The sequence below is a fragment of the Megalops cyprinoides genome, chromosome 2, assembly GCF_013368585.1.
Source record: "Megalops cyprinoides isolate fMegCyp1 chromosome 2, fMegCyp1.pri, whole genome shotgun sequence".
Taxonomy (NCBI): domain Eukaryota; kingdom Metazoa; phylum Chordata; class Actinopteri; order Elopiformes; family Megalopidae; genus Megalops; species Megalops cyprinoides.
The window spans coordinates 17,584,728-17,645,675 of record NC_050584.1 but is presented as its reverse complement, the minus strand read 5'-3'; the positions used below and the strand labels follow the sequence as shown (position 1 = coordinate 17,645,675).

At 41.2% G+C, this 60,948-nt stretch overlaps 5 protein-coding genes and 1 long non-coding RNA gene across 8 annotated transcripts in view; 2 read left to right on the top strand and 4 right to left on the bottom strand.

The window, feature by feature from the left end:
* Window positions 1-4,307: 4,307 nt before the first annotated feature.
* Window positions 4,308-12,541, bottom strand: vcpip1 (valosin containing protein (p97)/p47 complex interacting protein 1). Its single transcript, XM_036521395.1, has 3 exons — window positions 9,769-12,541; window positions 5,561-5,647; window positions 4,308-5,213 (listed from the first exon to the last, which is right to left on the bottom strand). The coding sequence occupies exons 1-3, from the start codon at window positions 12,392-12,394 to the stop codon at window positions 4,390-4,392; spliced, it is 3,537 nt and encodes a 1,178-aa protein (XP_036377288.1). The 5' UTR covers window positions 12,395-12,541; the 3' UTR covers window positions 4,308-4,389.
* Window positions 12,542-13,750: 1,209 nt separating this feature from the next.
* sgk3 (serum/glucocorticoid regulated kinase family member 3) lies at window positions 13,751-34,746 on the top strand. Of its 2 annotated transcripts, none has more exons than XM_036520962.1 (17): window positions 13,751-13,958; window positions 20,163-20,366; window positions 20,961-21,044; window positions 23,808-23,880; window positions 25,397-25,472; window positions 26,219-26,294; window positions 26,980-27,029; window positions 28,559-28,616; window positions 29,080-29,163; window positions 29,420-29,551; window positions 30,571-30,683; window positions 31,436-31,472; window positions 32,084-32,170; window positions 32,511-32,606; window positions 32,896-33,051; window positions 33,458-33,547; window positions 34,232-34,746. In XM_036520962.1, the coding sequence occupies exons 2-17, from the start codon at window positions 20,289-20,291 to the stop codon at window positions 34,400-34,402; spliced, it is 1,461 nt and encodes a 486-aa protein (XP_036376855.1). In that variant the 5' UTR covers window positions 13,751-13,958; window positions 20,163-20,288; the 3' UTR covers window positions 34,403-34,746. The 2 variants fall into 2 exon arrangements, with proteins under 2 accessions (XP_036376855.1, XP_036376856.1); XM_036520963.1 differs by lacking the exon at window positions 13,751-13,958 and adding an exon at window positions 18,493-18,570.
* Window positions 34,747-35,663: 917 nt separating this feature from the next.
* mcmdc2 (minichromosome maintenance domain containing 2) lies at window positions 35,664-44,430 on the top strand. The gene is made up of 14 exons (XM_036522824.1): window positions 35,664-35,760; window positions 37,384-37,514; window positions 37,598-37,657; window positions 37,863-38,058; window positions 39,204-39,326; window positions 40,254-40,355; window positions 41,052-41,180; window positions 41,274-41,511; window positions 41,597-41,802; window positions 41,877-42,043; window positions 42,679-42,858; window positions 42,998-43,140; window positions 43,648-43,757; window positions 44,264-44,430. Exons 1-14 carry the CDS (start codon window positions 35,664-35,666, stop codon window positions 44,428-44,430), a joined length of 2,049 nt encoding a protein of 682 aa, XP_036378717.1.
* An 877-nt stretch (window positions 44,431-45,307) lies between these two features.
* Window positions 45,308-50,050, bottom strand: LOC118773684. Of its 2 annotated transcripts, XR_005004742.1 has the most exons (7): window positions 49,923-50,050; window positions 47,653-47,705; window positions 46,879-46,950; window positions 46,554-46,627; window positions 46,144-46,190; window positions 45,822-45,893; window positions 45,308-45,539 (listed from the first exon to the last, which is right to left on the bottom strand). It is a non-coding gene; the product is annotated as an uncharacterized LOC118773684 (long non-coding RNA). The 2 variants fall into 2 exon arrangements; XR_005004741.1 differs by having other exon boundaries at window positions 45,308-45,893.
* Window positions 50,051-51,949: 1,899 nt separating this feature from the next.
* LOC118796479 (transcription factor 24-like) lies at window positions 51,950-53,236 on the bottom strand. The gene is made up of 2 exons (XM_036555370.1): window positions 52,793-53,236; window positions 51,950-52,063 (listed from the first exon to the last, which is right to left on the bottom strand). The coding sequence occupies exons 1-2, from the start codon at window positions 53,234-53,236 to the stop codon at window positions 51,950-51,952; spliced, it is 558 nt and encodes a 185-aa protein (XP_036411263.1).
* Window positions 53,237-56,462: 3,226 nt separating this feature from the next.
* LOC118773292 (COP9 signalosome complex subunit 5-like) overlaps window positions 56,463-60,948 on the bottom strand; it is a 23,296-nt gene continuing 18,810 nt past the window's right edge. Inside the window, exon 15 of the mRNA XM_036522161.1 lies at window positions 56,463-56,602. Within this exon, the coding sequence (XP_036378054.1) occupies window positions 56,577-56,602 (26 nt within the window). The 3' untranslated portion in view covers window positions 56,463-56,576. The remainder of the gene's footprint in view (window positions 56,603-60,948) is intronic.

Below are 60,948 nucleotides of genomic sequence, written 5' to 3'. Positions count from 1 at the left end.
TAAAATATTTCAATTTGTACGTATCTCAGTGGAAATCATGTTTTCCATGTTTTTCCCAGTATGGTCACATTTAGTGTATCAAATCATGATGAAATATCTGAAAGGCCCGTTTTGTATTACCCTTGGACACATTAATCTCTAACAACAACATGCAGCAGTCACAGACAGCTCTGGCCTTTCACTCATCAAAAACCTATGAAGTTACTCTCTGTTATAGGAAATGCCTCATTAATGAATCAATGCTCACTGGTGTGGAAGGCTCACAAACCTCACTGGAAGAGATCCACTACTCTTAAAGCACTGCAGTGACCCCCACTGTACATCTGAGGGCTATTGCCGGGGAACACCTTCCCAGCTGCTATAAGCAGCATCCATTCATAACCGCAGTAGGGCTGTGGTCTCACCTTCCCCCCAAATTACATATACACATCTGTACATGATAACTCTGCACTTTCCATACTCATGTGTTTATCAGACTTATAAATTTTAGTTTTTGTTTTTGTATATGCCACTGATACATTCACATTACATTTGTCATACAGATTTTGATTCACTGTTGCATTCAAAATTGCATTGTGCATTTTATTTAGTGCGTTGTATACATCTTCTAAGTGAAATTACATTGCAGAAGAAAAAGAATGCCACTTGGGTCGCATCTTATTTTCTTAAGCATGACAATATGGTGTATGTCTGTGAAGAGAATATAGTATCTGGACATGCAGACCATGATACAACTTTTAGTGTGAAGCAATTTCTTTATTGCAGAGAGATTGAAAAGTCATCAAGCATGCGGACAGCAATATTGAAGCCGTAGCAACTTCAGTTGTTTGATTAGCAAACAAGAAATGTTAACTAAAAAATGAAACAAAACAACTTCAATTTCTGTACAGATCAAAGTATAGTACAATATATACTTTTATAATACACTGGCTTACAATACGTAGAATTAATACAGCAGTCACAAGGAACCAAACCTTGGGTTTGTTGAAGATAACCAGTGTTGTCCAGAATAGGCAAGTACACCATCTCTTTTTGTTTCTTTCCATGGACTGACAATAATATATACTATTTTGAGAACAGAACTATATATATTCTAACACAAACCATTTACACTGATTCTAACATTCCCTCTTGCTTTGAAAGTGCTCAATTTTCATTTTGTAATTTGATTTTAGCTTACTTGAAAAAAAAAAAAACGTCACAGCTTTAAAACTTTCGCTGCCTCATCATTTCCGATCGACTGTCACAAACAGGAGTCGCAGCCGCCGCACGCAGCCCTGAAAAAGGAAGCTTGTTTTATTTCACATGGCATGGAACCCAATGGGCCAGCTGAAGGAGAACGTTTACACTTCTGTCCATCAGGCAGACTAAATAAGACTCAATGGAATAAGGCCAAAGGCCGACGTGGCAGGACTTGACCATATCACAATGTTGGACTCACATGGTGAACTCGAGTGCTCCCGAATCCATAAACTGGCAGCACGGTGTTACCTTTCTGTGGCCGTTCTGTTTTACAGCCAGCTAAAATATTTCTGAAGGAAAAGAAATTGCAGATTAAGATCAAACATCAAATTACGCCCCGAACCCAAGGGTTTGGATTTGGTCAGAATTTCAGCCGACGCTGTAAGAGCTCCTATGTTTAACGATGAGTACAGAAAATGGCACCAAAACAAAGAGTTCAGTGCATCAGACATAAGGTACTTCAAAGACTGTCCACAGACTGTTACAATCACCTGCACCAGATGTACCACCACCGTGGCTAGGATGTACCACCACTCATAAATGCTGTATATTGTTAATTCAGTACTGAATGTAGGAACAAAGTATCTTGCAGCACCGTTTAACAAATATACAAATAGTCCAGGGACTATATGTGTAGCCCTGTATTTTCTTTTAAATGCTTGCTGTTCAAGACACACAGATATGGAAGAGCTGAGCAACACACAAAATGTTTCTAAACATCCAAATGTTTTCCTCAAAAATCATATTTTTTATCACCTAAATTCCCTCAGGAACTACATCCTTCATCATTCACTATTCATGTTTTCACCTTAAAACATTCTCTACATCTATGTTACCGTTCTTCAAGCAGCTCAAAGCATCACCTGGCGCAAAGGGTACAGTTACCATTTCTTTTTTTGCTAAACATAAACTATTTTAAGGCAATCCAAAATGAAATTTAAAAAGCAAATAAAGAAAACCTGTGATCTTTAACCCAATGAACACGAGAGGCATTTGATTGGGGGTCAAGGGTCAGTTCTGTTGGGGTGTTCTTTGCGCATGCTTTGTGTGATCTCCACAAATGTGAGAGCAGAACTGACCCAGACCAATCTTCCAGGAGACTCTATCTGAGGATTTTCCTTTTAGAGTTCTGCAACTGTACAATAAAAAATAAAACGGCACGAAAGACACATTCTTAATTAAGTTTGATGGTACTTGGAAGATCTTGCACATATGCCAAATGGTAAATAAGTACACTGCATTGCCATTGATTTATTCATTTATCACTGTGAAACTGCAGTACTCATGCCATCAAGTGAGACAGCAATGTGGGGATTCATCCCAAAGAGGTAAACATCAGGCCGAAAAGAATAACGTTGGTCTCAGAGTACCTGTAGACCATTCACAAATGTAATGGCTTAGATTTATGCATCTTGCCATCCCTTTGTGAGTTTTATGTCCTACTATTCAGAGATGTATGTACACACCTTCACTACTGTAAACCTGAGACACTGGCTGCAAAGTAACAGAATCAAACAAAAATACTGTATATATATATTCATTATGCTCATTAAGTGTTTCACAAAATAGGTATCATTACACTGTAAAACTGCCAGCTTGCATTTCATCTTCAGTGTACACTAAAAATCCTACCATGTATGGGTAGCAATTATACGCAGTGCTAATTCCTTTCAGATTAATGGTATTTACATTCCCATACATAGATTTCAGAAAAGTCGTTTTCCTCCTTTTAACTGTACTAGTGCCACACTGAAAATTCATAGTTGGGTTTCCATTCCAAAGCAAACGTAGGTGGTTTGGTTTATAATTAGGCCTTTTGCTATTGCTATAATAAAAGATGAACTGCAAAAAAAAAAAAATACTGCATACATCGCTCAACTATTTACATTTTTGATCAAAGCATTTCTTGCAAAAGTCTCTAGCTATTATTTGTGAATACAATGGAAATGCACTTCATTGCCACCTTTGTACAGAGCTTTTGGTGCACCTATGGTATTTCTCTGAAAAAATTCATTAGTCCACCTTACTTTTATTTTTTTACATTACATAAGAGTAAGAGACTACTTTTAAAGTTCCACTGAACAATTTAGTACATATTATAAAATGGAAGCCAAGTATGTACAGTGTACATACCAAGCATGCACCAAGTAGATGGCCTTTATAAGGCTTATTTGTAAATGTCCAACCTGAAAGTTTTCCTGTTTTTTTTTTTTCCAGAAAATAACCTTAAGTGCACTTTTGCCAGGTGCTTAATTCTCACTGCAAATAGTGCTCTGTACAATGTCTGACAACACAGATTACTTTGGTTCATGAAATGAGTAAAGTAGTGGATTGTTACTGCATCTATATGGTCTGTGTAAGGGAGTGTGAGGGAGAGATGAACCCAGGCTCAGGGCTTTCGCACAAGGTCTTGACAACTGTGATGCAAAAATGTTAACTGCTATGAAAAGGTTCACCTCTCTTTGTGCAGTATAAGCAAAAAAAACTGTATGGTGGTAGGTCTCAGACTAAGGGCATTCACTGTATTATACGCATCATTCCTCTGCCTCAGAGGTAACTGGGAATGGCAACCGACGTGCAGAAAATATGGAAATTTAAGAAATAAATTTACAGATTTGCAATACTGGATTGCTGATGACAGCATTTACTGTGGGGGGAAAAAAATCTTGTTTCTTATCAGATGTATCACTGTTTTTGCAGTTCTTATAATGCCAGAGCAAGATACACTGTAAAATGAGGTGACTCTTTTCATGGTCCACTGTGCCAACACAATCTCTTCTCCCTCTTTTTTATGGTTTAAGACTTGAAATGTTATTTAACAGAACAGGTTCCACGTGAAGGATCTACACACAAAATAGCTAAACTGTTTTAGCTGTTGTTGTTCCTTGCTTCACAAAACATGTGTCCCGGGTAGCCATATCAAATGATTACCCAGGTAGCAGTAAGGCAGAAACATTCAGATGAACTATCAATCTTTAAATTCAATGTCATGCATTAAAGACAAAAAGATAGCAGAAACCTTAAGCTTTGATGCAACCCAAAGAGTTCACTACAGCGATCCCCGTCGTAATGCCGCCCGTGGAGGAAGATTATGAGTAGTGTGCCTTTTCTATGTGAAACACTGAGGCTGATGATGCACTTCTCCCATCAGGAATGATCCATCGGTTCAGTGGTGCTGGTAGGCTCCGCATCCTGACTCTCCATTTCCTCCATGTCCTCCGAGGCCGCGCTCTTTTCGGACGGCTTGCCCGCCGCCGGCTCCCCGCCACTGGCGCTCACGTCCATGCTGGAGGGTTCGTGGTCGCCGAGCCCCAGGGCGGGATCCGGGGCGCCTGTCTTGCTTCCCTCTGTCCGCTCCGCGGGGCTCGCAGGGGCAGCCGGGGCGGCCGCGCCTTGGCTCTGCTCCCTCAGGTGCCTGTCCATGGAGGCCTGGATGGAGGAGACCATCTCCTGCAGCCGCTTCCTCTGGGCCTCGATCACGCTGGGGTCCAGGTGCCGGCCGTCCTTCAGGGTGACGAAGCCCGGCGCCATGCGGACCAGCTCCTTGGCCGTGTCCTCGGGGATGTCCGAGAGGTCGGCCTGCCTGGAGACGCTGGCGCTCAGGTCCACACCGCTGCTGTGCTTGCGGGAGATGGGCTTCAGCTCCGGAGGGGAGCCGCCGCCGGGCGCCCCGCCCAGGGAGTGGCCCTTGCCCTGGAAGGCGGTGACGTTGTGCATCTGCTCCTTCTTACGCACCACGCCGCCACTCCCCAGCCGCAGCAGGCCGTGGGAGGGGCTGCCCTCGCGGCTCCTGGTGGCCGCCTCCGAGCGCAGCTGCGCCAGGGCCTCCTTCACCAGGTCCTCCACGTCGGGGCCCACAGGGAAGTGCCCTGCCGCGTCCACACACAGCTCCAGCCGCTCCTCCGCCGCGTTGTACACAAACGTCTTCCCCGTCAGGTGAGGCAGGGTGCAGTGCTTGCCATCCATCAGTCCTACAGACAGGGGGCAGACACGAGCTGTGAGCACGCATACGCACCTCCATGCAACCGCAGCTCTCATGTAACCACTATCATACATCTGCATATTCAAACACCCCAGATGACAGAAGCTCTGGTGATTAATCATCCCTGTTTCTCATTCTGAGGATGTGAAAACGACATCTTGACAAATCCAAGGACAATTTAAGAGACAGCACATCACACAGAAAGGTGACGGGATGACATAAAACTTAAAAAAAAAAAAACACTGCAAATATCAAATGCCAGAGCAGCTTTCTGCAATGTGAGGCTATGCTGCAAGATGTAAAACGAACAAAAGTAGATCATCAAAAGCTGTATACCCATGTCTTTCTTCATGATGTTGTAGAAGACTCCACCTTGCTGGAATAAGTGAGGCAGTTTCTTTGCATATGACCAGACATCTTCTCCTGTGAGGACATAAAGATAATGTGAATTTCAATTACCTTAAGAGCAGGACATAAAACTATCAGCAGGCCATTACTTACAGATCTGTGACAAAAGGTGCACAGCTCCTTGTTTAAAGCTAAAAGGGATTGGACTTTAGGTGAACCATTTTGGTAAATGAACAAAAATAAACTTGTTTCACACAAACTGGAATATCTATGTTGATGACTGGTATTCGCATAAACATCCTGACATGACTGCACATCCTCATCTACATGAGAGCTACTGCAATTAAGAACAGGGACTGAATAGCATGGACCAAATATGTAGGCGGAAAGTCCTTCCAAGCACAGCCTTTGGCATCAGATGCAATCCAGCACAGTAGAGCAAAGGGGAAACAGAAGGAAAGAGCAGAGATTAAGACTGTGTGTCAGCCTGCTTTGTGTCAGCGTGTTGTATGTCAGCTTGTTGTGTGTGCGGAGGTGGAAGCAAAGTTCACCAATGCTGTTACGCCCGGAGAATGATTAAGTCTGGCAAGAAAACAGCAAAGAAGTGGACACACCTCACTCAGCAATACAGAAACAGAAGCCCACATCTCCCTGAGAACCGTGTGTCAAGAGGTCCAAGCTTTAACTCGCCGAACTACAATGGCAGCCTGCACAGCTGGATTACCCTTGGGCTAGCTGGGCCAGTATCTTGTCAGAGAAAAGAACAGCAACACAGTATCTTGAATGAGACGTTGCCTTAGTGTCTTGAATCCACCACTGACTAGCACACAATTAGGAACACTGGTATATCAAAGCAATCCAGGGACAAGACAGAGAGTAGGAAGGCAAAAATGGCTGATAGACTCTCCACTGTTGCTCTCCAGGGCCAGGGTGCTATTCGGTTATTCAAGGCTGAGCCCTCTTCTGTCTGAACAAAGTAAGGCTAACCAGTTTCTTTGGGTTTCATACAACATGAGCGCTACAGATGTACAAACAAACGAGTGCCTTCGAGCTGAAGAACAAACTTAATAAAGGAGAACTGTCAGGACTGTTGAAACAGCCCCCCCCCCCCCAGGATACCAGGCCAGCTCACGGATCTCACAAATGGAAAAACACTGCCATTCCCTCTGCCAAGGCACAGCCCTCACAATTCACAGTCAAATATGGAGAGCACAAGCTAAACTGATTACAGTCTCTCTCTCTCCCTCTCTCGCTCTCCCCCTCTCCCCTGCATCACAGGAATGTGTGCCCCGTGTCGGCCCTGACACATTCTGACCACCCTGCAGAGCGAGGAGCAGAGCGCCGTGTTTCAGCGCGGCTGTGAAAAGTGCAGGACTGTGCTCTTTAAAGTCAGAGATGAGGAGGGTCAGGCTGCCCGGATCGTGGGGTCGCATCTGTAGCGCGTGATCTACATGACCAAACTACTTCCCAGTTCAAAGGAATGGGGAGCTGGCTTCCTACTTTGTTCCAAGGAACAGACCTCTGGCATTTACCCTGACACACACACACACACACACACACACAGAATATGCCATGGGTCCACCGTCTGACACCAATGTCTGATATGTGAAAATGTGAAAATGTCCGCTGAAACCATGACAAGTGTTGCAAAGCTGAGAGCAGAGCCAGATGGAAAATGGACGTCAGTAATCCTCTGCAGAAATGTGCAAGTCATCTCCTTCAATGATGGAAGATATTTCAAAACCTTTCATGTCTGGCAAACATTTTTTTGTTTTTTTTTTTCCTCTCATTTTCAACTGGACAATGACTCAACATAATTATGAAAAATTCAAGCCTGTGAATTTATTTTGAGAATATATGAATTTAAAAAATATGGAATTAAAACACCCCTGTACTTTAAGCAAGGTTCACGCTGTGTGATATTTATCATCATACCATCATGGACCACCTTATACTCTTAAAATTGCATGCAACAGCATGTAAGGCAGGCAAAATTAACTGTAAATGTTAAACACATCCCTGTTTATAGCAACAGGGAGGCGACCACTCATACATTCAAATTATTGGGCTCCACCCCTACCCATAGTAGGCCTATTTTCAGCTAACAGTATTTACTAACATAATTAACACGCCTCTTATAAAACCACAACTTTTCGTAGGCATACAATCCATGGGCCTATTTGATGGTTGATCCATAAAGTGAAATGACCTTTATTCACAAAGAAAAGGTGGCCGCTTATCTGCATAATATCTGATTTCACCAGCATGCAGTGCTACCTTGTAATTGCAAGTGACACTGGGTCGAAAAACATGATGATCCTGCACGGGTCCCAATGCATGACCCCCCCACCACCACCACCACCACCACCACCACCACCAGCACCAGCACCAGCACCACCAACCCCTCTCATTGGATAAAAACAGCAGTGCAGTTCCCCTGTGTTTTTTATCTTATCTCTAAAACTGACACAATACTAGTGCATCAGGGTGGTGCCAGAATGTCAGAGAACATTTGTTACCAATGTGGACGTGAACAAAATGATTTTGTCACTTCCATAGCAACTGCCACTATGGCTGTGAATATGCTTCACATGCTTCACAAACAAGTCACATACACAGCAGTTCTGTTTTGTTTTGAGCTCACAAAACGCTCATAAAAAAGACTACATGATGCAGTCACTATATTATGACATACAGACATGTTTTGTACAATGATTTAGTAAACCATCAAGTTGATAATCTGACAACAGCACATTTAGTCACAAATAGACTGCAATATTAGCCTAAAAATGTACAGCCTAAATCAAGTTATGGATTGGTACAATCTGCTCACTCTCACCTGCTGAAGTTTGTTGTCTTTTTTGTTTACATTTAACAAAAACTAAATAGAAACTCTTCCAAAACAGTCATTTCATGGAATGCAGCTCCTTGTGGCTGGAAAAAAATTAAATATAATGGCAGGGTCTCTGGTCTGCTGAAAAATTATCAATCGGTAAGGAAATAATTGGTCAAATATTTACTAGGCTAAGTGTGAATTCTGATATCTACTATCTAACCTGAAATCAGATGCGCATGTTCAAGCACATTCATCCCTTAAAACTGCTCGCATCAAGTTCAACTGATGTATGAAGTTCTGAGAAAATGGAAAACAATGCTATAGATCAGGGAACACCCTATATTGTGCTATTTTCTTCAGGGCAGCTCTTATCTAATATAATTAACAGCTTATCATCAACAATTTATAAAATATTCAAAAGTAAGCAGTTTGATGGCACTCTGGTAATGGTGCTATATTCAGTCACTTCAAATTTTATGAGCTTTTCAAAGTGACTCGTTACTTTACAGGTGGTTGTGTTTAAAAGAATTAAGTATGAAACATTATTGGCCTGGTAATTTTGTTGCATTTTGTTGCATTTACAGGGCCATTATGGAAATCACATCTAGGAGTTTTCAACTCCTGAATGCCAACCACAACAAATATGTCTCTTTCAACATCTTGGCCTTGTACTTTAACCCTATTTTCTGTTCAAACACAAATTCACATACAAATGAAACAGAAAAAAACTCCCTCTTTCCCAAATGGATTGATCCAACTGAATTGGCTTTTCAGCCAAATGAAACGGCTTTTTAGAACAGGGCAAACCTGTACAAAGATGACTCATTAAAATACCACATTCTGAACACCTTTTAAATTGTGCAGTTATCATTACCCTTTAAATGCTGAGAACTCATTGCTTAAAATGGCAGACACTTGTTACCTATTCTCCAGAGAAGATTTTTTCCCTTTAGTTAATTATGTTAGTATATTTACACTGTCCAAACCTTCCACTCATGTAAGACAGAGCAACGATTGTGTAAAGGAAGGAAATGAAGCCAAATGATCTATCGGAAAGAGATGAATTTTTAGAAAAGGAAAATCATTCCTATCAATTTTCTCCAGTAAGCATCATCTGCAACAGGAAGAGATAAAAGGCAGCTATTGCCTTTGAGCTGAATATCAAACAACTGTATCTCTCATTCCCACATTTCTGAACACACACTGCATATCTGTCTTCATCATTTCTTAATTATTCCCAGGTAACTGACAACTCCCTCTGAGGGACTTGTGTTCCCAAACCCTGTACACCTGCTACCTCAATTTCCAATGACAGCCTCACAAATCAATAATCGGAATGGCTCAGCCAGAGGACTCTCACCCATTAAGGTGGCTAGAAGGCACAGGGAGGACATCTCAAGGTCGATGTTGTCCTGCAGCTCTCTGGAGGTCATTCTGCTGGAGGATGCAGACTCCTCACTCCTCACAGAGTGGAGGGCGGCAGTAGCCGGGGCAGGGACCTCCTTCTCCTTGGGGTCCCTGACCACCTCCACGGTCACCCTGTCCCCATGCTGCAGAGGCAGGGGTTCGTTCTCCTGGCCCTCTTTGGGTGGCAAGAGCTCCTTGGGAGGAAAGCCATAGCGGATACACTGCTGGGCTGGAGGCACGGCAAATTCTTTGGCGATGCTCCTCTGGAGCTCCGAGAAGGTGGTCTCGGCCTGGAGCGTCAGCATGGCCTGCCGCCCGTCGTTGGTGGTCACACGGATCTTCTTCTCCTTGCTAGACTTGGGGGAGTAGGGGGCTTTGGTGGGAGTGGCTGGGGCAGAAGAAGGTCCTTCCTGGGTCCCCACGGAGGCAGGTCTCCCCTGGCTCTTCTGCTCCTGCTTCAGCCTGTCAGTCCTCTTCTTCTGGGCCACTGAGGCCTGCTCGCTGATGCTCTGCTGGAGGGTCCGCTCAGCTTTGCTCATGGTCAACTCCTCTTTGTGCAGGGTCTTTGCCTTCTGCCCTGTCAGTATGATCTTGGTCGGTGGCTGCACGTCCACCGCCGCCTGCCCCTCTTCGATATCACTCAGCCTCTGAGCGTGGGCCCCATCGATGGCCACCGGGTTGTACTCATCCGGGTTCTTCTTGGCAGTGTGATGCAAAATGGTGTTCACCACTTTCTGCACCAGAATCTCACTCCCAAACTCCCCGGGGAAATGCTTAGTGACCAGTTTCATGGCAACGTCATACACGTTGCTGTTCAGACTGGGGTCGCTCTCAAACTGGAACCAGTACACCGTCTCCCTAACTACCCTCCCTCCCCACTCCAGAGTGATGGGGAAGGCCTCTGGCAGATTTTCGTACTCCTTCCCCTCCCAGAAATGCTTGAACCCGCAGCCACATTTCCCCCCCTGGGAGCGGGTGTTGGTTCTGTCCCCATCCAGGTACATGACGGAGCCGTCGCCGCGGATGTGCCGCACGGAGGTGCCGTGGCACCAATTGCAGGTGTTCAGACTGCTCAGCTTGTAATCAGGAACCAGGACGTCCCGCTCAGGGTCGTAGGAGCACACCACATTGTTCAGGGGGAAGCTGTAGTTCTTGTCAGGTCTGAGTTGCCCATGAGTCGACTTGGCTAAATTGTAAAATTTGCCACCGGGGGCTAACCACTCAGGAGCCACATGGAGCTCTGACAGCGCGTTGCAGATCAAACAGCGGTGAAGGCGGTTTTCCAGCACTGACTTTTTGGCAGCCTCCGTAACTTCTTCAGGCTGAACTCCAATCACACCTGTCCTTCTGTATACATACTGATGCACATCAGCCACCAAAGAGGGATGAATTCCATGCTTCTCCATGAATATCTCTTCCATGGCACCGACTAGCCTCATCAAGTACTTATCCTGCAGGCTTCTCTCGCCGCCAATGACACAGCTCCCGTCTTGCTCCAGCTGAATGTACTTCTTGATGAGCTCCTGCGGCACTCCCCAGGCCTTGGGAAGAAGCCTTGCGGGCAGTTTGGGCAGCGGCATATTTTTTATTCCAACGAGGGGGATGTAGTGGTTGCGTCCCGAGCTGCTCCAGGCGATGCATATGGGCTTGTTGAACTGACCATCCTTGCCCTTGCACCTCTCCTCTGGCACCAGCCCCGGGAGGAAAGTTGCAGAATAATCCCCAGAGCTCCTCATGCCACTCAGCGAGTCTAGCAAGATTATGGGCCGGTGCAACACATTCGCCAACCCAAATATATGGATGTTGCGCAGTCCTAAGGGCACGCCCTCCGGGGGGATGAACAAGGGGTCACACTCGTTTATGATGTCCTCCCATTCGGCCGCATCAATGAAGTCTTGAAAAAGGGCCTTATAGCGGTCAAGGTTTTGCTTGAAATTCTGTTTTAGGTTTTCTCTCAAAGCATGCCAGAATAGCTCCCTGCCCACAAGTGCCCTGGACACAGCATGGACCAAGCAGTGTCCATCCCCGTCCACATGCACAGGAATGAGACATTCTTTATTCCGGTTTGCTTTCTTCATCTCCTCCAATGTATCATGCAGGTAAATAAGGCTGCCAGATCGATCTTTGCCATAGCCGACAGTACATACATGTTCCTGCTCGATCAGAAAGGCCCTGTCCCCCAACAGAGAGCAGTCAAACATCTCACCTTGATTCATCTCTCTTAAGAGTTTGGCTTTACCTGTTTGTTTATCCATTCCGTATCGTGTGAGAATGGGAGACAGCAGCTTACAATGGTAGTTCGAGAGCCCCATCACTTTTACCAACTCTGTTCCCTTTTTCGGGGCTCCGGTTACACCGAGAAGAGCATTTCTTAATAAATTGTGAAGCACAACGTCCGGATCGGTGACTTCTTCCACTTTTAAAAGATTCCTCTGTTCGTGACGCTGGCCGCATTCGGTGCACTCAATACTAACCGAGCCGTAAGCAGGGAAGAACAGCCTCGCCTGGCATTTCGGATCCGGGCAGGTACCAGACAAAATGCGCTTGTCCTTTTTCTTAGATCCTTGTTGCAACGACATTTTTGCGAATACAGTGTTACTATGGTTCTCTTTACAAAACCATTATAGACCACTCGCGGGCGTTTCGTCAATCTTATTTTACCTTACGCAGCTGTTATTCATCACAAATGCAGAACCAAAAAACAACACGGAAGCGGTTCTTTTTCCATCGACTTTCTCGCTGCCTGTCTTGCGGAACACGTCAAACCCGCAAAGGAATATGGTACTTGTAGTTTATTTAAAAGGGGGCGTGCGTCGGTTTACTAATGTTTGAGCTATTTATTCAACAACATATCCCAGAGTCAACTGCTCAGATGTGCGCCGTTCACGTTCTCGTAGGATAACGGGAAAAGTAGTTTGTTTTGACATATAGCGGCAGTGTTTTTGTTTTAAAAGACTACAAGTACCATATTTCTAAAAGTGTCACCATTGGTTTTGTTTACCTATTTTGTTGCATCAGTCATCCGGAAGATTAAAAAATGATACCATGACCTGGCTCATTCGTTTTGAATGGTAGCACAGTCTGGTTAAATTAAACTAACCTATAGCTTTTTAATTTTTGTGAACTCACAAAACAGTCATAGTGAAATGGTCATATTTGGAAATAAATGTTCCAGATAAATAGTGTTTATGATAAATACACAAAATTCAGTGTAAGTGAGCTGGCTAGCTATAGTTAATCAAACACACTTTATGGCCATTTCGGTCAGAGGTTAACTAGACTTTTGGAGAGTTCCACCAATGATAATCGTACATTTTTACTGGTATTTAGCTATTCATCTCTGTGAGAAAACTGCAAACTCTTCGCGTGTAACTTAAATTGCACATTTCATACAGACGTAATTTAACTTCGGACTAGGAGGTTGCATTTTATAGAATATACATGCTAATAAAACGTCTTGAATACCTTGCAATATATCAAGCATGTATTCCATTTATGTGCATTCCGTTCAGACATTATTTAGCGCACGTACAGCTTGTACATGGACTCAGCGTAGTCAGAAATGGAAAAGTACGTGATATAACGCAATGTATGGGACTAAAAACTACAATATAAACGTGCGTAAAATATAGACATTTTAAGATTTCTCTTAAATATGAAAATATGGTTATTATTCTTATCATTATCATTATTATTTATTTTTTTTGAAGTATTAATGCGAGGGAAATGTCTGAAAATAACTGAGAATGTCCAAAATAAAACCAAAACTTTGAGGCTAAACTGTGAGTAGACGTAAATCACGGAAGATAGTAAGAGTATTGTCCCACAGCTGCCACTAGAGGTTACTATTTTGCCTTTTTTACACTTCTCCCCTCTCTGTGTTCCCCTCTCCCTTGAAGTGTTGTCGCGTGACTAATTTAAATGGAACTTTCAGAATAGACGTTTTAATGTTTCCTGCTTTGCCGGGCGCTTGATAGTGTGTGGCAGTGAATGGATGAAAGACGGTTCTGCCTGTCCCATCGCTTCTATGCGCGCTTCAATTAACAATATCCAGGTATTTTTTGGGTTATAAATATAATTTCCATTGCTCCCGACGCGGCAGTGGAAGTCAACTGGGTGATAACCACGAGAAAATAAGAAAAGGTAAGTTTAGCTACAATTTGCGAATATTGAACTTAATTAGTTATTCTGGTTTAGTTAGCTCATTGAATGGTCTTGATCGCGGCCAGTTAGCGAATTATCGATTAATGTTTATCCAGGTAGCTAGCTGCATTTCCAAATTCAAAATTTTGAAATTACATAATGTGGCTTGAGAAGACACAGGCTATCATTGGCTCTGTAGCGAGCTGTTAGCTAGCTAGCTATCATCTGACATTTCCCCATATAGGATTGAGCTAGTTTACATTAGCTAGTCTATTCCTATGAAATCTAACGTTAGCTAGTTAGCTATTTAGCTTCTCTACGCAGTCATTGTAATTAACTTATTTTTATATAATTCTGTCGACTAGATATAAAGGAGTTCAGGAAAGTATGCACTCTGTAGCTATCCCCTTCGACAGGTATGGAAATTATGCAACTGTTGCTTTGTTGGTATAGGCTGTCTATATCCCCAGTGTTCATAGTATTAGGTGAAAATGGTCCTGTTTGATGAACAGAGGTAATTTATTCATTATTTGCCTCCGCATTTGAGATCGGTGTAATTAGAACATTTTAATTCTTGATGACTCTTTCACTGTCAGAGTGAAAGTAAAATTGAAATCAAGACGTTGATGGGAAACGTTTTATTGTTGTATTTCCAATAAAAATCGAGCAGTGCCGGGAATTGAAAAGGTTACTCGAGCTGTCATTCGCGACGTAATGACATCTGAATTTTGTACATGGCATACATGTAAAAATCAAACTGCATATGTTGCCATGAAAATATACCGGATAAACTTCAGTACGATGTAAGAATACCAACTTTATCTTATCGACGTAAAGCCGATTATTGCTTTAATAATAATGATCGTAACATGTTTACAAAATACTCCTTTAAATAGTCAATAAGTCTTTGAGTGCCAATACAATGATCATTGCTAGAGTGTACCTTTATATACCTTTATTACTTTATTACTTTCATATTTTCCTTTGTTCAGGCGCAGATCCCTCCTATTTGTGGCAGTAGGCACATTTAAAGCTCATCAGAAAAGTAAAATAATTTGCATACGCGTCATAAATTAGCATTGCTGTTGAACTGCAGTTGTATGAAAATGTTGTCATTTGGTTTGTAAATTCTTCAAAGAGCCAGTACTCCGATGTAATGCAAGGCCAGGGTTTATTTTAGGTGATGGAATAATTAGAGTTATTGCCCACTTTTCCATGCACTCAGCTGTGTTACGTTGTAAAAGAAATGTAACACAGTAGCAGTGATGTGTGAAGAGAGCCCTGTGGTCTCGGTTATGCGACTTAGCCTCATTCTACCTCAGGACATTTTGATGATCCTTCTATTTTATGACACCATCTCCCCAGGCTTGATGTATGAATTAATATAGACTTAAAAAGGCAAACTGAATGGCAATACCATTGGCAGAATGTTATTCCAAAACAGATTAGTTTTGTAGCATATGTACCAAACAGATTAGACCCTTTAAGTGTAACAGAACGTGTTGTGGCCAGCAAACCATTGCGAGTGTTTATGATTCATTTATGCAAAGCATATTCTTGAATTCCTGAACAACTGGGAGGGCATGCGCAGTGACTCAGTAGAAGTTATACGCCCTTGAGTGACACTGCAGTAACGGTAACCTCTCAGAGAAATGCACCAACATTGCTTGTTGAAACATTTACCTTGTTAAAGTGTGTGGGTTTTTATTTTTTTTTTGAGTGGCTCATTTTTCAATAAGAGAAACTAAGCACACAGCCTGTAAAGGTGTGAAAGAGTTAATTTAACAGATGCGGCAGGCTCTCCAAAGTTTCTTTGTGGTGTTTGAATGTGGGGAAATTTCCAACACTGGTTGTAAACCGGCTGGAATCAAGGAAGATTAATGCATATCATGTAGGTGGCAGCATTTTTACTGCAGGTTTTCCCACTGCACTGTGCTTTAACTAAGGCCAAATTTGCTGTGCATGGTATGTAAAAAAGCTCATTTAGCTTGTGATCCTGCGCTTTTAATGCAACACCCGCCGACCCTCACCAACAAACACCTCTGCTCTCTGCCCCTTTCTATGACCTGGAGAAGCTTCAGCTTTCATGCTCAGGGGATGAGAGATGGGGTTAATGAAAAAAATGCCACACGAAAATCAGACTGGCATCATTTGAGGACGTGCTTTTTATTACGCTGCCGCTGCCGTTACCCTTCATGGGCATTCACTGGCCTTGCCGGACTGTATCTTTCCGTATGGTCCCTGCCGCTGAAAAACATGCGGTGAGCCTTCGCCCCAGCAGGCTCCGTTTTCCAGGACTAGGGGCTGTGGTGCCATAGGGGCAACTGCCTGAACGTGGGGGCCGTGAGAGTCCGGGTGGGGCCTCCGCCTGTCTGTGGCGCGGCACAGCGCCACCGTTGTCTGCAGATGTGAAGCCTCAGGTCTCTGGTGGTCAGGCGCTGTTCCAGACAGCTGCTGGCAGCAGGTGGAGAAAGGCAACCAGGGTGGGGGGGGGGGGGGGGGGGGGGGAGGTGTGACCTCATTGACTCACACACTGTCCCTCACACTTTCACCTGTGCAGATGTGTGTATACTCCTTTTCATTCATTATATAGTTTTTTGGGATGAGTAAACTTTGTGTCATGCTTTGTGGTTTCCTACAAAAAGCACGTCCTCTTTTCCCATACCTTTTAAGCTACATGCAATAAACATTGGGAGTTATGGTGCCGTTCATATCTGTTGCCTTATATGAGTTTTGTTCATAAACTTTAGTTACTATTTAATGTCATCAATACCTACTGGACTTGCTTTCTGATGCCCTGAAAACCAAGCAAGGTTTGGGGAGTTAATTTGATATAGTAAACAACCACATTTACTTCAGAAGTACTTATTTCGGAATGTAACTTATCATTCTATCTGGGCGTATGAGACTTGCAGATAGAATGATAGGATACCCTCTGAAATGTAAGATAGTTTCCAGTCTTTAAATAGCAGTGATAATGCTGTGATGAAATTCTCTTTTCCTTCTGCTGACATACAACACCAAGAATACAGAAACCGTATGTTCAGGACATGTAGTAAGACCTTGCCCCATCACAAAGTCAGAATGTGGGATCTTAGTGAGTCCATATCCGTGATTGCCAGATGTAGCCTGCTTTGTTTTAGGTTAAAGTGAATGGCATTGTGTCGATGCTGGAGTGTGTTGTACTTAGTCTGAGTCTTCTTAGTCTTAGTCTTTGTCTTCTGAATGCTGTTGCTTGCTTAAATAGTATCAGACATTTTGGCAGAATAGCAGCTTGGTGCAGTGAGACACATATGGTGCATAACTGAAAGGTTGCCATAACAGGTTCTGAGTTCCTGTTGGATCACTTCCTATACGTTAGAGGAACATCCAGTTTTGAAAAGTCTTGCTTCTGTTTTGCAGTCACCTCTTTCCCTCCATGAGAAAAGGAACCAAATCAGGCAAATGTTTCAGACGTTTCAAGGAGTTCTCATTCTTGCTGTTTTGGTCCACAGAAATTGTCTGTGGACAGTCTGTGAAAAAAAGTTATCCTACTCATTCGTTAGAGCATTACTGTGCAAGGCCTCTAACTGCCTTTAGAAGTAGCAGGAAAAGGTGAAACAAAAACTAAGCATACTAAAGATTCGGATCAAAAGCCTGTTGTATTAACAAGACAAGGAGTGAGTGTCTATGAATTGAGGAAATAAAAAGCTGATTGCTTCCTTTTATTGGAATTTTACTAGTACTTTACTTTCAGGTCCACTGTCATACCACTGACAAACCCATGTCACATTCTTTTATTTTGCATTTTTAGGCCAGCATGTCGTAGGTTCAAAAGCATTTCATGTAGGCTTGTGTCAGATTTTACAACAGAATATAGGTCTGTGCAAACGTACCTATGAACACATGTGTAACGTTGTGATGTAAGAGGAATGTAATGTCAGGGTTTGAGTGTAGTTGCTGCTGTGACATTGGCAATCAGGTTGTGGGCCCACGGTGTGGTGTGAGCGGGTGCAGTGCGTGACTCCAGGGCATTGGCACGTACGCCTCCTCCCTGGCTATATTGAGCGCGGAGCCGGTGCTTTTCAGTCCTACCACTGTGCACCAGCATGGTTGTGAGTTGGACAGAGCTGTGCAACAGGTCTCGCTCATTTACATGAGCCACCCAATGCAAATGTCCCACAGCTGGTGACGTGCAGAAGTCTTCAAGCCTCCTTATGGAAAACTGCTTGTCTGAGTGCCGGCTCAAAAGACAGGTGTTTCATGTCCACCTAAGGTAATGATGATCCAAAACGAACGAATTATATGCTTGTGAACGTATTAAGAAAAACACAGTCTGTCTTTTTCAAAGAACGCCATTCATTGGTACATGTTTTTGGCCAAAAAAAACCAAACAATACAAATTTTCTGTAATGAGAAATTAGTTTTTTTTTTTTTTTTTTTTTAACTGCTCGGCTCTGTGAGATTTCTCTGCATGCTTGGGCATGAATAGCCCAGCAGGAGTGTTCTTTCCTGATACTGCCAAGTATTTGTGCAAGTCAGAGCTCGTTCGTTTGGGCACCTGAAGGTACAGCGCTGGCTCGTTTGGCCATGTGAAAACACTTGTTGGTGACAGAGAAGTTGATCACGTAAGGTAGGACAGCCTGCATTTTTTTGACAGATCAATCTGCTGCTGTTCTCTGTTATCTGTTCTCTTTTTAAAGTGAACTTTTGTTCTGTGCACCTGATGTCGCCGTCTCTAGCACTACTGTTAAACCTCATTTCAAATCTGTGACAGCATTGGAACGTTTTGGAGTATTTGGAGTCTATACCAAAGACTTGAAATAAGCCAAATTCAAAGGTTTGAATATTTGTTTGATTTGCAAAAGTGTAATTTTTCACGTTGCAGATAAAGTCGATAAGGTCTCTGTCAGCTTTTTTTTTTTTTCACAAGACTGGATACTCCACTGTATCTCAGGAATGTGATGAAGCCTGTCATGTTGCATACTGATGACATAGGAAGTCAAGTTCTTTTTTTGGCTGACATGGATCTGCATAGGTCAGAAAAACATACACAACACTTTTTTTTTTCCTCACAGCCAGTGGCTGATTTGTCTGTAAATTTCCTTTCTTGGCCACCACTTAAATTTCAGATTGGATGTGATTCAGAAGTGGCGTTCTTTGCTAGCTAATGAATTCAAATTTTATTGATGCAATTCAAGAGGTCCTCTGCACTTTATGCTAAGTGTGCATTGTTTTTGTACCCAAGAGCACAATTTAGGCGCACAGGTTTAATATGCAGGCGGGCTGCCTGCAGCCTCTCTGACTGTATTTGCTGTTTGCCCAGTGAACTGGGAAGTGCAGCCTGATGAAAGCACATAACACTGTGAAGAATGCCTACTGTCCGAGCAGCATAGTGGATGTTATTGTTGAACTAGGGGGGGAAAAAAAAACCCCCGGGACAGCCAGGGATGCTGACATCATGCCACGCTTTGAAACAAAGGGCTGCAAAGTTTTGTTTTGAAATGAATCGTTATGTAATTAGTGCACAGGTCAATGGCTTTTCTGTCTGTCCCATTGCTTTTCCTCAGCTTTTAAATGACGGTTTCTCGTTTGCTTTTTCTGCGTGTTTTGTGAGCCTCTGTCACGATGTTTGCATATGTGTTCACGATGCCTGGTAATTTGCCTCAGTGAGATTTGGCGAGATTATGTTTCGTTTAGCTGGTTAGGTTCTGTTCTGTCTCAGACCTGAAACTGTGTGCGTGTGGCTACAGCAGGCTCTGTCAGTGGCTGTTGCAGGGTGGGGGGTTGGGGGGGGGGGGGGGGGGCGCACCTACAGCTTCACTGCCTGCACTCTGGACACTTCAAATGCTAGCAGAAGGTTATCTAAAAATACCTGCTGTCTGACAGAGCACGGAGAGAGGCTGTCACTCTCTCTGTGTGAGAGCGGGTCTGGCTGGGAGGGGGGCAGGGGGGAGGAGGAGTGGGAGTGGGAGTGAGAAGAGGGTGAGTTACGTTTCCACTTGCAGGGGAGGGAAAGGGCTCTGGCCCCACAGGATGAATCAGCGCGCTACACATACATCAGAGGGCGATTACCGACCCCCCTCCTGTTAAGCCTCACACCGAGCCCGGCCTTCCAGGAAACCCTCTGCAACCTGAGGGGCTCCAGTTCCGTCCCCTGCAGGGCGCTGTACACAAAGAAAGTATTTGGTATTTTAAGCTTTTTTGGCCCTTCTCCCTCCTCAGAGTGCCAGAATGGAGATTTCCAGCTGTACCTGCGAGCTATAGCGGTGCCACTGACTTCTGAAGAGCAGACTTGTGAACTTTGACTCCACGCTGCAGAGACCTATCTGACCGAATCCCACCCACGAAATGGAGGAGCAAACCAGCTGTCCCAACGTCAGCATCCCCTGCTACAACGAGCAGAGGGACAAGAAGAAACGCTTCACTGTGAGTACGACAGCACAGCTATTCAACGCAGGTGACATGAGCTTGAATAAGCCAACAGTTTGAAACTGTGAATGTCTCTTGCTGAGCTGCATAATTACAATACTGTTTTATCTATGTCTGTTTATCACATCTGTGATAGCCTGTTTGAATTGTTTTTGGAGTTCTGCAAAGGCCATATTAAAAACTGTAGAATTATTCAATGAACAATTTTTGTCCAGTACAGTGTCCCTATGTGACAACATATGTAAGTAAGTCCAAAAAGTGAGGCTGCCAGGCAAAGCCAGAAAGGAGGGAAGCATAATGCCTTTGTGCAGTAAGGCTAGTCTGTTCTGGCTCTGATTTCATGAGAACTCCTTGAGCGAAAGCAAATTCCTTAGACTGGGCCTTCAGAATAAACAATGAGTGTACAGTCACTTTTCTCACTTCCTCATTGTCATATATGAACTTGTGTTAACATGGTCTTCTGAACACACGTCTCTCCCCCATGTTTGCACGCTGACCATAAAACAAACTGAAACCTTTTTTCTATTTGTCCATTTGCATCGGTCACATCATCCTGCCTTTGACAAACCCTGTTTTATGGTCATTTTTCAGGTTTACAAAGTGATGGTGAACGTTGGAGGGAACGAATGGTTTGTCTTCAGGAGATACGCAGAGTTCGACAAACTCTACAATACGGTAAGGGAAGTGGAAATATTTGAATATTTAATAATATTAATTAATATGTATTATCTGGAGAGCGAAGAGGCTAGTGTGTCATATACTGCGTCTTGTCCCGATTGAGCACAAAGACACCATCTTGTGCGGTTTAGACTAGGGATGAGATTCAATCAAAATAGTACATTATAGCACATTTTAGCTATTTGCTTGGATTTAACAATATAGATACACTGGCAGGTCAATATATCTGTATTTTGGGGAAACTTTAAAAATGGCATTAAACACAGATTTTAGAGGGTGGTTGAAAATGGCCTTTGAAGACTCCTGACATCATAATTGTGGAGAGGTGTTCTTCTCATGGTGAGTAAAAAATACCTCTTGGGGTGAGTGCACATTTCTATTGTGTACAAACTGGCCAACATCTGCACTCACTGCAAGACATTAGGCTTTCTCCCAAACAGAGATGCGTCACCAACAGGTGCTTTACCAGACAGAGCACCTCTCAAGGATGTCAAGAAGAGCCAATCACTCCCCTCAGTAACTAAAATATGTCTGCAGAGTCGACAAGAGCATTTTTCATGGTTTTCCATGAGTCAATCACTTGCCTTCAGTGGGTAAAATTTATCTATAGAGTAGATTAGTACTGCAAATTTCCCCGCCGTGGGACTAATAAAGGATTATCTTATCTTATCTTATCTGCCGTCACAGCCGTAATATTTTGCTAAGATTAACTCACAAAAGAAGTGCTATTGAGCAATAAAACTCTACCCCCACAGAAAACCAGTCTGACACTCTGTGTTGTCCCTACATGTATTTGCTGTAGAAGTTTTACCCAAAGATTTCTGATTATCTACTGTATAGCTAACAATGTTGAAAGCACAAAAAGCTACTTTTATCTGAGTTTGTTCAGAACTTTGGTGTGAAGGTTCAGTGAGTTTTACTGAATGTTGTAGGTTCATTTTCTTTTACCCGGGGAAATGTTGATGTAAGCACTACTCACAAGTTGCTGTAGTTTTTATCACGTGGGTTCAAGCCAATACGGTCAATACTGACATTTGCTTGTATCTTCATTCTGTGAGGGAGAATGCAGAAGTGTGTGACTCAGTTCAGCATTATAACTTTGTTGCAGAACTAGAGTCTCTCTGTCACTTCCTTAGTAACATGATTTGAGGGACCAGAAGTTGGCCGTTTACCCTCCTTAACTAATATTTAAATGTTTGAACAACACCATGGTGTTTGACATCATAGTCTTGAGGGCTAATATGTTAAATGAGAAGCATTTTACTTGTTGATTCACAGATTTATCAGAAACGGAACCAGACTGAGGTCTAATATTATGACCAAAACTGTAGGTTAAATAAAAACAGTGGAGTCTAACAGCTGTGCTTCTGTAAGTCAACTATTCACAGCAGACATGTGGCGGTGCGACAAAGCACTTGCTGTCATTCATGTAATTGTTGCCAGCTTTTAATGAGCCCTAAGCATACACATTCTGTTGTTCTACAGCATTTGGATCAATGGAGTGGAATGTAAAAACACTTGAACATGTTGCATAATACACATGAAAGCTATGTCAGGCTACAGAGCACCTCTTGTGATAAAAACAGAATACAAAAACAAGACAATAGGCCTATGATTCAGAGAAATAAAGTAGATCCCTCAACTATGCAGAGAGGTGACAAATAAGTATTGCCAGGTGTAGGTGAGCAGGTATGGAGGGGACAGGCATTCTGCTAGCATGGTTTTCACTGAGAATGCAAGCATCAGCATTGTAAGCATCAGTCAGGCATCAGCAGAATTGTCTGGGCGCAATGTTAAGTGTGACCATTTCATGGAAATATATTTTGAATTTCATCTTGTCCTGTGCGAAACCAGCAATCTGGGTTGAAGTTACGTGACCTCTCTGTAAGCCGTGGACAGCACTGGAAAGATGTTTTTGGATTTTGGTTTCAGTGGATGATCTGATTAAATGTGGCATTATTTAAAACAACATTCCGTTGGAGCTGTTGCAGGAGAGACCGGTTTCAAGATTCAGGGGCGCCATGTCGGTATTGTTCTGTGTTATTCTGAGCTACGCCATGGCAACTCGATTCTTAGACCCAGCCAACAGCACCTATACCATATAGTTATATATGGTATAGGTGCTGGTATATATACTGTTCTAATGTTGAGGACCTCTGTCTCCTGACTGTCCAAGCTTGAGTTGTAAATGAACATGGCAACCCACTCATTGAAGATTCAGGTGTCTGTGGGTTGATCTGAATGAATCTCATCTCATATGTGTACGACAGAAAGGAGAAATAAAACAGAAAACAGAGAGAAAAATATGTGTAAATATAATTTATAATGTGCCTTGTAAAAAAAAAAAACATTAAGCTGCTAATATCACTGTTTTCTTTAAACATTAAGCTGCTATTACTGCTGTCTTTCTGGCACTGCTTTTATTTATTTATTTTATCTGTTTTATTTATTTGTTTTATTTTAACTACATCGGGAGAAATACACTGTACCTGAGTATAATGACAATGAAGATCATTCTATTCTATTTGAAAAGAGTTGAAACTTTTGCCTCTGGTGGGAAGGAAGAGCGGTGTGTTGTGTTCTATCTACTTCAGTTAACAGAAGTGTAAATCCTCCAGTTAAAGATATGTATGTATCTAAGATGTTTCCTCACTTCCATATTCAGGAGAACGCTGTCATTATGACTGCACAAAAATGTACTGCATTTTCTGTCTCTACCCTGTCAGCCTGTTCCTGAAAATCTCTTTTTTTTCTTTGCAGTTAAGAAAACAGTTTCCTTCTATGAATCTGAAGATCCCAGCTAAGAGAATATTTGGGGACAATTTTGAGCCAGGTACTTACATATATGTTGTGTTTAACATAAGAGTGTACCAGTGAGTATTTTGCTTACAGACCTAACAGTGAACTAGACACATGGGCAATATGAAATCTTACTTCTGCTAATCTGTCCGCTCTGAGAAGCAGAGACCCGTTGGCTGAAGTGGATCAAAATAAAATACAGAGAACGCATTTTCTCCACGCGGCTTAAAGCACATTTATTTTATTTGGAGAACATTATATCATGTGAATTTGATAAAGTGGATTATTGGTAATATGAAACTGTAGAAAAGCAAGTATTTTGAAATATATTCTCACATTTGCCTCAATACATAAGTATTGCTTCTAGAACAGCAAATGCATTTTTTCCAGCTATTGTCACAACCAAATAAGTTTTTATAGTAGGAGAACTTACAGAGGTGTTTTTCTGTGCTTGTCTGTGGTATGTACCGTGGGTGGCAGGGGCAGTGAGGAGAGACCACACTCATTCAGGGAAGGCGCCGCTGATACTGTGGGGGTTCTGTAAGGACATCAGAGCTTGAAATGAACACTCCCTTTCAACTAACACTTACCTGAATTTGCGTCATGTTTTGGCTGTGGTTTCCAGATCCAAATGCAAATTGAGAAATTTTTTGTTTTACTGTGTAAATAGATGGAAGCATTCCCGCCTCAGATATCGGCAACCACTTTCTAATGCACCCCCTATCAGCAGTATACAAGAAATCCACATCACATTTGCAAGAGTTGTCATTTTTAAGACATCTGCAAGTGTCAGGATAGATCTCTTTGATAGATTGTAAATGTCACATGACTGAAAATCTTCAGCACCTATCACAGCGATGTTTTGTAGTTTTTACTTTTTAAGCTACAGCATGTATTTACAGTAGGAAGCTATGAAAAGTGTGTCCATAGTTCAAAATGCAATTGAAACATGCAGCCAAACTCAATATGACCATGCAGGCCATATTCTGTAATACAAACCCCGATTAAATTACTAGGTTTCCTATCAGCACATCAAATGTACTGTATTTCTTACTGATGGTAAAATGGACGAAAGTTAGCAGACATTTACAGCAGCTGTCAGAATGGAGTGTGTTTACACGGATAGAAATGGTTTATGCTGCTTGACAGCTCTTGTGCTGCGTTTCTGAATTGTGATGCTGCAGCTGTTGTAGGACCCAGATGTTTGGAAAGTGTGACGAGGCCCTTATTAACATTGAAGCGACAAGGTCACTGGTCATGTACAGTCATGGTTGAAAGCTGTGAAAGAGGGAGGCAGTATTGCTAATCAGCGTTCCATTCACTGCTGCCTAAATGAATAGCAGTTTGTGATTCTTGACTGAAGACTGATCTTTGCCGTCATGAATCTGTGTTGAATGGCCCCAGTGAATTTGAGTACAGTACATTCAAGCCATGAATGCAGTGAACAGTCTCACCGTATATTAGTTCTCAATGAATTGTTTGGCATGTGAAAATGGAGTCTATATGAACTGAAAGAGAGAAAAGGTATTAATTGAAATATTCCCCATCAGAGTTCATAAAGCAAAGGAGAACTGGGCTACATGAATTCATCCAGAGACTAGTCTCCCATCCCCAGCTTAGTAACCAGTAAGTACATTTGAATTTGTTTTTATCTTTCATTGGAATCGCACTGCAGGCATTATGCTTCAAAAAGTACGCCATCTTATTAATCAGGAAGCAACTTGCTGATAATATTCTTGTTTTTGGATTTACTCTTTGTAGTTTATTTTTTAACAATGATTGAAAGTCAGTGATGCTAACATGGAGATCACAGGGCTTTGTCAGATTAACTGTTAAATCATAGTGTTGTGTTTTGGGAATTGTGCTTTTTTCTCTTTAAGATCTCTCTGTCACTTCTGTCTGAAAACAGTGGCCAGAATATTGGTTTCACTGTGACAGTGAAGTATACACATTATGAAAGAGGATGCAATTTATGTTAAATGTAGGATACTGAATTTTGATATTGCAGAAATAGGTATTTTACAGCATTAGTCAAGCAAGTCAAGTCAATTAGAAGCCTGGTGTTGGTACAGAGTTTACCACGCTGTAAAAAATTCACTCATTAACCAAAGTTGCTTTAAGGTAGATATTTGTACAAAGAAAGTGTCCTGCCATGCTGTGTCTTTGATTCTGTAATCTTTAAGAGAAAATATGGTGATTTTTTTTTTTTTTTTTTTTTTACTGGATTTGCAGCCTGTAAACCAGACATCTTTTCTGCATCTCCAGCCTTCAGCACTATGAGGGAAAATATTAAGCTATGGTATCTCTAACTATGGTAGAGTGAACTTGAATGAATTGTGATATGTGACTGCTATGCCTCTTGTAACTTGCAGTCCCGATGTCAGAGACTTCCTTCAAATGGACAATTTGAAAAACCTCTCTGACGCCTCTGAGGACGAGGATGAGAAAGTGGGTGGTTAATTTTCTAATGTTTTGCTGTACATTTTACTTTATTTTCGTGTTCTTTGTTTGCTTTTTCAAAGTTATTGTGAGATAAAGCAGTAAATTGAATGGTAGTGACTTATTCCTCTGGAGTGCTGGGTACTGCATCTAACAACACAAAATGGGAGGATATTTACATTAATGTCCACTGCACCAACCCAGACACAGACAGAAAAAGATATTGTATCAGTGGACCTGACTAGACAACACACTGTAGCAAAAGGGGTATTAACTCTGCCTAAAGGGCTGTAATTCAGCCAGGTTTACAGTCCTCTTCAAACTTAACACTCTCACAACTGGAAGGGAAGTGTAAATGTTTCAATTAAGACAGTGATTAGTTTAATCAAGGGATGCCTGGCTAGAACAAAACCCTATAGACACGGTGGTCATGGGTCTGTAGCCCTGCTGGTAGCAAATGCCATGCTGTGACACCTTTAAGCATACACTCTCAGCCTTTCAAATGATTTCACACCCTTCAGGTAGATCATATTTGGCATAGTTCCCACATCATTTCTTAGGGAAGACGTGGCTCAAGACACGTAAGATTGCTGCTGGTAACATGCTGTTGGCTTTGTTTACCTGAACAATCTAACCCACTCATTGTAATGTACACTGTTTTACACTGATGTTCCCTATGATTTGTATTTTTTAGAAAAGTTCTACCTCCAGAAATATTAACCTGGGACCATCTGGAAATCCTCAGTAAGTCTCACATTCCTCCTCTCTGATTTTACAAACTCAAAAGAGAGCTTCACATGTGTATGTTTCAATTTCACTCAGAAAAAAAAAGTGTTTAATGAAACATTTCACCCGATGAAATTGTTTAATTTTTTTTTGCGCAGTTCAGGCAAAGTGTACTTTGTCTGCCTGCAGCATGTGCATTTTGCCCATGTGTAAATGTCTGTGGTTTCGTACTATAAACTAGGGATGTACCAAATTTCAGGCCGATAGCTCTGCCACATGTTCCCCCAAACACATGAGATGATTCCAGTACCGATATTTCAGAAAATCTGTGAGTACAGGTAAACAAAATCAATACAAGAAAAATATAATTAATGTCAAGAATAAAGTCGTTAAGCTTCAAATGAAATCATTTCTGTAATCTGTACTTTCAGCTCCTTAGTTAGCTCATAATCTTTTCGGTAAAGAGGATCAGCTGGCGGATATGGTAAATAAGCAAAATATCCTAACCAAATGTGTCATAAGAAAATTATGTTAACCAAATCATCTCATTGAAAGGCTCCATTTCGTAGAATCCCATCTGTACATTTTGTAAAATCCTTTCAGAAATGTGGTGTTTGAGTACCTTTATCAAAAAGCTTATTGTGTTGATGTCAGCTTTATTTTAACACCTGGATTTTTCATGTTTCAAAGATGTGACTTTAGTGTATCATAGGACTTTAATGTATATCAGCTGTATTGTACAGCTTTGATCTGTAGCTTATCTTTGCACTGAAAAATATCATGGCGAAAGCAGACATGATCCTACATGGTGTAAAGGTCAAAAAAATTTAAAGGTCAAAAAAATTACAGCGTATACAAAGCCATCGTAGCATAACAGCACTGCCTTTATGCTGTGATTACAAAGTCGTATTGTAGGCTAATTATTTACACATCATCGGTTGTATACTTGTGAGCTGCACGTGCCAGTAGCGTCCACTGAATTAATCAGTAAATTAGCAGAGATGAAGCTTGTGTTAAGGCAGTTGTTGGAGAGGAACACTGAGCTAAGCTAAGGCGGAATGATCAGTTTAAGCTAAGGCAAATTGATAATTTTAAGCAAGCACTGTAAAAAGGATTTGGGAGGAACTCCTGTGGCCTTAACACAGCCTGTGGAGTTTGGGTTCATGAGAGAGGGAAGTGGTGGCAGACCAACAGAAGACAATGTTCACTTTCAGAAGGAAATGTGCCCCAGGTGTGATTTATTATTCATACCTCAGACCTTAGCTTATCTCACACAGAGATCTCTTACAGTTCCATAATTCTAATGTTATTATGATATGCATCTTCATATGTCGTATTTCAGTGCTGTTCCCAAACATTTCAAGTATTGCCCATGGAATAAGATATTATATAACTGATGTCGTAAAAATGTTTTAAGTCATCTTGAACTTTCACTTATTTCCAGCATGTGCTGCAGATATGGATCTTTCATTTGAGTTTAGTTAAAAAAAAAAAGAAAGTTTTAAACATTGATGTTGGACTTTATTTGTGTGTTTTCTTTATTACAGAGCAAAGCCAACAGACTTTGACTTTCTTAAAGTCATTGGGAAGGGAAGTTTTGGCAAGGTATGTTTTCATCTGATTATTGTAAATGGAAAGTAAATTACTGCATTGCTATGGGCTTGTCATTTACTGCAGCCATTGTCAAAACTGATGTATTCCTGATCTTTAGATTGCCAGTGAATGCTGAAGAGCAAGTTTCTATGCTGTGCGTGTTCTCTGTTGAAGAAAGCACATTGTTGAGAATCCGAAAGTGTATTGTTCATTGTCCAAAAGAGTGATATTACTATGAAAGTAAAATGTACGGTACACTGAAAAAAATGTGCTTATTTGTAATCCTAATAGCGTGATAACTGTATTTTTGGTTCTGCATATAACAATTGGTGTTTTTGCCATTGAAGAAGTGAGAATTTACTCAATTCTGGTATTTCACAGCCTTGTTGTTCAGTATAGCCCTGCCCTGCTCTGTGGAAGTTGGGTTTTGAGGTTGATTGTGTAAATCCGCCTCTGCTTTCTCTTTGTCATGAAGGTTTTTCTTGCTAAACGTAAGCTGGATGGGAAGTTTTATGCAATCAAGGTCTTGCAGAAAAGAGTTATTCTGAAAAGGAGAGAGGTAATGTTTTAATGCATTTCTAACCAATAAACAAAAGTTATGCATGTCTACATTCTTTATATTCACCAAGGAACAGGTAACATTATAATGTGTTTCTGACCAATTAAACAGAAATCATAAAAGTCTACATTCTTTATATTTACCAGGGGAGATGTACCATTCTAATGTGTTTCTGACAAGGAACATAATCCATACAGATCCTTGTTCTCATGTTGTACTTTTTCACTTTTCATACACCTGTGTTCTTTTCTCCCAGCAAAAACACATCATGGCCGAACGCAACGTGCTTCTGAAAAATGTCAAGCACCCCTTCTTGGTCGGACTGCATTATTCGTTCCAGACTACAGAAAAGTTGTACTTTGTCTTGGACTTCATCAATGGTGGAGAAGTGAGTAGTTTCAAATGCCTGGATGTGATGCAATGACTCATATGTTGTAGGAAACCTAGAATAACCCAAGGCAGGAAGTGCACTGTGTCCTGCTCTCAGATGTGATTGACAGCAGGAATGCCATCTGGACAGAAAGGCGAGCATTCAGTGAATGCCTACGGAGTTCCTCTAGAAGGTTCATTTGACTTGATGGAAAGCAGCGCTGACGTGTAACTGGGACTCAGAGGAAACACAGTATTGGACGTATTCTTTTTAAAATGCTGAAGATAACTGTGACTTGTTAATGACCAAAGAATGAATGAAAATTTGCATCAAAGAAGGCCTTAGCCAACTATTTCTTTACCAAACTGACTCCATACTATATTTTTCTCTGCTGTGTCGTCTTTACAGTGTAAGATTTATTTACTTTGTATGGGCTGTTCAGATGAAAAATAACATAACTTGGATAATTTAGGTCAATTTTGCAGCTCATCACAACAAACAATGACAGTGTGCATTTGGGGCCATGGCATTTTGGGCTTAGTGTCCAAAGCCAGGCTTGACTCAGACAAGATACTGGAAATTTTTTTATCAGCCCTGTGTAACAGCTTTTCTGTAATAATAACATGTGGTGAAGCCTTTGTGTTTCAATGCCATTCTGTTCACACCCAAATGGTGGTGTGGAATCCCAGATGTGCGTTGTTGTAATCTGAGAGGAAGCCCTATCTTCTGCTGGTGTTGTTGTGTGTGTGTGTATTTGAGATGTGTATTCCCATTGTAAATCAAAGATCAGGTCTTATTTATCATGGGATGTGCAGGTACAGTAGAATATACCTGTCACACCATCATTCTTGTGATAGAGATGTGTAAGTGTACCTGATATTTCAAATGCAGTGCACTGAATAAAAAGTAAAGCCTAATACACCGTCATTACCTCTGTATTATCCTGCCATTTGCAGATTCAGGTAATGTGGTAAAGGTTTTATTTGTTTCTTTGCCAGTGGGCTTTCCTGACCAGCTGTAATTTCATGTGATTCTAGCTGTTTTTCCACCTCCAAAGAGAACGGACCTTTCCAGAACCCAGAGCAAAGTTCTACGGCGCAGAAATAGCAAGTGCACTGGGCTACCTGCATTCCCTAAACATAGTTTACAGGTAAATGAGAAACTTGCGAGAAGTACTGCCGTCGGCTTTACCCTAGAAAGAGTTAACTGCGGTAGTGATGGGGCGCACTCTGTGGACAAATTAGTCATCCATGTCAACAGACTGTGTAGGTTTCCTGTAGGCCTCTTCAGCTCTGTTTTTTCCACTGGGCGAGTGTCTGGTACCATGAATGTTTAACCCACGCTTGAAGGTTTTCCACCATGGAGCAGACTGGTTTTCACTGTTGACTGTGCTTAAACTTCTACATGTGGTCACCCACCCCGCCTCCCTTTGCTTGTGATTTCGTACACATGTATAGAGGAAGAACGTTGCGTGACTGGGCATTCCTGACACTTGCCAAGTCTGTAATGCTTCCTCCACTTCAGTTTTATTTGCTGTTTGTTTTCATTTCGTCATAGAGAACATTTCGAAAAGATCTTTTCTGTAAGCACAAGGATGCATATGAATGTGAAGGCACTTTTTGTCATTTCTTAAAGTAATTAAGTGTAATTTCACATGCCTCTCAATGATTTCCTGTATAAGGTTGATTGTTTTTTTTTCTAATCTCATTATGGTTTAAAATCAGAGCATGCAGTGATAGACAGAAAAGAGCTTTTGCAAATATATACTTTAACTTTCTTTTACTTACTATATTTCATTGCCCAATAAGAAAGTCCAAGATGATGCACTGAATGAAATGTGCTCTAATACTGATGAGGCTACAGAAGTAATATGCTATTAATGAGATATCTTACTTCTACCAGGGATTTGAAACCAGAAAATATTCTGCTTGACTACCAAGTAAGTATAATTGTGTTTTCATCTATTTTGTCATGCATGAGAATATTAGATTGAATAGACATTTTAAATAAGTGATTTTGGTTTTGTTTTGAAATGATAAATAATGCTGTTTCAGCAGGTGAGGGGCGAGGTACATGGTCTAGTGTTCAATGAATTGCACTTGTGAATGTTTCATGTTTGGGAGTTTGCTGTTGTACCCTCATATGGCTTAAGTGAATCCCTAACTGTATAAATGAATAACATGTAAATGTGTGAGCTATCTTAGTCATCTTTGCTAAGGGTGTCTACTAAGATAATTAGTAATAATAATGCTGAAGGATCTAACTGTGAGTGAAAATACAGAATATATTGTATAATAATACTCCAGTAAAACAAAAAACACAGGAGGATCGTTTCCGTTTTATTTCTGTAAGGGAACGCCTGTGATTAGATTAAGTTCTACTCAAGCGTTTCCTGACGAATCTTGTGGAGAATGTGAGGAAATCGTGAGTAGGCTACACACTGGCCGGCATTCCACTGCAACAAAAGATTCTTTAAAGTTGAGGATAATGGGCCGCTTGTGTGGAAAACACCACTGTCTAAAAACGTCTCTGTCTGTGTTTTTTTTAAAGGGACATGTAGTTTTGACTGACTTTGGATTGTGTAAAGAGGGTATTTCCCAAGCTGAGACTACAACGACATTTTGTGGGACACCAGAGGTAACATTTTCTCTACAAGTGTAAAAATAACTTTATCTCCAAAGAATGAGTTCCCTGTAACTGTGGATGTTTATTCCATAACCCCTTTTATGAAAATCCCAGTTATACACTAGAGTGGTTTCATCTTAATGAAAATGTTTGATTTTTTACGTATAACTGAATAAAATAGGGAGAAAGTCTTACACTCTTACACTTTAGGATGTAAAATGAACAAAATGTAAATATATTGTGTCCATAAACAGAATTTCACAAAATCATACAAACACTTGTCCCAAGGACTTACTTCTGTCTGTGCAGCATCTGGCCTTAGCGACATTGTGCATCCATGTCTCTTTTACAGTATCTAGCCCCGGAGGTCCTGAGAAAGCAGCCCTACGACAACACAGTGGACTGGTGGTGCCTTGGCTCTGTCCTCTACGAGATGCTGTATGGCCTGGTATGATTCTGCCCCTGTTAATACCCTCATGGTTCACATGTGTGGGGGAAATGCTGCAGGAGGCACAAAAGAAGCTGACTCCGCAAGTCTGCTTCTGTGCTAAAGTCCCTATGCTAATCTTTTTGAGACATGTATATTCAAAGAGTAATACGATGCTTCTCACGAAAAAGTATTTTTGACATGTCTGCATTTGGAAGTAGCTGGAGGGAAATCATCTTAATGCAGCCCTCTTCCATTTGAACTGCCCTGAATGTGCTCTCTGATGCAGTGCACCTGTTTCTCCATGCAGCCTCCATTCTACAGCAGGGACACCCATGAAATGTATGACAACATCCTTCATAAGACGCTGCTGATGAGGCCTGGAGCGTCTACCACTGCCTGGTCCATCCTGGCAGCACTTTTGGAGAAGGACCGGACCAAGAGGCTGGGCTCAAGGGAGGACTTTGTGAGTTCAGTTTATTTCACTGACCAGTCTCCCTCTAGTGGTGGAAGACTGCACAGTGTCACTATGGTATTCTACCACAGGGGTACACTTCCCTGGTAATCCAGGGCCACCATGTCTGCTTGGCTTGTGTTCCACATAGATTAGGCAACCTCCTGACTCAGATGTGAGCTGTCTTTATTGAATCCATGTACCTTCCCTTTCCACTTATGGTATGAATTATTTAATGATGACCTGGAGTGAGTGGCCCTGCTCTATTGTCACTGTGACACTCTCATATGCCCCCAAGTGCTTCCACATACTGGGCTACAGTGGAGGCTTTTAACAAGTCCATGAGTGATTAAGCTGTAACTTTATTATCATAGCTACAACCCCTTTGTTGTGTATTTATTATTATTATTTTTTCCAGAATGAGATCAAAAGACACAACTTCTTTTCCTCCATTAACTGGGATGACCTAGAACACAAAAAGATTTCACCCCCGTTCAATCCCAACGTGGTATGTATCTTAATCTGAGACAAAATTCTGTTCTATTTCAGCATTTTATATATATATATATATATATATATATATATATATATATATATATATATATATGATGTGTGTGACTGATAGTAGTGTTTAAGAATATGCGTTTTTTTATTTTTTACAAAAAAGACCGGAATTTTTTATTTAAAGTTTTTTATTTAAAGAGAACACCAGATCCAGAGTTTTCTGTTTCAGCTTCAGCCAAATATTTCACTTACTGGAAGGTTTTGGGTTTAGTGAGCCTAACTCAAATCTTATGTCTCTGTCCATACATACAAAAAATTAGTGGTACAGCCACTAAAGTATCAGCTGGGTGACAACACTGGTGTCAGTACATATTCATAATGTATTGGTCAATGATCAAAGTTACTTAATTGTAGTTTTCTAAGGTAAGGTTTTAAAAAACAAGCACATTGTGAGATACACTGCAGAATTATTTCTATATATAATGCTTTTTAAATAATATTCATTATTTGGGCAGCTATTTAGTCCAATTTGTTGTGTTGGGATTCAATATTCAACCAAAATCTTAAAATATGGCCTCTCTGCATCTGTTTACATTCATTCTCAGAGAACATATCATTGGTATGAATTGATCTGATTTGCCTTTCAGCTGTGAGGTGTGTGTTGTCATTTTTACTACTTCTCTTACAGAATTCCCAGTATGACATATCAAACTTCGATCCAGAATTCACAGAAGAAACGGTTCCAAACTCTGTGTGCTATTCCACTGACCTTTCCATCGTGAATGCCAGTGTCCTGGAGGCTGATGATGCCTTCTTGGGTTTTTCGTATGCCCCGCCCTCAGATGATGCTTTCCTGTAAAAGGGCCCAATACACACAGCTGCTTCCTGCTTTTTTTTTTTTTTTTGTTAAACAACATAGGCATAGCTTGAAGGGGCCTTTTGACTTTGCCTTACCTAATGGAAATTATTTTGGATAAAAAGGGAATAATTCCTTGCATTAATACCTCTCAACAGAGAGCCAAAGCCTTCATGATCATATAACACATCTAAATGATATGGGCAGCTGCTTGTGCCAGCAAATATCTCATATATATGAGAGAGAGAGAGAATTCATTTGACCAAGTTATTAACATGTTGAACCAAAGTTGTCTTGTAGATTTAAAAATCTACATATGCCTTGTAATCAGTGTTTCTATTTTAAAACTGCAGTAAAGAAAAGGATAAGTGACCTTATAAAATGAACTTGTGAAATTTAAATATATATTTGACAAACTTCAAAGTCTAAATGTATAACATTTGCATCTGTTACATCTGTATTTGTTTCTCTTTTTTCCACCAAAGATGTCACTTGTAACCATCATGTGCCTAACGAAAATTAATGTTTAATGCTATATTTAATAAGAACTTAAACAAAGTAAGTTCTGTGTAAAGCTGTATATTTGTATATACTGTCAGTGGGGACAGGTAATTGTTGCTGAATAAATATGAACAAGCCTACATGTGATTGTTAAAAATTTTAACAAGATGGGAACATAAGTCTGTCATTAAATTTAAAATCATTATTTTCTCTTTTGAACAGAAGTGTAGATTGGTCAATTTTGGCGTATGTTATTTGCAATTTCTTTAACATGTTAACTATTTACCAAGTATCTATTTATAGCCGTGTGTGTTTCTTAGTATTTCCTGTTTATTGCCAATGTTGTAACTAACCCGCACCTTGTCTAAAAAAATTTTCAAGCACAAACTACCTGAAAAATGATTTGGAAATGTAGTACCAATGCCAGCAAGCAAGCTCTTACCAGGCAATGTTATGGTAGAGGTTAACCCTAAGTATGTTTTCAAGGTGTACAATGTGTTGGAATTGTACTGTACAATTAAAACGAAACGTGGCCTTAATTCCCTCGTAACTGTTTTGTAATCATTTATTTTACGCAGTCATTTGCTATAGAACACAGAATTCGCCACAGCTAACAATTCTAGTACAAGTTAAGTAGTTGTTAACAAGTGACATCTGACGATGATTAAATAAGAACGGACTTTCCTCAAACTACACTGCAAGACTTCGCCAGCAAATATGTCAACCAGCGGGACAGCTGCGCGCGATGCGCTTCACTTAAACCATGGCGGAGCTCCTCGAAATGAAGGCCGCGATCGTTTCCTATTTGGACCGAAGTGGAGGACTTCAGCAGTTTGTGGAAGAATGTAGGCATTTTAACGGTGAGTGTACCTGGCGAACTACGAGCGTCCTTCCCATCCCCCGCTTAACTTGCTTAAATTTCAGTATCGGCTGGCTAATATTCAAGACAGTTTCGTCTTCGATGACCTCGTTTCGTAGAACGTTTTGGTATCATTGCTAGCTAGCTAGTGGCTACCTCATCACCGTCTTCATATTTTAATATATGTTTTTGTCAGTGTTAAGTTTTTTTCCCCAAAAAATCCCTAGAAGGACGTCACTTTATGAATGGGGTAACGTTATTCCTCGCCAATCCCTGTTCTGAAGATTTTCAGACGCGTTTACGATAATCATAACGTTAGCAAGCCACTACAATTTGCAGCTCAAAATACGTCTTAGTTTTGTAACGTTACAGTGAGTTTGGTTAGCAAAGCAAACTCAGAAACTGATCAGCCACGGTGCTGTTCGTTCAACGGCGAGTTTGACACGTAGCGAAACCTTGCTAACAGTGTCAATAAGACTGTAAAAGGGATTAACGTTAATATAGTTGGCTGTTCCTGGATGCCACTTCTCATTCACCACCTTTCGACAGTGTTGTGGTCTTTCGGATGAACTCGTCAGATGAAACGGATTCTCGAGGGTTTAAGCCGGTTGGCTGTCCAAGGCACTATAGAACTTTTTACATTCAAAAGTTGCATTTCTTTGCACATTACATTACTGGCATTTAGCAGACGCTCTTACCCAGAGCGACTTACATTGGTTACAGTTTTTTTTTTTTTTTTCAACGTTATCCATTCATACAGCTCGATATTTACTGAGGCAATTCTGGGTTAAGTACCTTGCCCAAAGGTACAGCAGCAGTGGCCTTGCGGGGAATCGAAATCGAACCGGTAACTTTTCGGTTACGAGTCCTGCTCCTTGACCACTATACTACACTGCCGCCCTGATCAAGATTAGGAATTACTTTTGCCAGTAATTGGAACTCTTTCCATGAAGGTGGAAGATCTATGAATTATCATAACAGACCTGTTCTGAACAGCCAGTTCAAGAACACCAATGATCTTGTTTTCAAAGAGGTGGAATCACTTCGACTAAACTAATAACTTAAAATAAACTGTATTGCAATAATGTGGCACAAAACTTGCAAGCTATGCTGCAAGATTCTTTGAACGGTGGAGTTGAAAATACTGTAGCAGGATTTGAGTACTTAAGCCGGTGGCCCTAACCTGAACTAGAAATGTATGTGTTGCTACACTATTTATTTAACAAATTTAGACAACTTATCCTTGCATTCTTAAACATGATGGATGTAGGATGTTCCCAGTCTGACAATCTCACTGTCAGTCATGACTGAAAGCATATAAGCGCCAGCCTGGAGATCAAAGAGCATTTCCTCTGTTTTCCAGTAATTGGAAGACAGCACTGTCATGGAATAGGTTAGCATTGTCAATGTCTTGTAAAGGCTAATGAGGTGGAATTGTCCAAGAATGTAATTATATAGTGGTCTGTCAAAGAGTTGAGACGAAGTTTGTATGAAATGCAGAAAGCAGGATTGAAATAAACCACTGGAAGACACTGGCAGCATTTTCCACTATGCTCTTGTGTATTTTTGTGATTATGTGATTTTTTTTATGTTTGTGAATCTAACATGTACTTATTTTTGCCAGATTTCCAGCAAAGTGAGGCAGTGTATCGTTTTTGTATCCATGTGAATCCCTCCGATCTGATTGAAATGGATGCTAGACTGGGGGACTACATATTACATGATCCATTCAAAGCTACAGCCCTGTTTCAGTCTGTAAGTGAACAGAATTACAGATATCTCTTATGAACTTTGCCATTGAATCAGACATCTAAGAACTGGCTGCTCTTTTCTTTCAGGTGTGCTTTCTGTCAATCAAGACATTATCACTCATTGAAAAAATTCACACAGAAAATCAGGTAGCTCAGAATTTTGCACTGAATCTGATACCTAAGGCAATTTTGAATGTGTAATGTGTATATTTGACTGGGTGGAATTTCACAGCATATCTTTAAACATTTGCTTTGACTGTCATTGTCGGAATGCATTAGTTTGTGATGCACGGCCTATCAGAACATGTTCTGAAAAATGAATATGGTGGGTTTTGCCTCTATCTCACTCGAGGTGAACGTTGTACTGAAGCTGACCCACTTGCCTCCATTTCCCGACTATTCTCTGGATCTCAGCAAGTTCCCGCGTGGTTACGGCCCCATGCGGCCCTTCACCTCGGAGGGGCTCGTCATCGCTGTCACGCCCATCACCAAGTACACTCAGGGTGCTCGGTTCCTCTGCACAGATGACAGCTGCCCCTTCTCCAGAGGTACCTGGGCAACGGCCTTCCCTCATGTCTGCTCAAGTTAGAATGAAGTACGATTTCCTGAAGGGACGGGCACGGTGTCAGCGCCACTGACATTACCTGCAGTTATCTGCAGGCGCCCTAGTGTCCCTCCCTCTCCCCAGAGTCTCTAGCAGTGCTCTGGAGCACTCTGCCTCATCCCACAGTGTGGAGATACACTGGGGTCCAAAATTATTGGGACATTCACTTTTTTTTCTGAAAACCCACAATATTTTTGCTGCATATTCCATCAGACATTGGGAAAGTCATATTTATGTCAATGTCAATTTCAGCTTCATCTTCTGTGACCATGTTCCAACCTTGTTAGGCTTATATAGGCTTCAGTATGAGTGTTCAATTAGGGGGCAGAGCAACGTTCAGGCCTAATTGAAGTGATGGTCATTTTCGTTCACTTGTCTGCACTCAATAAGTATGTAAGTACCTTTTAAAATTAAGTTAATATCATGGAATTTTTGTTTGGCAGAATTCATATATATATATATATATATATATATATATATATATATATATTATATATAATTCATACATATTATTAAAATGTTGGAAATAAGGGTAGTCATCAGGTAATCGTGTGCCAACCACATAAAGAGATGTTTTGAAAATGTTAATAGTTGCCAAAACATGTAACTGTTTTCGCCACACCATAAATTAGGTTCGCGTGATAAAACTAATAGCTACGTGGACACATCCACACTTAACCACAAAATGCCCAGGTGTCCCAATAATTTTGGACCCTAGTGTAAATGCTTTTCACTATACAGCATTGCCACTCTTTGTTTTGGCCAAGAGCCAAGACACCACATTGACATCTAGGTTTTGAGCCTCAACAGTTGCATTTGCTCAACAGTTTCCACTGTCTCATTCCTCGTGCCCCAGTTAGCGTGTCGTCTTAGAATCACAGGCGTGCAGCTCTATGTAAGTAGACGATCAAGCCTCAGATCTGTACGATGAAAATATTCCAAGTACTTGAGCAAATACTCCCGATATTAAAGGCATTGCTGCGCTTGGATGCCCCCCCACAGAGCTCCGTGTTCAGTTTAGAGAAGTGAATTTGCGGGTTTCGTTTCCCACGGTGGAACACCCTGCATCAGCGGTCGCGTCTCCTGCAGGGTTTCACCACATCAGAGTGCATGCGCCAGGAGCCACAGAGTCCGCCACCGTGAGGAGGGCCTTCGCCTGCACTCTCTGCTCCTCCCCCCTGAAGGAGGACGTCAAGTTCCGAGTGCTGGGGGGTGAGAAAACCATGCTTCCACGCGAAATCTGACGAGGGTCATGTAAACTGGAGTGTCTCACTTAACCACAGATTACACAGCACCTTTTCATTTATGAGAAGCTCCATTTATCATATATAATTTGCTCAGACCACAGTACTATTGACAGTGACACCACAGCTACTTAATCACCTTCAGGTTCACTGCTAATATTCCAACCCATCCAAAGCATTGCTACTTGTTAACAGAAATGGGGATGTCTGCTAAAATAACATTGCAATTGTTTGGACCAGTGTCTGTTGTGGAGTGAGTAAGAAGTAAATTTAAATTTCAGAAGCCAGTTTAAACCATTACATTACATTCATTTAGCAGACTTAGCCAGAGCGACTTTGAGCACAAGAGAACAAAAGTGTGTCCATTTGAGTTAAATGGGCAACAGTGTCAGACCAGGCTAACAACACTCACAAACCAGTGTGAGCACAACACCATTCAAGCACGACCAGAATTTGTGATAATCTGAAATTAGCCTGGAAACTAAGGGAAGCCAGTAGTGCACACACTACTAAAGTCATTGAGATATCATTAAGATGAACCCGATAATAAGGTCTGTATGAAACGGCAAAGGTGATCCCTTTGGTATTAACAGCTATGTTGGGCTCCAGGCCAAACTAAATGGAAGTGTGAGGTGTTCAATCTGCAGCCTGGTGAATCACAAAAGCTCACCTCACTGTGACCATGAGGGCTGACTGATGGGTGGCTCTCTGTGAGAAATGTAATCATCCGAGGTTTCGTGGAAAAAAATCAACCACTCAGGTGCATGGCTGCACAGACTATATGCATGTGCGTTTCCCGGGAGATGGTTACCACTGTAGAATAGTACACAGTTTTGTGGAGTTTGCGTTGTTGGGCTGGGTCTTTGGTCACACCCACATTGTGGTTTTGAAACAGACAAGCAGCTGGTTGAGCTGGTCCATGCCCACACACTGGATATACTGAGTGTTCACCCTCCCTGCTCCTTCAGGTACCAGTCTGTCACCCTGTTTCTGAGAGGTAGGTCTGTAAGAGAGCGTAGAAAGCTGAGTCATAGCATACTCCCTCCATCCTAGCATTATTTTACCAAAATATGCAGGTTTACTAGTTCCTGTATTATCATTCCTTATGCACGGATTTCAGGAAATTGATTTCGTTTCTAATGAAATAAAATCTTTATTTCTAATGGTGTTTATTGAAATTTCATTCAAGAAAAAAATGATTATCTGAATTAAATTTTGCAGTTTCCGTTGATTTAAAAAAAAAAAAAAAAAACTGGGTAGGTGAAAATCAGACTTTGTTTTTTCTCCGCCTTTATAATGAATTCATTAAGAGGCACAAAAACTAACTGGCGGAGTTCAAATAAACAGAATCTTGTGCAGACAGCCAGGCACAGTTCTCCTAGTGAAATATTAATTGTTCCTGTCCCATTCAATAACATTGTTCAGTACGTGCTCTCAAGAGGCAAAGGTTTCTCTGTGCCAGTATTACCATATTCTGTTTACCTAGCCGCAGAAAGGAATTTGGCTCCAGTTACTAAGTATATATGTTAATAAATGTAAGGAACATTCATTAGAACATAGCACACATACTGAGATCTTTGTTCAGAAAATGTTCTGCATTGCTTTTGCCAGTGATTTAGGTGGCCTATATGCATGTTGAATAGTCCACAAAGAACGGCTTGCGAATGTTATTGTTTGGTTTCCTGATGTTTAGATGAACTGTGTAACTCCATGAGAATCGGTCAGCTGTACAGAGTGGTTGGAATTCCCGCACATGTCCACCAGTGGCCGAATGTCACCTGGAGCATAGAGGCCAACAGCGTCCGGCCATGGACACGAGAAAGTAAAGTTTCAGTTTGAAGTTTGATATTTATAATATGCCTCTCCATGATGGCTGCCGTAACAGAATTCCCCTTTCTCTGGCCTCTTTGCTCAGATCCCAGCTCAGTCAGTGATAACTTCCGGACTCTGCTAGCAGCCTCTTCCTGCTCTCCCTGGAGGTTCTCTGCTATTGTGGCCAATTCTTTTGGGTCACCTGTGGTTCCTCCGGGCGTGTACAGAACCCTCAAGCTGGCCCTTTTGCTGAGCCTGGTCCAGACAAGGGAGGAAGACCCAGACTCACTCAACCACCTGGATGTTCTGGCTCTGACCAGCGACGCTCTAATAATAGACAGGTACCTCACTTTTCTGATGTGCTCAGACACTCTGAGAAGGTGGCCTCAGAGCCTGCCCTCACAGTGCAGCCTGCCTGTCCCTCAGGCTGATGGCCTACAGCCTGGGTCTGGCAGGACGGGGGATAAGGCACCAGGTGACGGGGGAGATGTTCGCTTCCCTGTCCAGGGACGAGCACGGAACGGGCACTGCCAGCATCCACGCGGGTTCCGCCCTGCTGGCCAGCGGGGGCATTTGCCTGCTCGGAGACCTGGCCTCTTACAGGAAGGACAAGATGGACGCTCTCCAATCAGGTGCAGCTCTGTCTACGTCCTCTTGAACCCCTCCACCCAGCTCTGCTCTCATCCTTGCGGTCTTTCTCCCTCAGCTCTGGAGACCAGGACGACAGCCGTGTTCGTACCAGGGAAGAAGTACGGAGAGGATGCCGACCAGCAGCTGTCCTTCCCCCTGCAGTGTAACTTCTGGGCACTGGGAGACCTTGCCACTTCCACAAAGAGGTCTCTGAAATGTGACAATGCCGTGCTAGGGTCACTGGTGAGTTCACACAATCCTCACCATCACTGATGACCATGTATTTCAAATAAAGAAGATTTTGTTAACATGCTTAAAACCTCTTTGTCAACACAAAGGTATTTTCCAGTTACCTGATCACGCTTTAGTAATTTAGTAGTATTATAGCAATGCTGCTAGCAATACTGCAGTGTTACTGGTACATTGTGATAGCTTTGAGAACAATATTGTCTATACATTTTTATACATTTTATATATTTTTTGCATTTGAGAAAAAATAACTTTGCCTGTCTCTTCTATGTATGAATTTTTTTTAATGTAAGTAATGTGTCTTTTTTACATTTGACATAATCTCAAGAGTCAACGGCCCCGCTGGCAAGTACCCTTATTTAGAATTTTCAGAATTTAAAATGAGAAAGGATGTGGAAGCAATTTACTCTCCCTTAAGGAAGTTGTTCATTGTTCACAGTCGAAGTATCAGTTATTGCCTTTCATAGTCACTGGAAAAGACAATGGATTTGATTTCCTTCCCCTCCGGTTTTAGTGCAAAAAGACTTCCCCACTAGTAGTAATCTCCTGGAATTGTAACAGCACCTCGTTATAAGGGAAAGTGCGCCGTGCTTTAACAGAACACCTCGTCCATTCCCCTCCCCCTGTAGGAAATGGGCTCAGTTCCTGCCCAGATTGCGGAGGCCTTTAACCTGGTGATCCAGTGTCGGGAGGCGGGCGGAGACGGCACCGTGCTGCCGCTGGCTGTACACACCCTAAGGATGGCCATGATGCCCGGGGAGCCCCTCTATCCGGCCTGCATGCAGTTCACCACACAGGACTATCGGGAGGTACGGAAGGCGGAAGAGTCAGCCTGCAGATGTTTCTGGCATATAGCTTAGTGCATATGCACATACGTACTGTATAAGATGTGCTATAGTTATGGCTGCAGACTCTTGGCTCTCCCCCGTGGTCCCTCTCTCCCCTCAGCTTGTGGCCCATGCACAGGGGCTGCAGGTGGAGCTGAGCCCAGAGGCTGAGAAGCTGATTCACGGGTACTACATGGCCAGCCGGAGGGTGCGCTCCGATGCCGCACAGGGCTCCTCGCTGTCTGCGGCCTCCATCAATCTCCTGTAAGCACGCCCCACGCAACACACAGCCCAGGGCACACAGCAGCATCCAAGAGACATCACTCACAACTGGGGGAGAAAAATATTTCATTAACCTGACCCGGTAAAACAGCGCCAGTGTTGATAATATTTTGATAAAAATCAAGCAACCACAAAGTACAAAAAAGGACTACTGCATAGTGTTTTTATTTCTCAGTAGTACCGTTTTTCTCCACAAGGTGGAGCATGTTCACCATTCATATGTCGATGACAGGTTCTGTAAATTTGACTTTAGAAATGGCAGGCTGAATAAATTCTTTTGATAGATAGAGTTGGCCAAATGTTTTGAAAATCCTTTCAGTATTGTGTCAGACACTGTTTAAAAACAGTGCTGTTTCTGTGACTGCGCAATGTACAAAAAAAGGAAATTGCAGGATTAAAATTTCACTGAATTATGCTTGCAGCTCAGAAGCCCGCGCTGGCCCTAATTGAGATGAATGTTGAGTATATTTATTTGGTTGTTTCTGCGAGGGTTTCCCTGGCTGAGGCCCACAGCAGGCTGAGCCTGAGGAGCAGGGTGCTGGAGGAGGATGCGGTGGTGGCGGTGCTGCTGTGCGAGAACTCCATCACCCTGAAGCACGGTGAGTGTCCCTGCCACATTCCGCCCAGGCTCATCCCCGCACGGATCACCACTGTGCACATTCGCACATCCCTCGCTGCGTCTGGCTTGGCTGGCAGCAGACGCGGCGAATGGGATGAGCCACCTTTCAGAGAACACGTTTTTCAAACAATGCGCACTGACGCTACGCAACACGAGCTTCAGTGAAGCACAATACATCATAAAAGACATCGGGTCACAGAATAACTTCCTGTAAAATTCCATTCTGCATCAGATTAGCTGGTTTTAGGGTAGGCTACATAGGACTGTGTAGACAAATTTGTGTGAAATGCGCATTGGTAAGTGTACAAGTATCAATGAAACCTGTTTGTACTTAAGCACTCAACACTTCACGAAGTAGAAAACTGTAACCCTAGAAAAGCAGGCAGAATTGTAGTGTGGCTGTTGGTAGAGTTTTAATGGGGGTGGGCTAACAGCAAGTCCAGCCGTGGCCGCACATGCTCAGAGTTTGTCTGGGGGGGATTGCAGGTGCCTCTGCGCTCGTTATTCCTCCCGATGCCCTGTTTCCGTGTGACCTCCACGACCTGGACTCCCTGCGCAGGAGAGATCTGACCTTAGGGCAGCTCCATCAGCAGATCCTGCAGTTTGTGTATGCCTACGCACCTGGAGCGGCAAACTACATCACAGAGGAATAGAGCACTGGGGGGGGGAGCGGCGTGCAAGGAGCCGCTAATCCAGGCCAGTCAGCCAGCAACACGCAACGGCCTTAGCACTGAGGAAAAGTGTGGAGTGTTCCCTTTTAATGTTAATGGTACCTTCTCTGAGCAATTTTAATGAGCAACTAGCCGGCTTTTATATATTGACAAATACAGTTTAGGATTTTAAGCATCTTTAGTTACTATCCCTCTTGGTGTTGCACGTTTATTCCATTGTGCAAAAGGCACACTGAAATCTGCTTCTGGTTATAGCTTCAGTGGTCACCTGTGTTCATTTTATCTATGCATTCTGAAGCAGTTGCTGCTTATCACAGGGGAAGACTTAAAAGAACAAACTGAAAAAGATTTGTCTAGTACTTTCACTTTTTCTGAAAGGAATTTCAAACACTGACTACACTCACTTCAGACAATGCAAGCAATGCGTTCACATCACTTGCGACTTTAATGTAAGGGTACTGTGAAGGCACTCGCATTGAACAAGGATGGATGAGCTTGGGGTATGACATCTCCCAATTCCCAACACAACAGGGTGGCCTGTGCTCACAGTGCTGCTCCTGAGAGGTGACTGAACAAGGGCCCTTGGAGAACATTAGACTCAATCATGCATGTCAACTGCATACTTAAAGCACCCAGGGTGGTTGTAAGGGATGGGCAGGGTGTAAGGAAAGTATGTGTATACCAAGCTTTCATATGTCTACCTGGAGGGCTTGGTGTGTATGTGTAATCACTGTAATGAGAAAAAAGAAAAAGAAACCACACACAAATACTGGTAACTGACATTTTTTCAAACCATCAAGGTGGCAGCAGGTTTCATTTTAATACTCCAGCTCATCATTCTCAGGCATTTTTGATGGATGAAGACATGAAATGAAGACAAAGACCAAAGGCTCCCAAGAAACATCTTTATACAGAAATTAGCAGGTAATTCAATGTAATGAAATGTATCATTTTAAAAAAATCAAGTTAATCAAGACTTTGTACATCATTATATGATTGAGTAAAATGAAATCCTGCATAAAATTAAGCAGCAACATTTAACATTGATCACGGCTGGAGAGGCATCTTCACACATCCTCATTTGGCATCTTCTGTGAAACAAAAACATGCATGTCAGATATGCGGTTCATTAAGAGGGAAGAGCTGGAAAAGAAAAAAAAAAAAAAAAAAAATCTACCCTCTTAAGTCTGGGCCCAAGACCAGCTCTTGACAGAGTGAATAAGTGCTGTTGCTGGAGACTCAGATAGTCAGTGTCAACACACCAGTCTGGTCTGATGGGTAAACGGCAAAAACGTGAAATCATCACAGCTCCAGCAGCAGTACAAACCGGAGGACCCTCCTGTTCAACCTCAGCAGTGAAGGGAACATCTCACCTTAATGAATCAATGCCACAGCCACCTTATATATGCGGCAGTTCTTCATCCTGTCCTGGTTTTTCTTCATATCTAGGAAAGAAAGCCAATTCTTTCAACATCTTATTGCAAGTCATTACACTACGTATTGCAACGCATGGTGCTACTGCTGGAAACTCAGTTAGACACAATGTCACCAGGGTGTGGTCTGATGGGTAAACGGCAAAAAACATGAAATCGTCACAGTTCCAGCATCATCACTGCCTAGCAGTTCATTTGGGTTAAATTTCAGCGGCTAAAGGCTTGTAAGCGAATTCATTTGTATCCTCTTCTATTGACTTACCATAGCACAGACACCATTTTCAGCCAGCAAGCACTCTCCTCACATTCCTGCAGGAAGAGACAGAAGTTACATCATAGTTTGGTCTGTTACCAGATTTTCTACTCGTTACTTACACACGTCAGTCCTATCATGGAGGGACCAAATCTTGACGTCCGTGCAAGACCAGATCCTCCTCCATCCGCTGTGCTCACATGTTTAAGTATTGTGTGAAATGACAGTTATGCTGAGAGTCTGAATTTGCTAGAGACTCAGATAGTCACAGTGTCAACACACCAGTCTGGTCTGATGGGTAAACGGCGAAAACAGTGACAGTCATCACAGCTCCAGCAGTATGTCTACCCAGCTCAAAAAAAAGCATCCTCCATGAAAATACCCCAAGAGCCAGTATTTTTCTTCAATGCTTTGCTTACCGTCCATCAATCCATTGAGATGTCCTTTGCCCTCCCCATCACTTCTACATCATCTTCTGGATCTCGTTTCTCATCTATGAGACAAAGACATCTTGCAGCAAGTTGTTTTTGCAGATTTTAAGACCAACTCGAAGCCTACAAATAAGTGTGGTGATGTCCTGCTGACTGAAAGTGGGTAAGTGCTGTTGCTGGAGACTCAGATAGTCAGTGTCACCAGTCTGGTCTGATGGGTAAACGGCAAAAACATGAAATCATCACAGCTCCAGCAGTAGCACAAACCGGAGGACCCTCCTGTTCAACCTCAGCAGTGAAGGGAACAGCTCACCTTAATGAATCAACGCCACAGCCACCTTATATATGCGGCAGTTCTTCATCCTGTCCTGGTTTTTCTTCATATCTAGAGGCGGGGAAAAAAATACATATTCTTTCTACATCTTGAAAGGTACATATACACATTGAAAGTGCAAGCTGCCAACACTACTTATTGCAATGTACAGCGCTGTTGCTGAAGACTCAGATAGACACAGTGTCACCAGAGTGTGGTCTGATGGGTAAACGGCAAAAACTGTGAAATCATCACAGATCCAGCAGCAGCCCTGATTCCCTGACTAGGTTGTGTCCTTTTCATGTCTCCTGACTGAATGTCCAAGTAGGAATCTGAGGCTTTTGTTTATGTTAAAACCCAAGTCAGCATTCATAACCTTACAATGAGCCTTGTTAAACCAATGAAGCTTACTAAATTGCCTATACTTCAGAAAAGGCTGTTCTCAGTCTAGTTTCAACTTTCTAATCTCTTCCCCAAGATCATGTTTTGACAATGTGTATATATTAAGCCAACAGAAGGATTTAACTATTCAAAAACATTCCTAAATGTGTTTTTTCTCCAACCAGAATAGAGCTTCTAGCACAAGGACAAACTAATTACACATTATCACTATGGGGTAGACCATGTGCTGTTGAACTTTCCATCAAAAAAGGAATTTTATTAAATATGACTGCCATGTTAATCCCTCACCACATTCTGCTAAACAAATAGACTATCTTATGGCTGCCAACATACTGAATCACATAGGTCTAAACCAGCCCCTCCCTCACTTACCTCATTTCACACCTCCATGACATGTTGCCAAAGGTTCCACTGAGCCTTGCACACTAGAGGATGAGAACAGGAAAAAGGTTATTTGACCATTTTCCAGGGGACTGAAACCAAGACCTCAGACATGGAATATAAATGTGAAAATATCCGCCCCATTATAACTGCATTCACAGTCGAGGAACTGCAACCAAATTCAGTTCACAGTGCTAACTATCCCATATCACCCATTTATCATACACCATACACCAAGACCTGGATTCATAAAGAGACCACATTCCTCTGGTTGCACTGGTGCCTCCATTCACCCAAGTGATGGATCATGGAACTGACAATACTGCACCCAATGTGTCAATACTCTGCAGGTTACAGGGAGCGCACATATATACACACATATATATATATATATATATATATATATACACACACACTCATTACAAAAAATCCATACCATTTTCCAATCCATACCAATTTTATTGCAGTATAGAAAATTGGTTATTCCATTTAATGAAAATATTTCAAACCATGCTGACTCATACTAGATATTTCCCAGTTCTTTCTCTGTATGGTACATTTTTCTGTAAAATTTCTACTTCAGTAAATCTCACCACAGCACTCAGTTTTAACAGCAATTGATAAAAATGCATCTCTCAAATAACTGAATCTGAATGACACCCAAAAGTTTACTACCATCTGTAATTGTACATCTAGTGTGGAGGTATTGATTTTTTAAAATCTCCCTCACATAAGCTGTACTGAAAGAATAGCCAATGTGTGTCCAAGACTCATTTAAAGGAAGATGACTGATGAACTGGAGGTCAAAGGGCACATGTAGCACAGCTTGGAAGCAGGGGTCCTTGAAGCACCAGGACAGTCTCACTAAGGCTGGTTCAACTCAAGGTCAGGACCTTTACCAAGACCGCTGCACCTCTGAAAGAGCCAATGTCTGCCTTTCCCGTTCTGAAGGCCTGGTAAGGCCGATTCCCTAACCACTGGCCACGTGAAGCGAGTCAGGCCTGGCCGAGGCCAGTGGACAGTTATCACCACAGCGGCCCAAATGGCAAAGGGGCCATTCATCATCGGAACTGGGACAAGCAGCTGCCAGCATGATTTATGACAACACTGCAGGGACATTTAAAACCTTTTCTCAGCTCACCATAGCTTTGGTTTTCCTTTTACTAACGCCGTAGCCAATTACCATACAGGAAATGTCGCTTTCCAAAGTTCAAAATGAGAACCCTGTGAGTCATACACGGCTCCAAATTAAAAACTCAGCAGTTTGCACAGGCCACTTAGGAGTTATTCACACTCAAACCATTTTAAAGAACAGGAGGGGGGAGCAATATGACCCCTTCCTGTTGAAGTTACCTGGTTTATTACCTACAAAGTAAATGTATCGTATTTGAGGTTCGTCGACAAGACGACTGTGCAAGGCACGCCTAACACACATAGCTAATTAAGATAACTAATGAGCCATCCAACGAGAGGTTTAGCAAAATCAAACTGCTTAGCTTCAACCACTTTAAGACATAGCCTTAACGTGGTTCTCTAGTATATTATTCTAGCTAGCCTGCTAAACACAATGAAGAATTCGGTATTCATTATAGTAAAACATGCTAGCTATAATGTTTAAAAATTCACTAAATTGTAATAAAATAATCTGACATTAGGTACCTAGACCAGATAATCAGCGGTCTTAGATTAAGGGCGTATATCAGTTTCGCTGTGTCACGAATCTTAAATATAATACAGATAGCACGTGGATATGCAATATAGCTACCGGGTAGCCTGAGCAATTCAGATTTAATGTTAGTGAGTGATAAGAGACCGGGCAGCTGTGATCCCACAACCCTATGCACTTCGTCCAACGTTAGATATCAGCTTATAAGAAATGTTAGATTCTACGTCGTTCAATTGATCTTAAATATTAGCGAAAAACGGTTCGACTGATAGCACGTCTAGATATCCACGTGGCCTGAAACTTGGACGCCTTTCCTCTCGCCTGGCGTCAACTGGCTAACTGGCTAAAGTTGCATATAAGCGTATTAATTAGCTACGTGTCGAGCAAGGTTTCTGGCCATTTGGCAAGTGAAGTTGCTGGCTACTTCAGAGCTGAATTCACGCAACCAAATCGACACCAAACTATCTGAACTGAAACAGTTGTTCGCAGACTAAAACACGTAATTTAGCCATTTTGCAACACCGGGATCGTGTTACATTCAAAATCAAACAACACAATTACAGCGCACATACGTTATCTAATCAAACACATTTACCTGTTGACAGAGAGCAACAGTTTGAAACAAACTGTCTGAGATCGCTTCATGCTACTGCCGCATGTCGTGTTCATCATCGAAAGACCGCGCAGTCTTTTTTCCTTCAATTTGTAGCCTGCAGCCTAGCAGACTTCCTTCCTCTTCCTGTCTTCAAAGAGACATGCGCAGGGTGTACTGTCCGTCCGAAGCGTGCTGTTAGAGGGGATAGGGGTGGTAAGAGGGGATAGATAGTGGTAAATCCCGCAAAACAATGTACAGTTCACCACCTATGTTTGTTTGTGTGTCTTTAAACATATACTTTTTAGAGGGCATAGGTGTGTGTGTGTGTGTGTGTGTGTGTGTGTGTGTGTGTGTGTGTGTGCCATGTGCAAAAATATTTAAATATTTCCCTTTTAATATTTTTTCTTCATGTTTTGCAACGTGAATAAATGTCGTTCTTAGTGTACAACTGGTCTACTAGCTAAGGAATGAGACAAAAGGTAAAAGGCGTTTTTAAACAAAAAAAATCTAGACAACATTCGTTTTCTCTGTCTATGTGAATTACTCTTGACTCACAGTCATTTTAAATGAGCAACTTTAAGCTGACTGGCGGTCCTAAATTTTGTGTGTGTGCTTATGCATATATTCTGTTGGTCGGTTTATTTTGTGAGTTATTATAATCCGTATTATTAAATAGTCATGCAAGGTCATTGTGAACCTACACTTGATTGGAAAACTTTGATACCGGCTGACAGATGTCGTCCCCTCTATTTTATAGTGAAATGTCGTTTTATGACTTGAAGACAGCGAAGACATTCTTGGTTTGCCATGATTCTTCACACAAAATGCGTCTTCGCTATATGTACACTTAAATCGTATTCTTATGACAAATAACCATCTGATTACATACGGTGTAGAGAAATATTGTCGGAAACATTTGTCACCTTTTTAAATAGATTTTGACAACCTGAAAGCAGACTGCTTAATCATTTCTCAGATGTTTTATTTTTCTTGCGGTTATTGGTTTACAGCACATTTTTTTAAAAAATTCATTTAAAATGGAATTAAAATATCCATGATATTAAAAGACCGCATAATCGCAGCGCTACTACTCATGGAAGTAGGCCTGCTATAGGAAAGTAAATGTTTAAAATCTATATGCAAGTAGGTGCTGACACGTTCTGCGCGAACAGCACTGAATGTATGAGGTAAATTCAGAAATTACAACCTTTTTTGATGTATTTGTGCTTTTTCATCTGACAACCCAATAACAAATAACGAGGTTAAAAGACATCTTTTGTCATCACCATAAAGCATTTTAGCACCACAAAGACAATTCATTGGGAAGTCCAGTCTTTACAAATTTCTTTGAAAAGACCGTATGGTTTCAAACACTGTTCCTTTTATTTCTCAGTTTATTATCTACGCAAACACATGTAGTATTTACAACTATTCACATGAAGAAACAGGGGTAATGAACAGATTTCTACTGCTATTGTAGTGTTTCTGACAGACCACTTCACATGACAAATGTTAAGTTATTCACACATGCATTTAGTGCAAATGTTTTAACTGAAAGTGCATAGCCAACAAGTCAAGCATGAAAGCTCATTACCTCAACAAATGGAATTTCTGAAACTCTTGAATTCATAACAAGTAGAGTTGTAGACTTTAGAACAAAAACAAACCAATAGCTCAACAGGAGAAACACAGACGAATGCTTTATTTAAAATGTTTTACCTGTATTATATACAACACAGCCCAAATATATTAGAGTTTCATTTACTGTACACCTTGTTGCCAAAATCTAACCGTTAACGCTTTGTTGACTGCAATGCAATGTTGACTTGTGTGTTATTTCACACAAAGAAAATAATGCAGAAAACAATTCTCATATGGTAAGAAAATATACAGATCAAAGATACCGAGGCCGTCTTGCATGTGCCTTCAAAACAGTCCAATCAAAAACCTCTCCTTTAGCTGGCATAAATGAGCCAGAGCCTTCATCCTTTCTAACATGGAATGACAAAAGTCACGTGCGAAGTCATTTATGTTTGAGGGTTCGAGGATGATTCGCCTTGGTTCGAGTTCTCAGCCTGCCCAGAGGTGCTCAGAAACTGTCCGGTAGCTCCGATGTACAACCTGGATCGCATGGGCCATTTCTGGAAAAAAAAAATAAGTGGTCACTTTATGGTGTGTTAAATGTGAATACCATTTCACGTCCAAGATTAATGTTAATTTACGTAAGTCTAATGGAGATTTTTAGGAATCAGTCGAATATTGAGACCACTTCTCTTGGTCCCATCAGTAGCCCACCTACTGTGTTGCATGACGCTTGGGGAAAGTCGACAATTTAAATTAAGTGCATCACAAGGCACTCAGTTTTATGTTTGAAATGATCATATTGATATATTGAAGCAACGGTATTTTTATTCAGAAGTTTTGGAATCTTCATATCCAACTTTTGGTCGCGCAACAGCCTATTTTTCTGTAGTGATTATTAGCCTTCTCAAACCGCTCTCTCGTGCCATTTAAAATACAATCCTCACGATTTGTCTTGAAATACTTTGTGTGTAGGCTATGTCTTAAAGGTGTGTTTTCATTCTTATATTAAAATAATGTTATTGCTCTCAACATTTGGTCAGTGTTTTCAAATAAATTACAAAGATATTTGAAATCTTGACTACTACTAGTAGAAGTAACAATAATTCAATATTACAGTGAGATCATCTCAGTTGTAACCTACTTTTGCAATTGTATTACATTTTTTTCCGAGCTAACCTATAGCTAAGCTCATTAGCATCGGTGTCAGATAAAATAAAGTACCTGCTCTAGTCTTTGTCCACGGACTTTTTTTAAAAGAATATTTTAAAATGGCACTGTAAACTTACTTTAACGGGATGCAGGTAGCCCTCGCCTTTGAGAGAGTGTAACACTTCAGTTTGTCTCGTGCTCTCTCCTTCCTCCATGCCTTCTTCTTGAAGGGTTCTCGTCAGGTGAGCAATATAAGTGGTAGCCAGGATCAAGACGTCAAGTTTGGACAGTTTGGTATCTGGTGGCACCGAGGGCAGTGTCCTCTGTAGCTCCAGGAAAGCATGTCGCAGCGTCTGAACTCGACTTCTTTCTCGGGCTGCATTAGCTGCAGCCGGTCGCCCTCTGCCACCTAGACTGTTGGTCTGGACCACCCTAGAGCGCGACAGGGCCTCCGTACGCCGTCTGTCCGCGGACAGCAAGTCTGGACTGGGACTGGAGCTCGGGCTAGAGGCAGGACTCTCATCCATTATTGTCACGGTACCATTTACACCATCCATGTGGAACGTCTGTCTTCCAACCATAGGGAGAACTTGTACGGTAACAACAAACCTGTATGGTAATGTAATAAACACAACCATTCAGAACACGAATCAACAGAAATATCCCATACCGTTTTATGAGCCGAAAATAAAACATAACGCCTGTAGGCCATTTCATCAGTTGCTTCCGAAGTTAAGTCAAATTTAACTTGTCAAAGTGCAATTTAATTCTAACTGTACAATTTCACGTACAATATACAATGTCACGTACTACTGTGCCTTGGGCAGTGCCAATCTAGCCAGTTACAACCTGAGAAAAACGAAACTTTTCACAATGTAAATGAATAATTGTTCAGATTAATGGACTATAATTTTTTCTTTACTCAATTTAATCGCAGCGTTCTATGGTGGAATGATCGAGATCCTCAGTACGGCTGTCACGGCATTGTTTTGAAACAATTTCAAATATGAAGTCTTTCATGAAAAAGATTTTAAACAGTAAAGAATAGCTGCTGATAAGTCACCGCGACTTTAAAATAGTCTACAGTCTTCGTTTTCTGAACTTTGACACATTTCATTTCCCGTTATATAAACCAGTAAATCAGTTAAATTGTCCAGTTAGTGACCGGTGTGGTGTGTTGGATTCGATATCAGAGAAAACACTGCTAAATGTACGTTAAACAACTTGTGTATGTTGCCATAAATATATAGGCTACAGCACAGATCTTACCTTTCAGCTTCCGCAAATGGATTCTGTTGAAGTTACATTTAGACTGTGCAGTTTGCTCGAAAAAGGGGTTTTCGTTTGGCTCGAGGAATGCTGACAGTATGTAGACGAAAGTAATCCAATGCCAACTCCAGAAAGCTTTATAAACCAGGCGCGATTGTTGGGAAGAAGGTGCACGCCGTACTTGTGTATGCGTGGAGCTCTCACCTGAATGAGTGCGTCAGTCTCAGGAGCCTCTAATTTAATGGAAACACAAAGAGCTGACAGCTGTTTCACTCCAGTGTAATTAATCACAAGTCCTTAAATCTCTCTGGCAGCGGGAGAGACACCCTGCTCTTTCCCTTTCTTAACTTATTTCTATTGGAGAACGGGGACCTACATCCAACGCCAGAGGCAAGATTTTTCCTTTTTTTCATTTTGGAACTATCGCAGATTAAAACGAAAACAACTACTCTGCACACCACGTAAGCACAAACACAAAACGTTGTTAAGTATACAGGTTAAAACATACTACAGCGAACATTTCCCTGTATATTTTTCATGCATAATACAACGGCGAACTTTTAGGGTCTCCATGAATTATGACAGTATCATAACGCTATTTCATCGGACCTCTTACGGATCTGTCAATCATAGGCTAATCATGTCATTATTTCCTTACTATCTTTGATATTCGTACTTAAATTATCCTCAGTCACTGTTAGCTTACTTTTTATCCAGGATTTTGTAAATGTTCGAATACAATATGTATTGGAATTAGTTTGATCTTGTTGCCATTGTATTTTCATAGTTGGGACGGCGTACACTGTTTAATTTTCTGAGAAACGACTAATAAATAAACCCTAAACACTGCAATCAACAGGCGACCGTGAGGAAATTCTTGGGAGGCTCATAAATTAATCACTCTGATTTCCAATGTCCGCAAACGGAGATGTCGGCAAATTAATGAATGGAATTATTCATAACATGTATATCTCAGACTGTTCTTAATAAACATTGTTTTTGTTAGGATGAAGTAACAGTATTGCTCCAGGCCACTAATTATGAAGAAAAGCAAAAAAAGGTTAAGTAAGCTTCTTTCCCTAATTACTCCACATCTTTCAGGGGTTATACACTCGCGTGGTTTAAAAGACCCCTTCAAAGGTGCGCAGGGAATTAAGGGTCTGCAATAATACAATAACCTATTTAAGTTTCCCTTGTCTCTCAGTGGGTATTATTTTCACAGTATTTGCGCATGTTTAAACTGCGGCGTTGACTGTATGTACAAGATGAACAACCACACTCTCATCGTAGGTATCGTATCATAGTGAACCGTATTCATGCGCTTTTTACAACTGAACACAACGATTTGAAACTCTCCCAAAATTGCTTTTCAGTCAGGCATTCAACAACAAGCAATGTTGCTTGTAGAACCAGGGCTACCAGAGCTTGAAAAATATATTCAAAGTCCTTTACGTTAAAACACCTTACATGAAAATCCAGCGTGTCTTATGCATTTTAATTCTCATAAAATTGGCATATAGGCCTACGTATATTAATGTCTCTAAAACATCAAATGACTCCTTGCATCATATTATCTTGTCAGGTCTTCTGTATGGTAAAAGATATAATATCTTTTATATAATAATAACCGCCACATAAATTACATTAATTTTGGTAATTTATGATTGTGTAGATATCAAATTGTCAAGAGTACATTGCTCGGGCAAAACAATAAACCTATTTAAAAACCTATGCGTGGAAGAATAATTTTCAAATTGGCCTCAATGAAATGTTCTGCCATGGATTGTCATGAGTATTTATTTAAAAGACAGCACAATGCAAACAAGCCCAAAACAGTAACAACACAACCGGATAATTCACAAAGAATATTTATCCAGTCTCAAACAAGACTGCTCTTTTTTCAAAACGCGCAACCACATGGCCGAAATTGAAATCGTTTTACCATAAGAATTGATGTAAGAAATGGTACCCTTTCATGGCATTCAAACTAAAACTTATATAATCTTGAATGATGTTTTATTCTTTCCATATGGAACAAAAGGATGGTTGCAATAGCGATGGCCATACATAATAATTGACGGAGGACATAAATCACACTGCACACAAACTCACAATGTAGTCTCATCGTGTAATTATGATAACCAAATTGTGTGGATCATTCTTCTTCTTACATTCACCTTAAAGTGTAATTCTGTGTAATATGTATGCGCAATGAAACCCTGCCTATCCTGCATATACCAGCAATTTCTCATCCACAAATAACCCTTTATTGTTAAAATATTTGTGGTATTTATTTTTACAGACAATATAACAAAATCATTATACGACCATAGACAGCAATATTTGAGGAGAACAGGGATTCAACAGGCTTCAATCACAGGTCTATTCTCTGGTCAGACAACTGTTTTAAAACTGAAAGCACAGTGCTTCTCAAAAATATGTAATGCATTTTTGCCGCATCCACACTAAGATGAAAGGATGGAACTGAAACAATAAGGCCACTGACAGTAAACAAAGTTGGCCCTGATTGACGGGTGCAGGTACACTCCTGGGCGAGTGTGCAAGCAAGTGTGAGAGATGGCTGTATGGGGCGTCGTGCGGCAGTGGCCCAGGACATCTGAAGACTCTGCCTCTCCGCCAGCAGCACGTTATTTACAGGGACCTCCGCACCATGCCGTCTGTGGGCACAGAGAAAAGCAGGAATCTGTGTTGTAGAGAAATCCACTCCAACCACAAAGCCTTGGTTAACGTACCGCCCTTTGTTTGTATGGTAACATCCAGTGACAGACAAAAATGCGTGAAGAGATTTCGCTGAAGTATGTACTGCTGTATGGCTATCTAACATTTGTCTATAGAATTATAGCTAGTGTCATCTGATAATTCCTGTACAAATTCTGTATGAAAGCGATCATCCCGTGAATTGCTGCAGTACAGGAATATGTTGTCATGTTTGACAAGTGTCACTTGCAGCTTTGCTGAAAGAAAAACAAAGCGTAAGCGTGTATGTTTTCATTGGCGTACAACCAAGCAAAATTCTGGACATGCAATTCATATCATTCAACAAACTGCAATTCCTGATAGCTTCCTGAGAAGTAAAATTTGTCTGCTTAAAGTATTTGTCTGGTTCTTAGTAATTTCTGAGGTCAAACTCATCATACTATACATTTGTGAGTACACACTTATAAATGCAAATTAAAGTGTTTTATTATTATGTAAATGTAGCAAGAAATAATAATACATTAAAGCACAATAAATACCTTCAATTAAAACAATTAAGACTGAAATTATAAATATAATTATGAATATAGATATAAAAAGATATATATTCACCTTTACTATTGCAAATTGATTTAGTTTCATTGAATAATTTAAATTTTATGAATTGTTACTACTTTTACGCAGGCCAAATACTACTTTTTTCTGAAGTTTTGAAAAGGACGAGTGGCTCAAGAACTCACTGGCTGTAAAATGCAGTGAATGTGGGTTTAAAGGTCTATTATTTATCAACATCTAGCGCTGGGAAGTAATTTGTGTTTCCTCTGGGCTTACTCAAGAATTCATTGCCAGTTTTCTGACTCATTTTTTAAAAAGCTGTTCTTAAAATGACAAGTAAAAATATCTGAAATACATACAGTGCATGGGAAGGTACTATTCACACTAAACCAAAATTATCTTCAGCCGCCAGAGCTGTTTTTCCTTACAAAAGCGATTGCGGGGATCCCTGATTTTTGCTACACTTGGATTAGTGCTCTATTAGGCCTCGGGAGGTCTTCCCTGTTTTGTGCAGAGCCCTAGTCTTTCTACTGACATGTGTTGTGGCAGTTGCAAACCCCACTTGAAATAATGCTGCTTTCCTCTGTAAAGAATCACCTATTCCATCCTTATACAATAGCGTTTATTAATTTCAGCTGCCAAACTCACGATAAAGTGTAAGAAAAGGGAAAAAAAATGCTGCCTTTGCTTAAATTTGCTACACTGTGCAATGTGTGCTACTATGCACAATAGTTAAGGGCAAAACATTGTAGCAGTTGGACTGAATGCCTTGCCGGATGCTGCTGAAAGTCATCAGACCTGCCTGTACACTCAACTTAACTGACTTAGATGTCCATAAGTGACAAAACACAATGACCAAAATGTCAGGTTTACGGTAAACTAAAAGTAACGTGGGGGAAAAACCCTGAGGACCTCCATGTAATTGAATCCAGTCGAAACAGTTGGTAAATTAAGTAGCTGTGGTGTGAGTCAACATCTGCCGTTTCTTGGGAATAGGAATGTAGAGGTGATGTAGAGGTTTGAGGAATGAGTGAGGGTTCAACTCCTGGATGTCACATTTCTGATGTACTCATTAGTACCTTTTTCTGAAACAGACTCCTGAACATAAGTACATGAAAAAAATCACTAAAGTGATTGATGAGAAAATTAAAATCAATCATAACATCACAATTTACTCCGATATACCATGACTCCTCAACATATATATGTATACATTACACTATGTAACAGAATGCATTATACATATGTGTACACAATGTTTGTTTATTTATGTACTTACAGCATTTGTTGAGATTGTTATGATGTAGGAAATCTGCTGAATGTGAAGCCATCACTAAAGGCTACAATATTCATGCAAGCTAAAATGAATGACAGGCAGATTCTGATGAAACAACTCAAAACTCAGACCATGACAGAGTTTCATCATAAGTTCTGAATCTGTCCTCACAAAAACCGTCAGTACAAGCTGATGGGCAGACTCCAGCCCCATAGCTTGGAGGAAAGCTGTTTATTTGCATAGGTAGAAAAAAAAAACCCTTTGCGATGGAGCATTTGACAAATAACAGGCCATTCATCAGGCATGCGGAAGGGAAGGAAACAAGCAGTTAAGTGAAATGTGTTTATGTTAAAATCACTTACGCCAATTAAACACAAGTTTTCTTTTGGTTTTTCAAATTGAGATATAGATTGCGCTCTCATTCTCTTCTGACTGAAAGAAGTAAATCATCTTTTTTGGTGAAAATCCGCTCTGTATTCAGTCACTGAAAATCTGCAAAACTCTAGATTGAATATAACTTTCAAAACACGCTAATCACTAATTCAACTACTTTAATGTTTAATGTTTCCACGTTGTTTTAAGAGTCTGCATTTCACATGAACAATTTATCATAATAATTTACATTTCAATACAAGTGGATTGGTCTTGGCTTTTTTATGTATGAAATACAATTTAAAAGTTTGTTTTTGGTATATTATTTGAGTTTAAGAATGTAATACTGTATCTATTTGTATGTCATCCCCTTTCTATCTGTTTGTCACATTGGTCTTCTACACCGTGTTGTCCTGCCCAGTTACATCATTACAGGCATCGGGAACAACCCACCTAACACACTATGCTATACCCATATATATATATGGGTATGTATATGTGTGTGTGCGTGTGTATTAGTATTCTTAGGAGTTCTTGTTTAGCTATTTGACTATGTTAAAATATTGAGTATTTCAATATCTATATTTGGTTCACAGTTTGTATTGGTTCTTGAATGCACCTAGGTTGCAGCAAACAAAAATAAAGTAATAATTGTGCCTGGCTCACCTGGATTTTTACTGTATTTCTTATCTCAGATGAAATAAATTGCTTGTGAATGAATGTTGCTGGAATTGGCTTTACATTAATATATGTTGGTTTGAAAAGAACCAAACCTGACTCCCACTCAGAATGGTTATGAAAGGTGTGTATCACACTAAAACAAAACTGGGGAAAAAACTGAACGATGCCATGGGATGCAAGTGGTGGAGATTTATGCAGAAGAAAACAGAACCAAGCACTAAGGATGCTTGCATGTCCTCTAACACAAATAGATAATATCTCCTATATTTTGCTATCTCTCTGCCAGCTGATCCAATGCCTCCTTTTCATTGCTTACAGGAGCCGTCAGGTAAGCTACGCTCGGTGCAGGAGCCGTGCCCCGCTGGCTTCACTGAAGGTTGTTCAATACTGAACTTTCACGAGCTAGGGAAAAAAATCACAAGCTAGCCCCTGAAAACAAACTGCATTTCACGATTCTCAGGGTCACCTCTGACCTTGTTCGGCCCTGCGTGCACTCTTAATAAGCAAGGAAACCCGCACAACGGAGGCTGAACCTCAGAGCTTAGTTTTCTGTTCGTTGGTGTTGTCTTCTCTTCTGCGAACACCCCCAGGTTTTGTGCATATTTGCTGGGGCTGCTTAGCTATGCCAGTGAGTCGCAGCGTCCAAGTGGAGCCAGGCGAGGCGTATTCATTCGCCTGTTCACATCGGCTGTGCCAAGAGGAAACACTGCTATTTTTAGAGCCTGATCCCTGACGTGGAAACCTAGTCCCGATGATCGTTTCAGATTATCACTTTGTTTTCACTCTACCCAACATTTTTGTAAGATAGACATATTTATTAATTTCAACCTCTATGTATAATAATGTTATTTTGATCCCTGCAAGAACAGCTGTATCATTTTAAATGTTAAGACAGATTTTGGAGTGACAAAATAAAACTATGAGGGTTCACTATGGCTTTAACTTTCAAAGTGGTGGATGAAACATGGATTTAAGACTCAAATAAGCATTTTATACCTAAGTTTTATCCTGCAGAGGCCTTAAAACAACATTTCTTCAATGTTCATTGTGACAAAACAAGATCAAGGTGCCAGTAATGTTGTCTTCATGGTGGTATTCAACATTGTCAAAACACTGACAAAGCATTGTGTAAATACTTTGTGATCTAACTAGTACCTTCGCTTTTACACTGAAAATTTCACACTGCAATATTGTCAAAATGTTGTGACACTGATACTGTTAGCTGGGAAGAAGGTGGTCCATGCAAAACTAATCTGAAAGACCATTGTTAAGCTATAGAGTCATCTACTTGCTAACTGTCACTCTAGAGGCAGCAGGGAAACTTTGGATGCCTCTCTGCCTTGTCTGAATTCTACATGGTAGGCTTTCAAGTACATGCAAAATAAATTGAGATACAATCAATGATCTACAAGAATATATAGG

Excerpts from the sequence above, each read along its gene's own strand:
- mcmdc2 (XM_036522824.1), top strand. The coding sequence starts at position 35,664 with ATGGCGGAGCTCCTCGAAATGAAGGCCGCGATCGTTTCCTATTTGGAC. Across the intron at positions 43,141-43,647 it reads GCGGCCTCCATCAATCTCCT|GGTTTCCCTGGCTGAGGCCC; the intron begins GTAAGCACGCCC and ends TGTTTCTGCGAG. Across the intron at positions 43,758-44,263 it reads CTCCATCACCCTGAAGCACG|GTGCCTCTGCGCTCGTTATT; the intron begins GTGAGTGTCCCT and ends GGGGGATTGCAG.
- sgk3 (XM_036520962.1), top strand. The coding sequence starts at position 20,289 with ATGGAGGAGCAAACCAGCTGTCCCAACGTCAGCATCCCCTGCTACAAC. Across the intron at positions 21,045-23,807 it reads TCGACAAACTCTACAATACG|TTAAGAAAACAGTTTCCTTC; the intron begins GTAAGGGAAGTG and ends TTTTCTTTGCAG. Across the intron at positions 23,881-25,396 it reads TGGGGACAATTTTGAGCCAG|AGTTCATAAAGCAAAGGAGA; the intron begins GTACTTACATAT and ends ATTCCCCATCAG.
- vcpip1 (XM_036521395.1), bottom strand. The coding sequence starts at position 12,394 with ATGTCGTTGCAACAAGGATCTAAGAAAAAGGACAAGCGCATTTTGTCT. Across the intron at positions 5,648-9,768 it reads CCTTCTAGCCACCTTAATGG|GAGAAGATGTCTGGTCATAT; the intron begins GTGAGAGTCCTC and ends ATGTCCTCACAG. Across the intron at positions 5,214-5,560 it reads CATCATGAAGAAAGACATGG|GACTGATGGATGGCAAGCAC; the intron begins GTATACAGCTTT and ends CCCTGTCTGTAG.
- LOC118796479 (XM_036555370.1), bottom strand. The coding sequence starts at position 53,236 with ATGGTTGGAAGACAGACGTTCCACATGGATGGTGTAAATGGTACCGTG. Across the intron at positions 52,064-52,792 it reads GCTACCTGCATCCCGTTAAA|AAATGGCCCATGCGATCCAG; the intron begins GTAAGTTTACAG and ends TTTTTTTTCCAG.